A 71,877-nucleotide genomic window follows, 5' to 3' on the forward strand; every position below is an offset into this window, starting at 1 on the left:
GAGAGAGGGAACACAAGCAGAGGGAGTGGGAGAGGGAGAGGCAGGCTTCCCGCTGAGCAGGGAGCCCGATGCGGGGCTCAATCCCAAGACCCCGGGATCATGACCTAAGCTGAAGGCAGACGCTTAACAACTGAACCACCCAGGCACCCCTCTGGTGAATCTTTGAAAGTGACTGTCATTGATTAGAATTGTCGCTTTGGGCCACATGCAGCATAAATTTTGCAAAATGAATTAACCCACCCTGTACAAAGACACGTAGTTCAATTTGGCACCTTACCTAGAGATTCCAATTATTCTGCATAAGTGACTGTGGCTAAATGGGCTTCAGTAGTACAGTATATGTAGAAGCCATGGCCACAAACCAAAGAACAAGATCCACCTGCACTCAGGGTGAAAAGGACTACTTATCACACCCTGACTTCATCATACCCCACAGTCCCACTCTTGGATAATAATTGCTGGTTGCAAGGGCATCATCTTCAGATTATCAAGAAGAGCTCTGTGTAAATGTGTGTTCGTCTGCATGCACACAGTTGTATATATTCAGATAAGAGTGCAAGATTAAGCTAGTGCACTTTTCTAATGTTAAATTTCTAAGTCTTGCCATATAAAATTTGCTAATTTAACTATGACTATATGATTGGTATCATTAAGGCAAATTCAGCTTTTTGCCTAAAACTATGTAGTCCCCAACTAAACTTTTCCTTACTTCAGTGTCCAATGTCCTATTGCAGCAGACATTGAAATTATTCATGGTAAAACCAAAAAAGGAAAGACAAATGAAAAGACAGGAAGAGAGACACAAAAACAGGCTGAAAGAAAGAAAGGGAAGACAAAGACAGAAGAGAGGCAGGGAAGAGAGAGAATCCTAAATAACTGGAGGCTACTAAGAGAAGCACCACAGCAAGAGTCCTAAGTGTGTTGTCCCCTACCTCTCCTAGCAAGGAATGCGTTTATTAGTAGTCACAAACAAATATGTATGCACCACCAGAGATACTCATGGGACTTGGACATGTGTATTCTGTTTAGGGTTGGATTATTGGAGGATAAGCTTCTTGGTGGGGAGGGGGTGTCTAGCAGGTGATGACTTGTGTGATGTTACTAGCAGACCGATTCTGGGATGGATGGAAATGAAGATCATTCCTGTAGTCTCTCTTTTTCCCAGGACAGGGAATAAATGCCCAACTCAAATGCTTTGAGAGATACTCAGGCACTGAGGCACCGCTGATGACCCATGCAGAACCTTATTTGGGAAGGAATTATATTACTACCTCACTGGAATGTAAGCTACATAAGGGCATGGACTTCATCTGCTTTGTTCACTGCTATATGTCCAGCACCTAGAACATCTGGCATATGATTTGCCCTCAATAAATATTTGTTGAGCATATATGTGAATTGGTGGAAATGTGATCCATTCCAAACAGTAAATAACAGTAAATATTTATTCATCTTTCCAAGTTCTGTTGCTTTCATGTTATGTAAGGGCTTCACACCTTACATGGCATGGATGATCACAATTTCCAAATGAGGGAAATAAGATATTCATGAGCTTGATCACAAGCAAAAACCAATTTACTTTCGAGGAGAGGCATGACATGGTCCTATTGTCCCTAAAAAAGAATGTTTCAGAGTTATGAGAGCCAAAAGAGAAGGAGAGTCAAGGCAAACTCTGTGGAAACCTTAGTGAAAATCTCCTGCATGCCTACAGAATTGCTCTCAAGTGGCTGATTGGATGAGGAATGATTCTGAGGGTCCAGCAGGGGATAAATGGTGCATACCTGGATGGTAGTCAATACACCTTCCCTGGCTGAAGCCCCACATCTCTGTTGTCCCCTGGGGACTAAACAGAGAGCCTAGTAACAGAGGTGGTACCATTGTTCAGTGGTGCTATCTTGGTGTTGATACCTAGTTTGTCTTTGAGGACTGGGAAGAGCTCAGTGAACCCCTCTAACAGGCTTCCCCCAAGTTCAGATACCTCAGGCTTTGTCTGTAAAATCCATGCCTGAGATATTCCATAAAAAAGGAAAGGCTAATCTTTGAAACATCAGACTTAAACCCGTCACTCTCCAAAGGCCTTAGGAGAGCACAGAACAGGCCTAACACATTTGCCATTTTGATCTTCCTTCCTCCAGCTGAGTCGAGGACTATGAAACTCCTAGTGCCACTACTACCTGCACACACTGTGCATGTCTCCTTGAGTCTGAGGGCCAAGCGGCTTCCCACCTCTGCCTGCAGTGCTCTCTTAGCACCGAAAGTCGAGCCTCCACTTTTGAGTAAACTGTCACATCCATGGAGGTTGAAAATGACCCTGAAAAGAAAAACACACACAGCAAAAAGATGGAGCCTTGCTCCTTGGAGATCCAACTGAAACACTCTGGTTCTTGTCAGCAGATTTTTAAAAAGGCATTTGTCTTTGATTTCACCCCCCTCACCACCACCACCAAAAAAACCTCTTAACCTCAATGCTTTTGAGAAGTACCTAATGTACTATGAGTTCCATCAGACTGGGAACAGATCTTGCCTTCTGAGGTACCCCTCAAACAAGTTTCTACTTCAATAAGTGGGATACACAATATGAGGGAGTTGGGTCCAGGAAGGTATGCCAAATGATTCTCTAAACTTGTCCCCAAAAGTAAGCCCTAGAAATCACGGAATTAACCAAATAATACCCACCCCAACAGATATGCTGCCCCTCAGATTGAAGTTTCGGGAAGCCTGCTTGTCAGGAGGGCACAATTGTAATTTTCCTTGCATAGGGCTGAAATGCGACAGACTCTTTCCTGTAAAGAAACATTTATGAAAATGTGCTTAATCCATTTTTAGCAGCTCAGTAGTTTTTTCACGATGAAATAATATTTTGCCTATCATAGCTCCTACACAACCTCAACATCGCAATACAATCAGTTCTCTGGGCTGGTGTCGCCGTCAGTTGCAAAACAGAAAAAGGGTGTTATACATTTTGAAACGTGGAGAATCATATCCATCATAGTTTGACAATAAGAAGAGAGAAGGGAGGGCGCCTGGGTGGCTCAGTCGGTTAAGCCACTGCCTTCAGCTCAGGTCATGATCCTGGAGTCCCTGGATCGAGTCCCGCATTGGGTTCCCTGCCCAGCAGGGAGTCTGCTTCTCCCTCTGACCCCCTCCCCCTTCTCATGCGCTCTCTCTCTCTCTCTCTCTCTCTCTCTCAAATAAATAAATAAATAATTTAAAAAAAAAGAGAGAGAGAGAAGGGTTATGGGGCAAGGCTGAACACAACTTTGTAGCCTTCTTCCCAGGTCAGAAAATGCTAAGGTCATCTTCAGAGAGTATGGCTTCCTGTTAGCCCAGGAACTCTTGAGTGGGCATCTCCCTTGCCTCTTGTCAATTCCTAGCAGAAATTACCCAGTTCTTTGCCACCTCCCCCTCACTTCTGCTCCCAAAAAGTTTATTTCCTGAATCCTAGGAAAGCTGTTACCTGTTCATCATGCCAGCCACACATTTGGTCATCACTGCAGCCTCTCCTAGGAAAGGATCTTTCCTCCCAGCAAGCTGACACTGCTAATGCTCTCACCACTCAGGGATCCCACAGGGCACAAAAGAGGTGAGACCGAGACAGTGCACCAGTCCCCAGGGGCCTATGACTTCCATTAGCCAAGAATTTCAGATGACTGAGTATGAGGCCACAGGCCTAAGGGGCAAGAGAATAAAAACTGCTTCCTCATTTCTCCTTAGTACCATTACCTCATGCTGGTCCTCTGTCAGAGTGTCAAACTTATTATCCCAGCTTGACAAAGATGCAGAGGCACTGGACTCAGGGAAACATTTCTGAGCACCCAGGATGCATCTTTTAAGAAACACACACTAATTGCCTATAATGTGCCATGCTCTGGGCTGGGCCCCAGGGATTTGGTGGATAATATGTCTCTGCCCTCAGGGAGCTCATGGTACAGCAGGGAACAGAGGTAAGTAAGCAGGCCACTGTAGCTAAGTGTGATGGATGCTGTGAAGCGGGAAGGCCAGAGTCCTGTTGGAACACATTGGAGCGTCTCCCAACCCAGACTTGAGCGGTCAGTGGGGGTTGGGGGGTGAGGGCACTTCAAGAAGTCTTTTTTGAGAAAGTGACAATAAAGCTTAGTTTACAGGACTGGGTAGGAGCGGCAGGAAAATTGCTTTGGTAGAGGGAACATGTGAAACTACCCAGAAGCTGAAGAGACCGGTGACTCTAGACACATCAGTGGGACAAGCAGAGTGACCAGGTCATGTGGCACCTTGAACTGCAGCCTGAGAGCAAGAGGGAACTGTTGAGGCAGAGGACATGACATGATGAGGTTTGGCACAAGGAGTGAATTACACAGAGGAGACAAGTGCCTCCCCACACCCCTACCTGCCCTTAGCTCCCTCATCAGGAGCTCTGCCAGGAAAGGTTCTATAAGGCTTGCTTCTGGCCTGTAGTCTGCCTGAGTGGGCATTGTGATGCTTACCAGCAACAAGGAGGGAGGGTGAACAGGTAAAGTGACTGCTAAAAAGGTTTTTAGGAAAATTAGTACTTTGGGGTTTTTGTACTTACTGGCCATATAATCGTTAGTTGAGGCTTATAATGTCCCTAGGCCCAATTCCAAAAGCCCAGCGCCCCTCCCATCAACATTTCAGTGTGTATTGTTTAAAATGATCTTTCCCTGTCATTTGTGATTTAAAAATAATAATAACCCAAACCAAAGGAGATACAGTGCAAGTTCTACCCATTGTTACCTTGTCATCATTACTCCCTCTAACAACACAACGGGGCCCCTAGACAGCTTGAAATCCCCACAAACCCCCATCTGGTGATGCTGGGGGGGGCATGCTGCAGTCAACTCTAGAATTGACCCCTACAAAGAGGCACCGACCCTTCCCCTGTACACACTCAGAACTCAGCAGAGCTGGTGTGAGAGTTTCCGTTGAAGAAGAAATGAAACACCTTGGCTTCTCACTGTTGCGATTTAGAAGAGAGTGAGAGAATGGAGATAACAGGGAGATGGAGAGAGAAACCGAGGATGGAGAGAAAGTGAGGGCCAAAGAAGAGGGAGAGATAGAAACCAAAGGTGAGACCCAGAGAAGAAACAAGGAGGGAGGTGGAGATGGAGAGAGGAGAGATGGAGGAAAGCATCAGGGAGAGGAGGGAAGAGAGTGAAGGAAAAGAGAGAGGGAGAGGCACTGGGGGAAGCCCCAGAGCAGTTGAGCTGCTGCCTGGGAAAGTTTGGGGAAGGGTCTAGCAAGAGACATGTGGCTGCTAGAGCACCTGGATGCTGTAAGCAAGTGGGCAGAGGCCAGGAAGGAGACAGACTCACCCTCCCGGCCTCTCTCATCCATTCAGGGCTGGGTGGCCAGGTCATTGCTCTTGGCCCCCTTGACTCCCCAGAAGCTTGCAAAGCTTGCTGTGTGCCAGGCTCGGTCTGGCCCTGCCAGGGACACCTATCCCTTCCCACAGCCAAGCTTGGCTGCAGGAAGGGTATCAGGGAAAGGGGGTTTCCAAGAACTACGGAGGGCTGGCCAAGCTCACCAGAGACAACCTGAGGGAAGAAAGCAGGCAGGGAAAAGGATGTGCAACTACAAGGATGAAGGAGATGGGGCAGACAGATGGACAGACTGACAAGCAGGCAGACCCCATATGAAGAAGATTTCAAAGTTCCCCTGTGTCATCCATGCCCTGTACCTCCATCCAGAGGGTGGAGGAAAAGCCGCCCCTGCCCTCGGCCTTCCTCTCGTCTCCTCTCAAACCTGAAGCTGTCAGCTTGAGAAAACCCAGTGGCTTCGCCTAAACCCTCTCGGGTCTTTTATCCCCCCTTATAAAAATCATTAGGACATTAGAACCCCAGGCCAAAAGGGATGCTGCTGGGGAGCTGGGAGCAGCGCAGCCTGCATGAGCTGCTCCAGCTGGAGAGTTAGAAGCTGGACAGACCACCTCCAGCCCTCTCCCAGCGGCAGCGGCAGCCCAAGCTCCTCCCCAGCACACGGACATGCTCCGAACCCCACTCCAGCTGCCGGCGACTGTGCCTTTAAATTGCTGCTTTCGGAGGGTGCATCCAGGGGGAGGTGGGAGGGAGGGAAACATCTTCCTACCAGTCTCCCTCCTCGTTCCCCTCCAAGACTCTCCAGGTTTGGAGAGTGATTGCTGCCCAAAGAGAATCTCCTTCAGCTCCCTGGCAGGTGGGCTGAGGCCCTCCGGAACCCCAGGCGAGCCAGAGCAGGAGCCCGAAGGGTTATCTGTGTCAAGATCATTTCCAGGGGGCCAGTTTTGGCCCCTGACTCCTAACGACAGGGCAGAGGAGAAGAAAGCAGAGGAGGAAAGAGAGCACACAACTCCTAGCCCAGCCCCAGGGGCTCCTTGTGAGCAGACCAAGTTGGAGGAAAGCTCTGTACTTTCTGCAGCATTCCCCCTGCTGGGACATCCCTCTCACCTTGGCAGCCAGACTGAGAAAGGGCTCCAGGATCCCTGCGGAATGACAACTCTCGTTCCTGCAACCCTCTCCTTCCTTCTCCTCTGGACGCTGCCAGAGCAGGTCCTCCTCAGGTGAGCTGAGTTGGGGTGAGAAGGAGGTGCATGCAAACCCTGGTCGGGGGCAGTGGGGGCTTCTGGAACAGTTTCCTCTAAGTTTACAAAAAGCCCACAGTCAGGAGGGCTCCAGGGAAGGACACGCCCTCCCTTAACTGGGCCCCAGGAGACTTTCACGAGGCATGCTGGAGCCCCAGAGCTGGTGGGAATCCTTCTGCATGGGGGAGAGCTTCCTGGGCCTCGGTAGGGGCTAGGTAGCTGAGCCCCAGAACGGAGGCCATCTGTCCTGCCATCCTGTCCTATCTTCCTACCAACGTGGTCACACACTGCTCAGATTCCTAAAAATGACACCAACATCTGTCAGTTGCCCACCAAAGAGGCTTCAGGTAGCAGGGGTTTGCCCTGAACCATATCAGAATGAAACTGGGCTGAGCAAACTTTGGCCCTCTGCAGTCACCCAGCCTGTGCACACATGGCAGCTTCCTGTCCCGAAGGGGCACTCAGTAGCTGTCATTTCCTGGGTTTCTGAGGGCAAGACATGCTTTGGGCTCCCTGTAAATGTCCCCTCCCCGCTCCCACTTTCTCATGAGACCAGGAGCCAGTCGAGGTGGACCGGGTGAGTTGAGGAGGAAAGATGACTGTGGCTTGGGCTGACCTGGTTCTAAGAAGAGGACGTCCCAAGGTGGCGGGTGCCACTGCAATAGATCTCCTCCTCCTCTTACCTCAAGGAGCGCACCAGGACTGCTTGTCTCTGAGGTGCCTCCCACCTCACAGCTTGCAGACACCCTGGCTGGGAGGAAGGTAGAGATGCAATACGTGTGGGGCAGCAAACTCCCTAAGAGCGAAAAGTAGCCCAAAGTAGAATGGCAGCTCAGTTGGAGTTGGTAGGAGGACTCAGGCAGGAGGGGGAATGCGGAGGGGGGGGGTGGCTCACTGGCCCTCCTGGAGGGGAGACTGCCTCAAGGCCCAAGCTTTGATGGCAGCATTCCCACTTGAGCAACTAGAGCAAGACAGGACCTTAGGAAGTCTTGAGTCCAAGTCCTTCACTGTATCTATGGAAATGGAGTCCTAGAGATGGGGGATGACCTGTCCAAAGTCACTCGAGCACCCAGTAACAAAATCAGAGTTCTCCCCTACCCCACCCCCAGGGCCATGCATGAGCCAGATTTTTCAGCTCCAGACCCTCCTGGGTCCTGCCAGTATTTGGGACTTTCCAGGAATGAAAGGGAGGAAAAAGTGGCTGCACACAGTGACTCTGCTCTCAGGCCCATAGACAAGGCAGCCACAAAAAACAAGGTCTATGACAGGAGTTGGGGCCCAAGACAGCTGAGCTCACAGCCTGTCACAGGGTCCTGGGGCTGGGACAACCGGGAGAGGTGACCTGAGAGTGGGGTTGAACATGGCAGCAAGGGTCTAGCTGCCCCATGTACAGGGCCATGTGGCCTCCCAGCAGGCAAGTGGCAGGCAGCCAGGAGCAGCACCTGGCCAGCAAGGACACCCTGTGGTGAGGCCACAGACTTCTGCTGCTCTAGCACCACTACCAGCCTCCTCAGATTTTCAGAGCCTGCTTAAGCCATCTGCTCTGGCAGCCCCTGCTTGGGGCCACAGTTGCCTCTGTTCCCAGGGTAAGGGCTTCCTCCTGTTCAGAGGATTCAAGGAGGCAGGATTCTAGGAGGTCAGGATGTGGCTTCCACCCACCTTCCCTCCACTCTGATTCCTTGGCAGCCTATCCTGGGCTGCTTGCGTCATGGTGCTGTTGTAGATGGACTTAGTTTTGAAGTCAATGACTCTGGGTTAGAATCTTGGCTTTGCCATTTACTAGCCATATGATCACAAATAAGTTGCTTTCCTTGATGATCCTCAGTCTCCTCATCTATATAAGAGGGATAATAATAACCCTTATCCGGGTGGACCAATATGAGAACTAAACTCGATAAGGTAAGTAAAGTGCGTAGCATGGTGCCTCGGCTATTTTTATTATTTAATGTCTCATAGCACATATGATCTATATGGCCTAGCAGGGTACATAGATGTACTGGTAAACAGGGGCCTGTTGGCTCAAAGAGGGCTGGACCCAGAAGGACAGCAGTCACCCTGCCTCCCAGCCCCAGAGTTTGGCAGCAGCAGTGGCAGTGGGGGAGCTAGCTCTGGTGGCTAGCACACTGATGATGGCATGATGGAGTAGGAGGACCAGGCCCAGCCAGCAGTCCAGCCTGCGCTCAGCCCTGAGCCCTACGCCACCCTTCAGGGCTGAGCTCCTGGTCCCAAGTCTAGTTGTTGACTGGTAAGCAGATAAGCAAGCATGTGGAAGGGGTTTTGCTGCTCTTTGAAGGAAACTTGTCAGGGGAGAAGAGACCAGCCTCTAGATTAGGCCAAAGCACACTGGTCCCTTCCTCAAAATCAAGCTGCTAGGGGTAAAAGATGGAAGTTGACCTTCTCAGCATGGCCATCCTATTTGGGAGTCTTTCTTATGCTCCTAGGGCCCTGCTTCCTCACCTGTTTTGTTGCCAAAGTGAGTTTACAAGCCTGCTACTGCCCCAACAATGAACTGAGGTCCTGCTCAAAACATAGTTTCCTGCTGGAGCAAACACCAGAAGCCAAGGCTCCCTCTCTAGAAGCTGGGTCCCCAGCTCCTGAGTGGTTCCACATGAAGGCCAAGCAACTGAAACCAACTCTCAGAGATACAGATTGTCCTTCAGTCCTTCCCATCCTTGGTTAAGCTAAAACATTGAAACAGCCACATTATTTGCAGGGAGTTGTCATTCTTCTTTGAGTGCTTTTAAAGCACCTTCAGAAAGAGAATACTGGATGAGGCCTCAGCCCCTTGGGTTTGAGCCCTGATCCTGTCACTCACCAGCCTTGAGACTTTGGGAAGGTCACTACTCTTTTGGATTGTTTGTTTATTAGATTTCACATGTCAATGAGATCACATGGTATTTGTCTTTGTCTGACTTACTGCACATAGCATAATGCCCTCAAGATCCATGTCGTTGCAAATGCCAGGATTTCCTTCTTTTCATGGCTGAATAGTATTCCATTGTGTATCTATATCTATATTATATCTCACATTTTCTTTATCCATTTATCCATTGAAGGACACTTAGATTGTTTTCTTATCTTGGCTATTGTAAATAATGTTGCAATAAGCATGGGGGTGCATATATCTTTTCAAATTAGTGTTTTAATTTTCCTTGGATATATTCCCAGAAGTGGAATTGCTGGATTATATGGTAGTTCTAGTTTTATTTTTTTGAGGAAACTCCATACTATTTTCTAGAGTGGCTGTTCCAATTTATAATCCCACAAGTCACTTTCCTCATCTGTCTTTGCCCCCAACACACTGAGAATTTTGAGGGTAAAAAGATCTCATATATGTAAAAGCACATTTTTAGGACTAACTACTGAGCTGCAGTGTTGGCTTATGGCTGTTTGTGATTTCCTCGTTTTGCAAATGGGTACCTAGAGATCCATCTTCTCCTATCTTCCTGCCTGATGGGGAGACCAGCCAGAGGTGTGTGGGGACAGGAAAGGAAAGGGTCTGTGATAAATGTAGAATACAACTGGCTTCAGACTTCTTTATCTCTCCTGTCCAGGGTGGCCTTGACAAAAGAGGAAGCCAAATCTGGGACCGAGGGGTCCCAACCCATGTCCCCTTCTGATTTCCTGGATAAGCTTATGGGGCGAACATCTGGGTATGATGCTAGGATTCGACCCAATTTTAAAGGTAAGAAGCATTCATCCTACAAAAACCCTTTCTTCCCCACTCCTTTTGGAAAGTTCGCTTTGGCAATTTGGGAATTGCCTACCCCATTGACAGGAGGCTGGAGGTACAGGGCTAACTCTTACAGTTCAGAAGGAGCTTCCCTTCCCTATTGCTTATGGGTCTATGTAGCTGGCACTGCCTTCTAGCAGTGCCCTGGCCTCAAGCTCAGGGAGGAAGTCCTGAAAACTGTGCCCAGCCTCCTGGAATGCCCTGCCAATATGGTTGTATTTTGCCACCCCTAGGCCCACCTGTGAACGTGACTTGCAACATCTTCATCAACAGTTTTGGCTCTGTCACCGAGACTACTATGGTAAGGAGTCTCCCTGTTCCCTGCTTCCATTCTAGTATGAATGAGAGAAGCCCACCAGATATTAAGCCTTTCCTCCCTCTGCTGTCCTCTCCCTGTCCTGTGGTCATGGCTAAAGCCATAGGATGTCTGAAGTTGGTCACCGGGAGATATCTTTCCCCAGCCTGGGTTTCAGTGGCCAAAGGCAGACTAGCCTAAGAAACAAATGGTCAAGCATGGGAGGTAGCTTGGTACAGAGCACAGACTTTGGAATCAGACAAACCTGTGTTCAAATCCTGACTCTACCATTTAATAGCTACGTGACAGGTTATTTAAATATCTCCTTGTTTCCATTTCCTCATCCATAAAGTGGTAATCATAACAATAGCCTCCTCACAGTGTTGGTGTGAGATTTAAATGAGACGATGCATATAAAGAAAGCACTTAGCAGAGCGCCCAGCTAATAGTAAGTGGTTAATAAATGTTTTTTCCCTTCCCATCTTTGCCATATCAGCCCAAAGCAGGCTCCTTCTCCAGTGGAAAATGCCCAATGCCCCTGAGATGTGCTCCCAGCATTTCCTCCTCATGGCCCTCCTGCCCATGTAGGCTTGCTGGGCCCCTGGAATAGCATTGCCTCTGATGGGCCCATCTGTGCACCCTCTCAGGACTATCGGGTGAATGTCTTCTTGCGGCAACAGTGGAATGACCTGCGCCTAGCTTACCGAGAATATCCTGATGACTCTTTGGACCTCAATCCCTCTATGCTGGATTCTATCTGGAAGCCAGACCTGTTCTTTGCCAATGAGAAAGGGGCCAACTTCCATGAGGTAACCACAGACAACAAGTTACTGCGAATCTTCAAGAACGGGAATGTGCTCTACAGCATCAGGTGCACCTGGTGAACAGCCAGGAGAGTTTGGGTCAAGGGGAAGAAGACAGAATGGAGGCTGAGGGGTGGGAAGAGGGTCCTCTGTGCTGTTCCAGGCCCCAGTAAGTTGATGTCATTTCTTTTCTACTGTCCCTGCCAGGCTGACCCTCATTTTGTCCTGCCCAATGGACCTCAAGAACTTCCCCATGGACATCCAGACATGCACCATGCAGCTGGAGAGCTGTAAGTGTCTCTAGAGAGTCACAGAACAAGGCCTGGAATACCAGGTAGTTAAACCCCTCTCATGATATTCTAAATGAGAAAAAGGCAACCCAGAGTGAGGACTTACCCAAGCACACACAGTCAGTTGTTGGCACAGATGAGACTAGGAGCCAGGACTCACTAACACCCAACCCAGTGTGTTTTTCCTTCCTCACACTATTTACTGGTTTGGCTCTTCCACAGGGCTGGGGAATGGGAAGGCACCAACTTTACATACAAATGTGCTTGTGTTGGTTTGGGGGGAGAAGCATTTGAAGGACACCTCCTCTGCCCAAAGTATTCCTCTCACAGTGCTTGAGGTAATTCTACCTTTACTCCGCCTGAGTTAAGACATTCAAGATACCTATAAAAATGCCAAAGTTGGCAGAGGGAGTACTCTTGAACCCTGATTCTGCATGAACACAGATAACTTTTGTAGAGAAGTGGGAGAAGACAGTTCTAGTATAGGACAGTGCCCAGGGTGGCAAGGTCAGCCAAGGGCTAACTATCTGTGAGCAACTTGGCATGTTCAGATGTTAACTCTCAATCTGCCCCAGTTCAGAGCCCTGGCTAGGAGTTTGTGGTGTGTACATTGTCCCATGTATGACTGGCAGGGTATAAATAGCTCCTTTCTCCCTGGGGTGAGGTGGCAGAAGCCCTAGCTCTGAGGCTGGCTCAGCTCAAGACATGTGGCCAGTACACATGCTTACTCCCCTGTGTTTGAGATACGGCAGGAGGTTCCCAGCTGGGTTCCTTGACATCATTCCAACCCTTTTGTCCTGCTTTCTAGGTCTGCCAGAATAATTTCTCTCTGTGCCTTTCTAAAGCTTGAGAACTAGGTAGAAGAGGAGTCTGGAATCTTTCTGATTTACCTAGTGAGGATGGGTCCATGAGACAATTGACCAAGTACCCTCTTCAGAAAGGTTTCCCTTTCCAAGATGAACACGAAGCTCCTAAAACCCAGGCCTTACCTCTTCATCTGTTCTTTCCTGCTAGTTCTAACTCTCTCCCTACCCTCACCCAGCACCACACTCTGCAGTCCTCTGCCATCTCTGTCACTTTTAGTTGGCTACACCATGAATGACCTCGTGTTTGAGTGGCTGGAAGATGCTCCTGCTGTCCAAGTGGCTGAGGGGCTGACTCTGCCCCAGTTTATCTTACGAGATGAGAAGGATCTAGGCTACTGTACCAAGCACTACAACACAGGTAAAAACCAGGATCTTTACTGACTGTGAGTCATAGAAGGGCCTCTCGATGGGAGGGAAGGGGGCAAGGTAGCTAGCTTTTATTGAAAGTCCAATCTGTACCAGATGTGCTAAGTGTTTCATATGCCTTATCTCATTATGGTAAGAAATCATCAGCCCCATTTTAAATCAATTGTCCAAGTCATGCACCTAGAAAATGGCTGACTTAGAATTCAAATCCAGATCTAATTCCAAAGCCCATATTTTTGTCCCTGTCACATGCTGCAGAGGAGATGGGCCTGTGCCAGTGAGTGGCAGGAGTGTCCCACCAGTTCTGGGGCCAACTTTGTGTGGAAGGTGGGGAATCTACATCTGGGAGCAGCGAATGGCTGCGCTGAACCAGAAAGCACTAGACTTTAGGGAACTGGCAAGTTTACCATCCACACCTCATCCCACAGCCACCACTGCCCAACTCTTGAACTGGCTTATTTTCCCAGGTGTAAAATGTGAGCCAAGAAGTGGAGAAAGGTTGCTTTTCCAGCCTGAGCATCTGCTCCCTGCAGCTTCCCTAAGAGCTACTTGTTCCTTAGTTCCCCTGGCAATTTGGATACAAAATGCTATGACCCTGAGATAGAGGCCAGAGGCTAAAGAGGAGAGATCCTGGATACCTCCTATAGTGGACTGACATGCTTTGGGTGTCACCCTGTGAATATGTGTGTTTGTGTATGTAGGGTGTGCAAAATAGGGAGAAGAACAAGCCATTGAATTTAGAAAATGCTGGTGGGAGTGGAAATTGGTAGAACCTTTACTGGGGAGAAAACTGGCAATTTGTATATAGGTCAGTGGTTTTCAAACTCTGGTGTGCATTATATTTCCCTGGGAAGCCTGTTAAAATGTTGATTCCTGGGCGCCTGGGTGGCTCAGATGGTTAAGCGTCTGCCTTCGGCTCAGGTCGTGATCCCAGGGTCCTGGGATCAAGTCCCGCATCGGGCTCCCTGCTCCTTGGGAGCCTGCTTCTCCCTCTGCCTCTCTCTCTCTCTCTCTGTCTCTCATGAATAGATAAATAAAATCTTTAAAAAAAAATAAAAAAAATAAAATGTTGATTCCTGGGCACTGCCTCTCAGAGATTCTGATTATGTGCACTTGGAGTGATGCCCAGAAATCTGCATTTGAGCAAGCATCCTGAGGATTCAGTTGCAGATGGTCCAGGGGGCATACTCTGAGAAACTGTAAAAGCTAAAATTTTTTCCCCTACCTGTTGACCCAGGAATCCTACTCCTTGGAATTTATTATAAGGAAATATTCCAAATATCACTGGGTCAGTGCTTATACTAGCAAAAACTTGGCACTCTTCTAGATATCCACCAATAGGACAGAGATTAAATAAATTTCACAGTGTGTCTGCTTGGTGGAATATTATCCAGATGTTAAAAAAGATGCCTGCAAGTTGCTTATATCAACATGGAAAGTACAAGTGGAAAAGGCTAAGATTCAAAGTTGTATACACAGGATCATTATATTGTGGTAAAAGAAACAAACCAAAAGCATGTGTTTAAAAATCCTGGGAAGAAATAGCACTAAATGTTTCTAACATAGAGTGATACAATGGATAAAACCAAGAACTTTTGAGTCAGAGCTGAGTTTGAATTATGGCTCCACTATCTACTAGTTGGGTGCCCTTGAGAAACATAACTTAATCTCTTTGAGCCTCAATATCCCTATGTAAAATGGGAAATAATAATTTTACCTGCCCCAAATAGTTGCTATGGAATTTAAATGAGATAAACTATAAAAAGTCAGGGCACTTAGTAGGGGCTTGATAAATGTGAGCTTACAAATATTACTGAGCTTATAAATATTATTATTTTTCTCTACTTCTCACTTTTTTCCTGTACTAAACAAGTGTTAATTTTGCAATTAAAAATAAAACCACCACTACCAAAAATATAGATAGATAGATAGATAGATAGATAGATAGATAGATAGATAGATGATAGATAGATAGGATAGATATAAAATGAGGGAAGGAAGGAAGCAAAGAAAATATGGTACCTAGCAAAGCTATGTCATAACAAGAAGCCTGGGATGAGGTGGACTCAGGGAACAGTAGGAGATCACAGCATCACACAGTATGTCAAAGCCATAATCAATCATTGATGAAATTACTAGCCTTGAGGAATCAGGTCTGATAAGAGCAAGCCTAGTCCAGAATAAAATAGCAATATACACATCCTCTGCTTTTTGCTTTGGTTATCCTATACCTCTGCCACAGGGAGAAGCTCTGAGCTAGGTTTTCTTAGCCTGAGGGCATGGGAAGCTGAGCAAAATGAAGATGGCTGGCAGAGTAGACAGAGCACAGGTACATGTGCTTTGGACCAATGCACTTTTTGTTGGTGGGATAGAATGCTGCTGCCTGATGTTCTCTGGGTACCCACTGCCCACAGTCCAGAGCTGGTCTCTGTTGGACACTGTTTCCAGATATTTCCTATCCAGCTCTTATCACTTGCTTGAGACACAGGCAATGTTTATTTCAGTGAATCTTTGTTGCTAGAGATCTTCTGGGGTACCAGCAAGCTCAAGCAAGGCTGCTGAGATTTGGGCAGAGTCTAAACTCATTGCTTTGTTAATAATGATGATAGTGCCAACTACCTATAGCTCAACTCCCCAGATACATTATTTAATTTAATTCCTACAATGATGGAATTGATATTGTTGTTACTCTGTTTTACAGACAAGGAAACTGAAGCTCAAATAGCTTGGGTGTTTTGCCTGAGGTCACACAGCTAGTGAGTGGAAGGTTCGGGATTCAAACCCAGGCATTCTGGCTCTGGAGCCCTTCTGTTCTTAATCTTCTTGCTGTGTGGTCAAGTGGAAGGCCCTCTGCTGGAAACTAGTGCTTAGAGCAAGAGGTCAAGTCTTTGATGACTGCTCTGAGAACTTCCTCAGAACATGCATTTGGTGTTCGTGGGTCCATCTTGAAAAGCTCATTTATTTGCCCAGTTGAGGTGCCCATAGGGATGCCCTAGTCCTGCCCCTCAGGCTCAGCTCCAGGCTGGGGACCTGAGGCCTGATACATCACCTCTTTCCTTGCAGGGAAATTCACCTGCATTGAGGTAAAGTTTCACCTGGAGCGGCAGATGGGCTACTATCTGATTCAGATGTACATCCCCAGCCTACTCATTGTCATCCTGTCCTGGGTCTCCTTCTGGATCAACATGGATGCTGCCCCTGCCCGTGTGGGCCTAGGCATCACCACTGTGCTCACCATGACAACTCAGAGCTCTGGCTCCCGGGCCTCTTTGCCTAAGGTGAAGAAAGATGCAAGGGACCTTGCTTGCCATAGAGCTCCCCATTTCCCTTTCATCCCCTGTTCTCTTCTGCTCACTATTTGCCTTAGATTTAAGGTAGACGAGAGCCATTGAGCAAGAACAGGTGGCCAGAGTTTTCTCTTCCCCTACAACATACGACTAATGATATTGCTAAAGTTGTGGAAGCTGGGGTTGTGGGTGTTGTCTGGCTAGGGAATGAGTAGAGACAGTGCCTGACTTACTCTAAATTTCATTAGGAAATACTAGCATGTCCAAAATCAAAAGACCCTTAGCAAGTAGAGAGTCCCACTCCCTCATGGTACAGATGAGGTAAATACAGCCCAGAGAGATAGAACGACCTTTTCAAGGTCATGCCCCAAAAGAAAAAAATATATATATAAGGATTTTAAACCAACATCTGTCTCTTACTATGTCAGAAGCTGGACACTATTACAAAGACCTCTAGAGATAATGTCCATTCTTTTAGGGTGGGGAAATTTTGAGGTAGCAAATAGCAGTTAAAGTCAGTGGACTCTGAACATCTGTGGCCTGGTGATGCTTTGATTACACAGAGAGATTTGTGCTTATGAGACTGGGCCCAGGTTCTTCCTGCCTTGTGCCTTCATGTATGAAATTTAGAGGTCACATCAATGTCCTTACACTCAGCAAGGCTCTGAGAAATCAGGGAGTAAGCTTATTCATTCAATAAATATTTATTGAGCATGTACTATGTACCAGGCACTATTCTAGGCCATGGAGAAATAATGGGAAGAAAAAGCAACATAGTTCCTTGTGGATCTTACTGTGAACATATGCCCTCTCATTTTGATTTGATGGGAACCAGGCCCTGTGATCTCCCATCTCCCAGTACTTATTCCTAAGAAGATATTTACAGGGGAATTAAACAGGGGATTATCTGGGCATCCATGGTGAATTTACAAATTTGCCATGGGGGTGGTGTAGTGGTTAAGAGTAGGAGATTGGGACTGAGGGTTGCTGGAGTGGTGAGGGGGTGGGAGGGATGGGGTGGCTGGGTAACAGACAGTGGGGAGGGTATGTGCTATGGTGAGCGCTGTGAATTGTGCAAGACTGTTGAATCACAGATCTGTACTTCTGAAACAAATAATGCAATATATGTTAAGAAAAAAAAAAGAAGAAGATAGCAGGAGGGGAAGAATGAAGGGGAGTAAATCGGAGGGGGAAACGAACCATGAGAGACGATGGACTCTGAAAAACAAACTGAGGGTTCTAGAGGGGAGGGGGGTGGGGGGATGGGTTAGCCTGGTGATGGGTATTAAAGAGGGCACATTCTGCGTGGAGCACTGGGTGTTATGCACAAACAATGAATCATGGAACACTACATCAAAAACTAATGATGTAATGTATGGTGATTAACATAACAATAAAAATTTAAAGAAAAAAAAAGAGTAGGAGATTGGAGTCAAGCAGATTTTGGTTTAAGTCCCAGCCTCATCATTTACCAATGGCAATTTTAGTTAAATTCCTTAACCTCAGTTTTTTTACCTGTGACATGGGAATAAGAATATTATTTCTTCCATAGGGTTATTGCAAGAAATAAATAAGATATTGTATTAACACAGACAGCAGTGTTTAGCACCTAATAACCACTCAATAAATGTTCGTTATTGTTATAATTGTTAGGTGTTTGGGTGAAAAGAGTGGAGTGGTGGACCTAGGGCTAGAGCAACCAGTGAAGTTCCCAATTATTTTTGAGTTGCTGGGAAACTTTTGAGGTAATCCAAAGGCCTCTAGTAATAAATGATGACAAAGCTCAGATTAGGATCAGGTGTCTCAGAGGAAGTTGTCAGAAACTATTTCTTATAAATGTGTTTCCTAAATGGACAGGGGTATTGAAGAGGCTCTGAAAGACAGATGGGGCTTAGGCAAGGACCAAGGACCAGAAGGGGCTGTGATGGCTGTGGTGTGGTAGTAGCCTTGTAGGAAGACTAGAGGCAGAAAAGTAGTTCAGATCTTAGAAATGTGTCCTAGTTTATTGCAGCTGCCACACAAGAAGGAGATTCTTCTCTAACCCGGAGAGGTTGCAATTAGTGCCTCATTCTTGCCAAGAGAATTTCCTTTTCCAGCCCCCTCCTGTGAACAAGCACAATCTGTCTGCTCCTAGGACTCACTTAGTTTCCTCATTCGGAAAAAAATGGACTTTGTTGGAGGGTTGTTTGTTTGCAGTATTTGGTGCCTTCTCATCAGATTTTGATGACCTTTTTGTGGCCTCATTGGCCAGTAAGCAAAATATGTAGGCATTCACCCCAAACTAAATAGACTCATTGGCCAGCCCACAAAGCAAGGGACTAAGTCAGGGAGCTTCTGCTCCCTTGAGTTTGTTCATTAGATTTAGTGGGAGCCCTAAGGAAAGAGATGGAACAAATTCAGAGGCTTCTGAAAGGCACAGCAATTTCACTCCCCATACAACTCCATTATTGACACACTCATTAGTAATAAGATTTTATTTCTACTGCTTAAGGTGTCCTTTTCTTTTGATGGTCCAAAGCCCTTTGTGGACTTCCCTTGTCATTACCTCATTATGGGTTTTCAGAGCACTTACTCGACACAGTGAGACTGGGAGATGATGAATGAAATAGGTTGCCCTCTTAATAGGTGGCAAAGTGGAAACACCAAGGGATACTTAATCAGGGGTGCCTAGCAACCCACCACTACCACCTTAGCGGAATTGCCTTAAAGGAGACAGAGCAGGTTTTCTCATCCTTAGCACTATTGCCATTTTAGACCTTATAATTGTGTGTGTGTGTGTGTGTGTGTGTGTGTGTGTGTGTGTGTGTGTGTGTGTGTGTGAGGGGGTGTCCTGTGCATTATAGGATGTTTAGCATTGTCTCTGGCCTCCACCCACTAGATGCCAGTAGTAACCCTTCCCAAAATTGTGCAACCAAAAATGTTTCTAAACATTGCCAAATGCCACTCAGGTGAGGAGGTGGGGTAGGGGGGCATAGCAGGTTAAGAACCACTAAGGTGGAAGGTTATCCAGTGAGACCTGCTCCTTACCTGGAGCCTGTAGCACCCTCGCTGCCCAACATAGCTGGTGAAAGAGGTTGTCTGTCATGAAACCTACTCCTACTGGGGAGCCCTATGAGGTGGGCTCAGCTGCTCAAAACTATATAGGGAGTCCATCTGGCTGAGGGGGTGAAAGGACTTCATAAACCTAAGTTCTGTACCCCTCCCAGCCCCATCCAGCTGAAACCCCATTCTAGGAGAGGTAGGTGTTCAATCATCATGAGGGAAATGGGAGGGAAAAGTATTTAAAGGCTTCCAAGGCAGGTAGGTAGTGGAAGGAGAGCCCTAAGAACCAGATAGGTAGATGCTAACAGTGCCTTGAAATTAGAGAACTGTCCATAGCCGGGGGTTGGATGTCACTCCCTTGGGCCACTGAGTTCAATTCTTCAGCAGGGCCTCTCATAAAGATCAGCAGGAAAAACCACAGTCAAGAGAATAATGGGGGTGGAGGAGGGAAAGGAAGGAATTCCTAGTCTGATATTGAGACTGCAGCCTAGGTGAATGGCAGTGCCACTAAATTGAAAGCCCAGAACCCCCAAATCCGAGTGACACCTCCTCACTGGGCAATCTCAGCTAAGATTTTTCCTCTATAGGCTTCAAGTGTCCTCACATGTTTCACATGGGAATAACAAACCCTGCCCAATTTCCATCAGAGCTGTGAGGACACTAGGAGATAACAGAAGGCAAACAAATGCAGTGTTCATGTTTGTTGCTGTTTATTGAAAGAAGAGAATCAGAAGAAGAAAAGAATGAAAAGAATAATAAGAAGCAGAAGCAGGAACAGAAGTATGAAAGGAACAAAGAAAGAAAGGAAAAGAAGTGTAGGGAGGAAAGTCAGATAGAAGTGGAGGGTGGAGAGTTCAGAGAGGTGAAGGATGATGGGTAGCCCGATCTCTTTGACATGGGCCTTCAGGCAATGGGACATATCTTGGAAAGCTTCTTTGAACACCAGAAGAAATTCAGGATAAAACTGAAGAAGAGCAGACAGTTGGTATGGGCTGGCGAACCACTAGATGGGCCATGGAAGGGCTCCAAGAAGGTTGATTGCTCTGTTGGTGGATGTTGTAGGTGTCCTATGTGAAGGCAATCGACATCTGGATGGCTGTGTGCCTGCTCTTCGTGTTCGCTGCACTACTGGAGTACGCTGCTGTCAATTTTGTCTCTCGTCAGCATAAGGAATTCATACGACTTCGAAGAAGGCAGAGGCGCCAACGCATGGTAAATATAACTAGGGAGGGGCCCACTTCCTTTCTCCTTTGGACTCCTTCCTCCCTACTACTCCTCCCACAAACCAAGACTCCATATAGGGCTATAAGGACTAAAAAGGCAATCAGGAACCCTGGATTCTAGTCCTAGGTTGGTCATAGATAAACTGAGTACTTTAACCTCTTTGATTCCATTTCTTTATCTGTCCAATGGGACATTAATCCCTGTAGGGCAGTCTAGGAAAGTGATTAAGAACATGGACAAACAGAGGCCCTGGCTGGCTCAGTCAGAAGAGTATTCGACTCTTGATCTCGGGGTCATGAGTTTGAGCCCCATGTTGGGTGTAGAGATTACTTAAAAATAAATAAACTTTTAAAAAGAGAGAGAGCATGGGCACAGTTCCTGGCACATAGTAAGCACTGAAAAAAAGGTTAGCTCACATTAGAGCCTTATCAAGTTAGTCAATATGAGATTATTTTGAGAATTAGTAGTAATGGTTGTTCCTGTCTCTCCCCTCACCCAGGAGGAAGATACCCCAGGTTGCCATACATTGATTGGTGGTTAAGAATCCAAGAGTCATGCACAGGGACCTTTCTAGGGGAGCATTATAAAAGGGTCCCTATAGTTAAGCTGGAATTGGAAAACCACTACTTGCCTCTTCTGGCTGTTGGATTTCTTTGCCTTGTTCTTCATTGGGCACGTCAGAGTTGTTGGGTGTATCAGAGTTGTTGGGTGTGAGTTGTTGTTCTCCCTCACTCTTGTTTGTTAACCCCATTTCTTCTACAGTAGAATGATCACCTGGGGAAATAGAAAGCTTGATGCCCTGAACAACAGGCAGTTTGCCCCTCCCCATTACCCAGACAATGGGTGCTAGGTATGTTGTCATGACAACAGAGGTGCCTGGGCCACTCACCTGGAAGCAAGTGCCCAATTATAAGCAAAGTCAAAAGCCTTTGCTGAGCTACATACTGGCCCCTTAATCATCAGACACAGTTCTGGTCTACCTTGAGCTCTGACTCCTTGTTTTCTGCCCAACCTGGAGGCTGTCAAGCCAGAGGAGATGCACTATGACTTCTGGGAGGTAGAGAAAATGATGATCTGACCCTGCTGGCTCCAGCCTCCTGGGGCCACTCTAGCACTAAGACTTTTCTCTCTTCCTAACACACACCTCCCACCTCAGCTGTTCCTGGGGTGCCCCGACCATATGTCCACACTAAAAACATGTTTAAAACTACCTCCAGGAACTCATATCCCTGGCTAAGATCCCTTTCTGGTGAGAGCAGGGCTCCTGTCTCATCTATTGGTTTGTCAGAATATATCAATTCTTGCCCGGACCTTAGTCAGGCTCTGTGAAACACGCCCTCTAGTGGATTGATCTACAATGGCATCTCCTTGAGTAGGACTCCTTCAAGAGCTTATTAAATAAACGCTTTCTTATCCCATGCTGAGGGTTACAAAAAATATATACAGACTTAACAGAAGGGAAAGAAAAGAGAATGCTCCCTTTTCTAAGCTAACTCTCCACCCCCTCTTTAGCTGTGTTAAACCTGCCTGCAGTTACCAAAATCTTATCTTGATAGGGGTTTTGATCTTGATGCCTTCTCAATGCCTACCTTGAAAAAGAAGAGCCGGCTGCCAACCAGTCTCCCAGTGTCCCTTTGCCAGCTAAATTGCCTGTGTGGGTGTTCCAGCAACAGCAGGCTGCTGCAGTTACTGTAGAGCTACTCCAGGTTGACACTAGTCCCGCCCCCCTCCCCTCACCTCTCCGACCCCCAACTGCCTACAGCTCATCCCCTTGTGGTCATATATCAATAAGCTGATCCTGATATCATAATGGAGTCTGTCATAAGCAGTGCTCAATTATTACAAAGTTGTAACAGCGGCCTGGGCCCTGCTTAGGCTCCTGGATCCTGCCAAAAAGTGGGCTGGGCTTATTATTAATGGTAATACAACCTGAAAATCAAAACCTGTGCCATTAGCCCATGTCCTTTTTCGAGTTGCTTTAAAGCCATTTCCATCCCAGTGGAACTGGAGCAGGAGTCCTGGAGGTCACTGAGCAAGCTGGAAAAGTTGATGCAGAGTTCATCTATTTCTAGAACCTCTCTCTGGGCCCTGCCATTCCTGCTTAGAAAAGCAAGTCTTTGGTCTGAAAAGAGCCCTCTTAGGGAAGGGGTGAACATCTATATGATTTTCAGGGAGCCCTTAGCCAAGAGCAAATTAGGAGTATTTTAGGAGCCAGCCAGCTATTCACCCAGCTCCAGGTTTAATCATATTCTTCTCTAATCTCTCCTCAACCACCCATCTCCACCGCCTGGTGATTTCCCTCCATGTCACTGTCTAAAGTAGTTTAATTTCTTTTCCATATATTTCTGCTTTGTCTTCCCAGCTAGCCTATATGCTTCACAGGGAGGGGTCTCTCTTTTTTATAACCTCAGCACACCCTTGCACCAGGCTCTGAACGTAGCAGCCACGTTACCTACTCCACCAATCTTTGCAGGCTCATTGGCGAGGGCTCTCTTTCAAGCTGGACAGAGAGGAAGCCTTGCCATTATCAACAGAATGACTTGAGAAATGGAAGAAATTTCAAAATACTGCCAAGTCCTCTCAGGGGTTTGGTCCCAGAACCCTGCTTGCCTCTTTCCATCCCCCCAGCACCCCCCATTCTTCAATCTGTTCTTTTCATTCACTTCAATACATACCACTGAATACCTATCACTCTTTCCCATCTCCACACCTTACCTCCCACACTGTGCATTCCTTCCCCAACTTGGCTTTGGACTATCTTTATTCTCTAGTTCCCCAGCCCTCCTCCCTATAGATAGCTGCAACAAAAATGTTCTATTTCAACAGCCATGGAAGCCACAAAGTGATGTTTAAGTCTCCATTGTCTCTCCCCAACACACACACACACACACACACACACACACACACACACACTCCTCAGAATTTGGCTTAAATAGATAATACTCATATCCAGAACCCCCACCCTTGGATTTCAGGCCACTTGTCTTTGCTCTCCCAACTGCAAATGGTACAATATGTTAAAATTTAAAAAAAGCCAAGGGCAGCTTACTCTAGTGGTCACATTTTTTCTCCCATGTGACATAGCTTTTTTTCAGCCTGGGAACTATTTCCAAATAATTCCCTTTAGATTTACTATGATTGGAGAAAAGGAAAAGTAATTAAATCTATAGAAACAGAAACAACAGTTGGATTCAACTTTCTCTTTCAGAGCCTTTTGCAAACAAATATATTCCACACTTTTATCCTCTAGCTGAGGGGCTGAGGGGATCAGAATGAGCAGTGGAGAACTGGGGGTGTAAGGGACCCTGAAATGGAAAACAAAAGAGGAAATCATTTTATTTACTCCCTCATTTTTTTAAAGATTTTATTTATTTATTTGACAAAGAAAGAAAGCACAAGCAGGGGGAATGGCAGAGGGAGAGGGAGAAGCAGCCTCCCCGCTGAGCAGGGAGTCTGACAGGGCTCCATCCCAGGACCCTGAGATCATGACCTGAGCTGAAGGCAGACGCTTAACCGACTGAGCTACCCAGTTGCCCCTACTCCCTCATTTTTCAATTACTTGGAAGATATCTTGTTTTCCTCTGGTTCTTCATTTCTAAAATGGGTCCAGCACAAACTATGTAGGAAAAGTGTGAAAATGAACTAGAAAAACCAGGTGAGATGAGCCAAGGCCTCTGGTGACAGATTATGGAAGTAACTTTGAGCAGAGAGCTAAGGTTGCCCCAACCACAACTCAGGGTCAAAGCACAGCCACAGTAGTGAATTGCCTCTGATCTACACACATACAACTGTCTCCACAGAGATTGGCAAAATTAAAGATCAGGTAGCAAAGCTCTCTTGTTGGCTGACTTAGATTCTTTCTTATGCCAAAAGTGCCACTTTTTCTAGAGGCTAATGGGCATCAAGCCATTGTGCAGGGTTGGGGCAAGGAGTGATCGTTTTTCCTGCCAAGCACTTTGTAACTGAGTAAGACTCTTTTCTGAGTAGACTCTTCAGTTTGAGACCCTGAAAGGATGTTGGCTTCATGAGAACAAAGCCATTCCCTGTCCTATATTCTGAAGCATGTGGCTCATCAGTCCATTCAGTCATTCAACTGATATCTACTGGGTGCCGACTAGATGCCAGGTACTGTGCTGGGGACGTGGCAGTGAACAAGACCAATGCCCCTTCCCAGGTTTGTCCTATGAGCCCACAGGAAGGCGAGAAAGAGATGGGATCTGTTAGTGAATCTGTGGCCTGAGCTTTCCTGCCCCCTGATGCCTAGTGACAGGCTCAACCTTCTAGTGATGTAATAATCAAGGGCTACTGGGACCCACCAACATCAATATCTCATCTACGAAGTCACTTTTCAGTGTGTTACCATTGTTGCAGAGGTCCCATTATAAAGACCCTATGATGTCCTTCTAACTGCACAATGTGTATAAAACCTACTTTATCCACATTTTATGTGTATCTATGGCATATTTATTCAATATACATGTATACTATTCTGTTTTAGCACTGAATATCCTGAGTCTCAGGAAGCACTCAGTCCTGGGCAAACCAAGAAGGTAGTTGGTATCATCCCACAAGGCAACATTTCACTTCAGGTGATTTCTTAGCTAGCTGAAGCTTTTACTGCTGTAAACATCAACACTTTCAAAAATTGTAACCATCTTTGAATGAAGTATTTTTAGGTTCTGGTATATATTTACCTGTCTCATGTCTAATTTCCAGGCTGTGAACCATCACTTCTGATGGCAATGTGTGCTTTAGAAGTAGACAAAATTAGGCATGTCTGGTTTGTATATAAACTAAGAGTAAATAGGCTCTGAGTGGGGGCCTGAAGGCTCTCATATGAGTAAAGCTCTCTATTAATCACTCAGGGGCTTTGACCCTTTTTCTCCTCTCTTTATTTCTCTCTCTGTCTCCCGTTCCCTCTATTTCTATCTCTGTCTCTGTCTTCCTGTCCTTACTTCCTGGCTGTCCAGCTGTTATAGCTACTTAAGGTTGTCAGCTGACTATTGGATAAATGAACTTTGTGTAGTCTGCTACATTTCTTAATGCTGATATAAAATTTACTTCCCCAGTGCGAATGTGTTCATCATAATGCATATATTGTACATAAATGGAATGTGTATTGGGTAATAAATGTTATCTTAGATGTACTGATCCCTTTGTCAAAATCTGCTGATTTGCAGAGAAGCACATGTATTTGCAATAGATTATCAGCTTTACCCTAATTTGGATGACCCACTAGGTTATTTAAAACTTCTGTAATTTTCAGCTTTGAGTTGAGATAAACAATTTTTTAAAAGATACTGTATACAAGGAGAATTAATTCTGCAGCTTTTGAAAGTCATTAAAGTCAAGTTCACCAAGTCCAAATAACTAAGCTGTGCATTCTAAAGGTATTATTGTTCTGTTTACTCTGTTGATTACCAGTCAGAGATAACTTGAATTGAGATATCTTTCTCACAGTGGGTTGGCACTTCACTGGGTTTTAGATGGCTGTAAATGATGTTATGCATTTTAAAAAGGCAGCCCGGGGCTTATCTGCAAATGAAATCATAATATATACTATATGTACCATGTATAGCTGCTTAGCATACATCTATCAAATGAATAGTTTTGTGGCCATAAAAAAGCATGCAGTGGGCCTGTGTACCTAGCCACCAGTCTGCATAGCATCACCTATGAGATATATGTGTGTGGCCTGGTCTCTATCCTTAGATAGAGCTGTAACCTCAAATTCTGTCTTTTCTTCCATTTAATTTCAGGAGGAAGATATCATCCAAGAAAGTCGCTTCTATTTCCATGGTTATGGCCTGGGCCACTGCCTGCAGGCAAGGGATGGAGGTCCAATGGAAGGTTCTGGCATTTATACCCCCCAACCTCCAGCCCCTCTTCTAAGGGGAGGAGAAACCCTGCAGAAACTCTATGTGGACCAAGCCAAGAGGATTGACACCATCTCCCGGGCTGTCTTCCCTTTCACTTTCCTCATCTTCAACATCTTCTACTGGGTTGCCTACAAAGTGCTACGGTCAGAAGATATTCACCAGGCACTGTGAATAGGGTGAGGGCTAGGGAGTCCAGATTTTGGCTTCCTGCTTCCTCCTGGGTGGGCCTTCTCCCTCCATTAGATTCCATCAGGGGCCTGGACAATTCATTTCTCATCTCCCACTCAGAACCTCAGTGGCCAGTCCCAAAGCTATGTAGGTCTACACTGCATGGTGCCAATGGTGGCTGTACTTAGAAAGATGACTCCTCTGCTCTAATCTGTTTTTTCTCCATGTTATCCCATTTCTCATGAGAGCAAGTTTTGGCCATGTTCCTGGGGCAAGGATGACCTTCTTCCCTTGCTGGAGCCTCTCTGTTTTCCAATTCTCCAGTGGAGAATATTCAGATCATTGCTACTATATTCTGCCATTTGTTATCTTAACCTGCACCATTCTTTGCCCTGCCACCCCCACCCAGAGCCTGGCTTTACTCTGCCCTCTGTCACTCCTACCACAGGCTCAAATAGGGAGTCTTTCCATCCACAAGTGCTGCCCTGTGTGACCCAGTCAGTTTTCCTTGACTGAGGGAGGAAGGCAAAGTGACAGGTTCCCCACCTCTCAGCAAGGTTGGAACAGTCATGAGCTGCACTGAGGTAGGGCACTGCTGTATGACTCAACAGAGAGGTCTTCAGATCTCATAGGATACTCAACACTGTCAGAATGGGGGCAGGAATCTTGGACTCTCAAAAAAGCCACCCTTCCATATCTATCTGAACTTCCAGGTCTCAGAAATATTTGTTTTGTTCCCTACCATTCAACTTTGTCCAGGATAAAGTGGGCTTCAAGCTTCCCAGAAAGGAACTAGGCATATAGAGGACCCCTATCCTGGACAAACATTGGCTTGACCAACCTCAGGGTAGTAGTTGTAGAAGTTAAAGAGCCATAAGTTGGAGTTATTTCTTAACCCTTCTCTTGTTTCCCTTCTCATTCCACAGTGAAGAAGGGTGGCAGTCAGTTGAAGCTACCAGAAATGTCAGAATAGAGAGGGTATGGAAGAGCCCATTTCAGGCCTAAAATACCACTGGGACATGGGGAAGCATGGGTCTGGTATGCTGAATCCTTTGAAGTGACCCAACTATGAAGAACTGAAAAAGGGAATATTAGGGCGCCTGGGTGGCTCAGTTGGTTAAGCGACTGCCTTCGGCTCAGGTCATGATCCTGGAGTCCCGGGAGCGAGTCCCGCATCAGGCTCCCTGCTCAGCGGGGAGTCTGCTTCTCCCTCTGACCCTCTTCCCTCTCATGCTCTCTATCTCTCATTCTCTCTCTCTCAAATAAATAAATAAAATCTTAAAAAAAAGAAAAAGGGAATATTAAAGTACAGGGCTAATAGCTGGAAGACAGGTGATCAAATTATCTCTTAAATCTCTTGTCCTTTTCTCTGGACCTAGAATAATTAACTATGTGAATCCAATCTCTCTCCCTCTGCTTCATTCCTCCCTCCCATTTCCTCCCTCTCATCCTCAAAATTGTGTTCTAAGTTGAAAGTAAATAAATCCAATGACCAAAGCAAATCCTATAGTCAAAGCAAATATTCACCTTTCTTTCCCCCTTTGTCCTATTGAGCTTGTCTGCTCTTTCCTGTTCACTGAGATACTCCTCTTTTCTGTCTCTTGGCTTTGAGGAGAGGATTCTGGGCTTACCAGGGTAGCTGGACCAGGAGTTAACCTTACTGATGATATTAATTATAACTCTGGTGCCAATGAGATTCAAAACTAAAGGACTGGCTTAAGGGAGGAGATTAAATTAAGAGGGCAGAGAGTCGCTGTTTTCCCATTTCTGCCCAGGTAGTGCCAATCAATGAGAGGCTACAAGCAATACCCCTTTGAAAGGAGCAGAGAGTATCTCTTTGATACTCTCCATGGCAGGGCTGGAGTGTCAGGCTGCTGCAGCCCGAAGGCGGGGGTAGTGGGGGGTGGACTATGGAGATGAGCTTACTGCACAGAGCTCTACTTGTTATAGATCTTGTCCAGATGGGCCAAACTGCACAAATCTGCCCTGTTGGAAGTCTCAAGAACAATGCCCTGGAGACAGCTACAGCACGGAGCAATAGAGCCTGCCCAACTGGGACTCAGATCAGGGCATCAGCTGGTGCTGGGAGCCAAAGAAGCCAAAGTACCAACCAACATAATAGCCCAAAGGAGTCCACAAAGCTACTCAGAGGCAATGCCAGGTGGAAGGTACTGTCCCTTCCCATCAGAGCCCCCAAGGGGAGAAGAGAGACACATGGTATCAGAATCAGGTGCAAATGGCTTTCATTTTCCTCCCCCTTCCCACACATGCATGGGGGAAGGGAGATGGGAAAACTGGGTCCCGCTAGAAACATCTGACACTTAGCAATCCACTCAATCATGACATTCTTGAACTTGGACCCTTTTCACCACAGTGAGTTGGCAGGAGGTGACAGAAGAGACTCACCTGAAGGTCACTTCCATTTACCCTCACAGTACTTACCCCTCCAGAAACCTGGAAGAACTACTGGAACCTACTTTCTGACTGAGTCACATATAAAAGTGATTTTAAGTTTTACAACAACATTTTTTTTCTTTTTTCTTTTTTTTAAGTAGGCTTCCCACCTAACATGGGGCCTGAACTCATGACCCTGAGTTCAAAAATCATGCTCCACTGACTGAGCCAGCCAGGCGCCCCAAAACAGCATATTTTCTAAAGGGGAAAAAAACTTCCTGGGTGGCTCAGTCAGTTAAGCAGCTGCCTTCAGCTCAGGTCATGATTTCAGGGTCCTGGGATCAAGCCCCCCATCGGGCTCTCTGTTCAGCGGGGAGTCTATTCTCCCTCTCACTCTCCCTCTGTGCTCTCTCTCAAAGAAATAAATAAAATCTTAAAATAAAAAAAAGAACAGGCAGTCCCTCTTCTCCTCCCGCCACACACTATACACACATTTCAGTCAGACTAACTCTACTTTCAGCTGATATATTTAGTTCACCATAATATTTTGTTTGGGGTAAGGATAGGGGAAGCAAGAAGAGAGGTTACTCCTGCTTATAAAAATATGAGAAACAAAACTACATCATCTACAACTTTCAAAGGTAATTCATTTAACAGGTCAAGGAGTGTTAGAACTGTATTATTTGAATAATAGTATATAAGAAGACTTATTTTTTTGAGAATAGTTCAAAACGAAGGACAGTCATGACAAAGGAATCTAGCAATTGGGCATCTTTCTGACTCTACGCTGTCCTTTAAATTATCAACCCACAGAAGTCCTGAATCTTTATTAGCCTCCCTCCCCTTTCACTTACTGATAATGCTTTGCTGACTGATCATAGTCTTATCAGTCTTCAATTTAGCATTGATCCTAACTACTTCAGGCAGTGAGAATCATTATTATAAAGACAGCCCTGTCCATCAGAAGGGCAAGAATGCTTGGGACCTTTGGTCACAGCAGCACATTTGCTATCTTGACTGCATTTACCACTATTCCCACACAGAGAAACAAACAATTGGCTCTTTTAGAAAACTAATCTCTCATGGGATTCCCCATAATGCAACTGGGTCAATGGATCACAAAGTCTTAGAATCCCAGAACCTGGCACAACAGAGCTTGAAGGGCCTTCCCGGATCATTTAGTCTGGTCTGCTTATCAGACAACATGGGGACACTGAGGGCCTCCAGGCCCTAGTTGTAATTCCTTTTTTTTTTCCAACTTAATTAAGTTATAAAGGGAAAGAATGGAATAGAAAGTGAAGGACCAAAGTGTGTCATATCATATCAGCCTCAGAGGCACATTTTTGAGACTGCTGTGACACATAGACTATAGACGATTTAAAGGCCAAAGGTAATCTGTAGCTGAGGAAACGGTCTTTGTGATGACCATTCAATCCTCAATCTCTGCCATGTTAATCATTGGCTGATACCCATATTAGATATCCACAGTCCCCATAGAAAGAGGATAGCTCAAATCTTGGCACCTGTTAGGATATGACAGGTATAAAATGGTCATGCCAAGGGGTGCCTGGCTGGCTCAGTTGGTGGAGCATGTGACTCTTGATCTTGGGGTTCTAAGTTTGAGCCCCACATTGGGTGTAGATATTACTTAAAAATAAAATTATTTTTAAAAATGGTCATGCCAAGCTCCAAATTCTACAAACTCGTTGTCCTCCAGGGTTCCCTTGTGAATTTATTTGTGAATCCCTTAGGCTTATACTTCTTTTAGCCTTTCCCTAGAAGAAACAACCTGTTAGGACCATTTGAGTGGCTTAAGCTTCAGGTTTGTCCTTTAAGGAAGGATACAATATGGTTTCAGAATACATTGTTATCCTTCTATGAAATATACTCTACTATTTTCTTCCTGCCCATCTCTTAGGATTTCAAATTCCAGATGTATGAACCCTCTTCACCCAAGGCCACCTAACAGAGAAGAGCAATGGATTATGGACATTTATCTCATTCATGTCTATCTGCTACTTCCGTATTCTCTTTCCCTGATAGCCTGGTGATGGATTCATATTCAGGGTAAAGGATTTAAGGGAGAAAGAGAGAGTCAAAACCAATGAACGTATTTTCAAAATGTTACTAATACCATTTTTTGATGTTATCCCTCAACCAAGAGATAACCAGTTAGGACTACAACTACAAAACAGTTTCCATTTCTTCCCTTTATTCTTCCTTGGAGCGCGGCAGAGGTGCACTGACTTTCTGACATCCCCATTTGCTATCTTCCTAACCATTTGGGAAATGAATCTAAGATGAAAAGAATCCATCCCCTGGCATTAATGTCTACCCCAGGGTGAGGGTGGGTACTTTCTGATTATCTTTGGAAGGTTTCTTGGAGCCACATTTTTGTTTCAGCCCCCCTCAGGGGACAGAACAACTCCTCAATTTTTATGGGAAAATCTAATTCTTTTTCCTGTCATTCCTTGAGTTTCTCCACTCTGGTTCACTCAAGGGGTACACCTTGGAGACCTGTTTACTTTATTAGGCCCAACCTCATAAGGTTAAGGAATGGCTATTCCCTGAATGCCCTTACAGACATTCTCCACCCCGCCATTTAGTCTCCTCATGGAAGGGTAAAAGTCTAGTGTGGGTCGGCACAAGCATCCATTCTCTGAGTCTGACTCCTAAAACTCCCAGTTTTACAGAGGATCTAACCCAGAGATTCACGCTCTTAATGCCCTGAAAAGTCTCCCTAATTGAGCCCAGGTAAGGCAAAATCCCTCACTAGAAATTTGAATCTATGAAGTGGGTGATCAGTATGAAGAGTGTGCTCAGTTGTGAACTCCATTAAGGTAGGAATATCTTCTTCTTCTGTAACTAAGAGCACAGTGCTTAAAACAATGGAGGTGGACAATAAATATCAGCTGAATGAACAAATCCAAGTGTTAAAGTAAGTGCTTTGGGTTCTAGTGCCAAATCTCTCTGGTTGGAATAATCAATGAGTAAGTTTTCTTGTGTTTTTGGAGGAGTAAGTGGTATCAGGAACAGGTATGAGAGAATATGAGTCACAAGATAACCGGGAGGCTAGGGCTTGGGGTAAGGTGAGGTTGGAGCTCTTTGGGTTTTGTTTGAATAGTTTTTTTTTTGTTATTTTTTAAAAGCCAGTGTTATGTAATTATTTCCTCATTCCATAATCAAAAACTTTTAAAGCATTCTCTTTGCCCCTAGATGTAAGAACAATCTCTTCAGGCTGGCTTTCACCTACCAATATTGCCTCATCTCCCTTGGATTCATTCATAAATTTTTGTGGAACACCTACCACAATATGCCAGGCATTGTACTAAATATAGGGCAATACAGTGAAGAAGAAACACAGCCCTGGTCTCAGAGGGCTTATATTCTGGTGGGGGAGACAAACTTGGATTAAGTTATTAGAGAATAATAAAATGGAGAAAATGTGAAAGTATTATGGAAATATTTAAGAGAGAGACTTGACCTAGTTGTGGTTGAAATTTGGGGAAGGGATGTCCTGGAAGGCTTCCCTGAGACAGAGACATTTAAGATATGACCTAAAGGGAAAGTAAGAGGAATGGAAGCAGGAAGGACACAAAGGGAGGCGAAGGAGAATGAAGGGGTTGAGGAGGAGAGTTTTAAAGAAGGAAGTGTTGTAACAGATTTGCATTTTGCAAAGAACATTCTGAGTGCAGTGTGAGAAAAAATTGTAGGGAGACAAGAGTAGGTCATTAGTTGGAAATAGTCATAGCTTAAAAAGTGGAAAGTAGTGGGTGCTAGGGGAACATAAAGCAAGGGTACTTAACCTGGAGATCAAGGAAGTCTTCCTGAAGATGTGACATCTCAAGTACCCAAAGTCTGGGTTAGCTATAGTGATGAGTTCGGGGGTGAGGAGTTGAAGAAAGTCTCTGACACAATAACCTTTTGCTTTAGCCAAAGCAGTCCTCATTTTTGTAATGCTCTGGTCCCAACCTGGAATGCCAACTTCCTTTTTCTTCTAGGCAAATCACGTCTATCTTTCTTTTTTTTTTAAAGATTTTTTTATTTATTTATTCATGAGAGACAGAGGAGGAGAGAGAGAGAGGGAGAGAGAGAGAGAGAGAAGCAGAGGGAGAAGCAGGCTCCCAAGGAGCAGGGAGCCCAATGCGGGACTCGATCCCAGGACCCTGGGATCATGACCTGAGCCGAAGGCAGACGCTTAACCATCTGAGCCACCCAGGTGCCCTCACGTCTATCTTTCTAAGGCCATCTCAAATCCCACCTTCTTTTTTTTTTTTTTTTAAAGATTTTTTATTTATTTATTTGAGAGAGAGAATGAGAGAGAGAAAGCACGAGAGGGAAGAGGGTCAGAGGGAGAAGCAGACTCCCCGCTGAGCAGGGAGCCCGATGTGGGACTTGATCCCAGGACTCCAGGATCATGACCTGAGCCGAAGGCAGTCGCTTAACCAACTGAGCCACCCAGGCGCCCTCAAATCCCACCTTCTTTGATCATGCCCAGATATGGCTTCTCTTGCTTCTAAGCTCCTATCCCATGTTTGTCACTTAGCATTTAAAGATACGCTATTTAGTATTTTTACTTATCTTTACACATATCCCCAAACTCCCTGTAAGATCCTTGAATTCATGAACAGTCTTCTATTACTTTGGCATCATCCTGGGTACCTAGCCCAGTGATGAGTACATTAAGTTACTCTTATTAAATGAATGAATGGCTGGCTCAGTCGGTGGAGCATGCAACTCTTGATCTCAGGGTCATGAATTCCAGCCCCATATTGGGTGTGGAGCCTACTGGAAAAAAAATGAATGAATGAATGAATGAATGAATGAGTGAATGAAGCACTATAGTCCCTGAAGGGCTCCTTTAGTAACTCACTATTATCTGTGAAGCTGACATGGAAAGGGGTCTGCTTTCTCTGAAAGATTTGTTACTTGCATTCAAAGACCTAAAATTTGAAATCGACAGCTCCTTCCCACTGGTCACTGCTTCTCACCCCCTTCCAATCCCACCCCCCTCTCACCACCACCACCACCTTCTATTGTTTCTTCTGTCTTCTGGTTGTCAGCCAGGATGAGAAAATGGTCTAGCTGTCCTCAGAGACTTACGCCAGCCTGGACGGCTCTACAGTGCCATGGAGGGCCAGGACTTTTGTTTACAGCTGGGACCATGGTGAGGTGGTGAGCACAGCTGACAGCCCCACTCTGAAGCAAACATCAATCTTCCTCTGTCCTCCCAGCCAAGTTTCACAGACCAGCTCTATTGAAAGCTGGCGGCACCCGCCTGGGTCTCACTGACGTCCCACCCACAACTCTGGCCTAGGAGCCGCTGGGTGAATCTCGGCTTTGTACCTTTTTAGGAACTGCCCTTGCTCTCTTCTCTGTTCCCAGTTTCTAATCATGTTACCTCAACATTCAGGGCCTTGAAAGAACATGTCCTCCTAGGTCCACACACCCTAAACAATGCCCCACCTCTCCAACCATGTCTCACTCCCAGCAGCATACCAATACCCTTCTTTGTTCAGTGGCACAGTAAAAGCACAATGACGAGAACCAAACCACATCGTTTTCAATCTGTACTTTATGGAGCCTACCTTTCCAAGCTCAGCAGACAGGTTCCAGGTCCTTGGGTATGAGTGCATGTATGCGTGCGTGCACATATGTGTCTGTGTGTGTGTGTGTACTCTGGAGTCTTCAAAGAATACCTTTTGAGATTCCAAGTGGGGTCTTCTTTGCCACATATTCTGCTCCCTGGGCCCCTCCTTTCTTAGTAGGTTTGCCCTCTCCAGCACTCATCTGGGATGAGAATGAAGCCTTTTTATACTACTAGCAGTCTCTTGCCCCCAGGTTCCCTTTGCCTGTGATTCTCTGCCTGCTGGCTAACACAGCTTCCATCAATTACCTGATGCCTGGTTTTCCATGGTTTTCAAACTCCCCCTACTCCCATTTGCACAAGGGATATGATACACTTCTTTCACTAATAGTGGCTGATTACAGCAGCTTCTTCAGGGGTCTGGTGGAGGGGGACTACAGGCCAGAGGAGATTCTCCTTCTTGAAGATCTTATCAGAATGTCTGATGCACAGGCCTTTTCAATTTAAAATCTCCCCTCCCCAGATTTTTACATGGCACATCACTACTAATGGGGTGTACATTCCACCCCACCCCTAGGTTAATTAGTACTCTTCTAAAGAGTTCTCCTCCCCCTGAATGATGGAGCACTTTTATGTTGTTGTTTTTAAATGTTTTATTATGGAAGACTTCAAAAAATACACCAAGGGCGCCTGGGTGGCTCAGTTGGTTAAGCGACTGCCTTCGGCTCAGGTCATGATCCTGGAGTCCCGGGATCGAGTCCCACATCGGGCTCCCTGCTCAGCAGGGAGTCTGCTTCTCCCTCTGACCCTCCCCCCTCTCATGCTCTCTCTCTCTATATCTCATTCTCTCTAATAAATAAATAAAATCTTTTAAAAAAATACACCAAAGTAGAAATAATAGTATAATGAACCCCCATGTACACATCATAAAGCTTCAACAATTTGAAGATGCAGCACTTTAAGTACTTCTGGTTTGTCCTCTTTAATAATATGGCAGCTGAAGTTTTCAAAAGACATAGCTTTCTTCATTCCCAATAAAATGGGGACTGTGGGTGCAGGTTATAAGCATAAACAAGTTATCTCTGGAAAACTGGCTCAAGGCATCCTCTTGAGGCAATGATCAGATTGTAGGAGTCAACATACACTGGTGATAATCAGTCCTCATCTCTGTGGGTTGATGTGTAACACGGATAACATAACATGATGATTCCAAGTAAAGCCTGTGGTTCACAAAACCACAAATTTCAGTATATTTCATGCTAAACTACTGACTCAAGAAGGGGAAACCAAGGCATTAAATGCAGGGTCACCCAAGGACTACATTGATTAGATTTAGGGTCTCAGTCATTTGAAGTAACCTCTTTCTACTAAATGGATGGGTCAGTTGAAGCAGGGGTGGGTTGATTATAGGAGGAGACAAGAGCTAGAAGAGAATACCTTAAAAGGATAAAACTTTCCCATGACTATTTCCATCCTTTGCCCTGTCTGTCATAGGCGAGCAAACTAGACTGACACAGAGTAATTTGCTGAACTGGTTTGTGAAATCCCTGTGGAATGAGGCAGGTATAAATAGATAGAAAAACATTATTATTAAAGAAATACCATTTTGCTTAGCCTTGAAATATTAAGTTTTTTTAACTTTTAAATTAACCAAAGTCTTTTAAAAATCATCCAAAAAACTAGTAAGAACCAAATGAAAAAATATCAAAATAACCTAAGAATGCAACAATTTCATCTACTATCCAGAAGCCATGAGAGGATACTGGTGACCCTATCTACTCTCTCCAGAAAAGACTGACACTACCTTCCAGACCTAGGAAGGCTCTTAGCCACCAGGTAAGGGCAACAGATACTGTTAGACAGGGCAGGGTGCCCCCTGCACAAGGGTGCCCAATGAGAGGGAACACGCAGAGGCTGAAATTCATTCTTCCACTGCCCTGGTGGAGCTCCAACACCCCTGAGAAAGAGAGATATTTTTCTCATTGTTTCACTGGAGTGGACACTTCTCTACAATTTGTCTGCCCCCAGGTGGCTCACATTTCTAATGAGCACAAAGGCATTGTATGAGCAAATGGGGGCCTTGAAAATTAACGGAGAGATCTTGGAGCCATTTGGTGTTCTCTCTGAAGGCTGGGACTGTAAACTCTCTGTCTGAACTTGGGTCTTGAAGCCAAACAAAAAGTAATTTCAGCTATCTTTCCCTTCCAGTTGAAATGGATTGTGAAGACAATGATTCAGCTATAAATGCAAAAGGAAGAGTAATTTGCACTCTCTGAGGACCCACTAAGAAGCAGGAATCTGCTGAAGCTTTACCCTACTTAGTAAGTGGAAGGGGCAGGAGAGTTTTCACATTGGAGAGGGTAGCATTGCATAATGAAAATAAAACAAAACATGGGCTTTGGAGTCAGAAGTCTGAATGCTTGTGAATGCTTGCTCTGCCATTTACTAGTTGGCAACTTGAAGTGAGTATTTAACTTCTCTGGGCTTCAGTGAAGATTCCCTAAGATAATAAATGTAAAGAACTGAGCACAGTGCTGACTGGCACATAGAAGGCATTCAGCTCCTGTCTTTTTCTGCTACTACCCTGACTCCAAACTTAATTCACATTATTCACATCCTCAGCCTTGAGCTCATTCAACAGAGTAGCACATAAGGATGGGTCCATTAGAGATAATATTGGAGTGAGAGTTAGGAGATGTACGTCCCAATGCCAGATATATCCTCTGTTATAGTACATTGGGTAAGTTACTCCCTTCTCCTGACTCCGTCAATAAAACAGGAGAACATACCTAGCCCTAATGCTGAAAGGAAAAAGCAAAGGAAATCACTTTTCTTGGGCACCTGCCATGAATTATACACCATGCTAAGTCCTTTTACATACTTTATATACTCTAAATCTGCACTGTACCATAGAGCTTTCTGGGATGGTGGGGATGTTTTGTATCTGTGGATGTCCAAGATGGTACTAATACTAGCCTTAAGTAGCTATTGAGCCCTTGAAATGTGGTTAGTACAACTGAGGAACTGAATTTTTAATTTTACTTAACTTTAATTCAAATTTAAATACCCAAGTGTCTAGTGGCTACTGTTTTGGATACCGCAACTCTAACATTATGAAGCAGGAATATTTGTTCCCACTTAATGTATGGTAAACCTGAGGCTCAGAAAAATTAAATAACATGAAAGTTACATAAACAGTAACTAAACAAGATTCAAAACTGAGCAGTAGAAAGCTTAGCAGGGTAATACTGTCAGATATACAAGGAATTACCCAGACTCCACCACTTACAAGTTGTATGACCAAAGAAAAATATAGTCTCTAGAACTCACTTTCATCATCTATAAAATGATGATAAACATCACTGAATTTACAGGCCTATTGTTGGGATTAATGTGCATAGAGCTATACAGTGTGGCCCATAATAGGCTTTCAACAACTGTGTTTCCTCACCACCCTGATTTCTCTCCCACACATAGATAAGGTTCAGACATAAACTAAAAAAGAGAAGTGTAGAGTAGAGAGAGCATTTGGGAAATATAAAAGCAAGAAGGAAAACACTCATGAGCTTTACATGATATCTTATTATAGAATAGATATGAGGGAGGGTATGAAATCATCAAAATATTTCCACTTATTTGGTTTGCTTTCCTGCCCTCTTCTTGGCGCTCTAGTCAATCTTATCCAAAGCAGGGAACAAGGTATCTGTTATGTATTTTGAGGCCCAGAAAGACAAGCTATTATAGCTGAAAAACAGAGTACTCTCAGGGGCCTGGGCTTGAGAAGCAGGTAAAGTTCAAATCCTGACTCCCATACTTGTACACACCGAGAAAACAATTGAACACCTCTATACGTTAGTTTTTAATCTTAAAATGGGTCTGATAATATGCAGGATGTTGTATACCTGAAACTAATATAACATTGTATGTCAACTAGGGGCGCCTGGGTGGCTCAGTCGTTAAGCGCCTGCCTTGGGCTCAGGTCATGATCCCGGGGTCCTGGGATCGAGCCCCGCATCGGGCTCCCTGCTCAGCGGAGAGCCTGCTTCTCCCTCTCCCTCTGCCTGCCTCTCTGCCTACTTGTGCTCTCTGTCAAATAAATAAACAAAATCTTTAAAAAACAAACATTGTATGTCAACTATACATCAATGAAAAAGGACAAATTTTTTTTTAAGATTTTATTTATTTGACAGAGAGAGACACAGCAAGAGAGGGAACACAAGCAGGGGGAGTAGAATAAGGAGAAGCAGGCTTCCCGCAGAGCAGGGAGCCCGATGCAGGGCTTGATCCCAGGACCCCGGGATCACGACCCAAGCCGAAGGCAGACGCTTAACGACTGAGCCACCCAGGCGCCCCAAAGACAAAAATTTTTGATAAAATATGCAGGGTATCTCAATAAACGTATCATTTATTACCTCGCTTTGCATTCTATAGCACCCTCTAGTGGAGTGTACAAAAATCAGCATTGCATTTCTGCCTTCCAAAACCGTGGTTTTAACTTCAGTGTACATTGGAATCACCAGAACAGTGTAACACAGATCACCAAACCCTACCCCTAGTATTTCTTATTCATTAGGTTTGAGGCAGGGCCTGAGCATCTGAATTTCTGACAACTTCCCCCAAAGTGATAATAATGCTGCGGGTGTGTCTCGAAAACACTCTTTGAGAACCACAGCTCTAAATCTCGCCCCCTCCCCTGTGTGTGCATGTGCACATATACATGCACACAAATGTGTATGATTGGCAATTTAAAGATATATTAATTTTTGTTTTTTGAGCTTTATTCATACCCATCTAATAAGGATTTTGTGAGGAATAAATATCCATGTAAAGGATATGACAACAGCATCTAAAATATAGAAAGCAAGCAAGAAAACTGAGTATCACAGAACATAAATCGTTTGCCCAAGGTCTCACAGCTGGTAAGTGGGGAATTAAAATTAGGTCTCTAACTCCAAAGACATAACAAAGTGTAGCAGTACCACAACAAAAATAGGGTGCAAACACATATTTAATAAAAATTTCAGGAGAAAAAGATCAGTTTTCAATATCAGGGTCCAAGTTTTTATCTGTCTTTATTGACTAAACAGCCACCTAGATTTTCCACTGGGGAATGTTGTTAGCATTGGAAAAGAAGATGCACAGAAAGGATTCAGATCATCAACATCTGGGCCTGGGGTCATTCATCAATTCTGACCCCCCAAAAAAGGCAAGGAGAGGGCTGGAAGGGGTAATTTTTTTAAAGAAGAAGCAAGGAAAAACATCTGAATCTAGGGCCATAGTCCTCTGCCTGGTTGGGCTATTTTCAAAAGTTGATTTGATTTTTTCTTTAGCAATGAAAGGTATACATGATCCCTATACATTGTTTGTGGAGTTCAACAAATCAGAAAGAAGGGAAACAAAATCCCATAATTCCAGGGACTAAACAGCCAATCCTTTGCTGGGATTTGGTGGCATCTAGTGGCAGACTCAAGAGGTATAAACCTCACCCAGAGAACTTTCTGGAAAACTAGCTGTGTGCGTACTTGCCTGAAGGGCACTGTGCTTGGAGATCAGGACAAAAAGGTAAGAGAGCCTCAGCCCCTACAGAAATTCGGAGTCTGTGTGTGTGTGTGTGTGTGTAGAGAGAGAGAGAAAGAGACTGGAGGGGAAGGCTATCCCATTATATTACCGGCAGAAAATTGTGTTTGTGCTAAGAGAATGGCAGGCAACTTGGGGGGGGTAGGAGAGGATACTAGGGAACAGGAAAGCTGCACCTTGGAATTGCTAACATGGGGATGGGAGTGTTTGGCTCTTAACTATTGGAGGGCTATGGTTTAGAACAGGATTTTGGCAACAGAGAAAAACGTGGGAAGAAAGTATTTTTAGGATCTTAAATTGAATCGCTAGGAGAGGCCAAAATATTTCTGGCAAAGGCTCTTTATTGGTTATGGTCGCCTTGACTTATTTTCCTTCTCATTAGAACAATTTTCAAACTTACACAAAAGTAGAGACCATTCTGTACACAGCGCGCGCGCACGCACACACGCACGCCCCCGTCCTGGACACACACCGGCCCCAACGCTGTGTCCCAACGCTACGGGCGCACGCCTGCGCACACCCACCACCACCGACGCCACGAGGGCTGCCGCGCATACATCCCAACCCCAAGGCTACGCGAGCTCGCCTGCACACAAACAGACAGGCCCCAACACCACGCCCCATACACCCACCACCCCAACACATTAAAATCCCCGCTCCGCTTTTATTTTTCTTTACTCCGACAGTTGCGCAAGAGGCTGGGGGCGTGGCCCCAAATTTGACCTCGCGCTTCCCCACTCGCGGGAACCTTAGCTCATTTCCGCCCATCCTGTTTCCGCAGGCCACGTAGACACTTCCTTTCCCAGTGGAAAAAAAAAAAAACCCATAATGCCTCCCTGCAGGAAAAAAAAAAAAAAAAAAACCTCTGGTCAGGGGAACTCTGGGTCGTGAAAATAGGCCACGTGAACACCCTGCCCTATAGACTTATGACCCAACGGCTGTCGCGCTTTTGGAGGGCGGGCTAAGAACCTAAGAGGGCGAGCGTCATTGGCCAGAGCACGCACTAAAGGAGAAAGATGATTGGCTTGCTTCAAGCCTTAACCGTGAAGAAGCAGGTTGCTAGCACCCGCCTTTACTGCGGCGAAGTGTCATCGCTGACGTGTTAGGCCTCGTCCAATCATTTGGTTATGGAACATTCTAAAACTTAAACAAGACGATTGTGATTGGCTGGAGGCTATAAGCCCACCTCCAGGGTGACGTGTCTGCCTATGGATATCAGTTGCCAGAGAAACCTGGCTTTACTATGGCGGTTGGAGGGACGGCAGTGATCACACGTCGGCTGCTGGAAAGAACTGGATTCTCGTTTCAGGTTTCGGGGTGGGGGTGGGGTGAAAGGGTTGACGATTTCTTTTTATCGTCGCATATATTGACAGGATTAACTAATGGTTTCACAGTTGGGCAGAGCTGCGTTCGAATTCCTACTCGCCAACGCCCAGCTTGGGCTGGCTCCTGTTCTTTCAGCGTCTCGGTTTCCATGTTTGTAAAATGGTGATAATAATAGTATCTACCTCAGAGACGTGTACCTCAGAGGCTCGTACTGTGTGTTAGTGCGTATAAGGCACTTAATACCAATCCTGGTTCCGAAAGCTATTCGCTGTTATTGTGGAGTGAAAAACCCACGTAACAGAATGAGAAAAAAAAACATAAATTATGTAAAATCGTTCATTATAGTGTCTTTCCTGCCCATCAAATTCTTTCCTATAAGAAATTCGAGCTGTAAAAGAGACACATCAGTCTTTGCTGGTGAAATAATTTACTATTTGAGAATTAGCTCAAAATAGCGGGGATTGGAATTTTCCATATTGAAAAGTTTAAAAGGCGGGGGGTGGGGGGAGATGGAGAACGAGAGCGATCAAGAGATGAACCACATGCGATGAGTAGGCCTTGTTTGGATCCTGATTCGAACACACCAACTAAAAAAAAAAAAAAAGCTGTTTAAGATGCATCGGGAAAATTTGAAGACGGGTTTGATGGTTTTTTAAGGAATTGATGTCGATTTTTTAGACGTTACAATGGCATTAATGGTTATGTTTTCAAATTATCTTGTAGAGATAGGAAAATATTTGCAGATTAAATAATAAAATGTCTGGGAATGACTTAAGATACGTTGATGACTGGGATTTGCTTCAAAATAATCTCAGCGGTAGGGGGAAGTGGGGAGGGGTATAGACGAAACAAAACTGGCCCTAAGTTAATAATTGTTTGAGCTGAGTGATGGGGCATATGGGGTTCCTTATATTATTCCGTCTTCCTTGGTGTATGTTTGACATTTTCCATAATAAAATGCAGAAAATCAGCTATTCGGTGAGCTTAAAAAAATCGGAGTGGGGGGAGCAGTGGGTGGGGTTATAGATGAAACAAGATGGCCTTCAGTTGGTAATTGTTGAAGCTGGGTGATTGGTATAGTTTAATAATACTCTTCCTTCTACATTTTTATTAATTTGAAATTATCCTTCATAAAAAGTATAAAAAAGACAGTTACTTTATCAAAAATAAAGATAAATGCACAATAAAGTAATTTTGAAAATAAAACCACAAGAAAGGAAAAAGAAACATTTGTACATTATTTATCAGCTATAGTGTCCTTTGTGTGTGATAAAATGCATTGGTTAATGGAGGGAAAAAAAGGATCTCATATCTTTTTACTTTATGTCCTTTTCTGTCCCCTTCTTTGACCTTCCAGGCCATCATCAGAAAAGCTAAGTTCGCTGTATAGTAAGGATCAGAAGATCTGATCCTGATTGCAGAACCATCCCAATTACAGAATCTGGGTAAGTGCCTCCCTTCTCCTGGCCTCAATTCTCAAAAAAGATAATTCCATATAACCTTCCTAACTGTCCAGGAATATTTTGGAGACTAATAAGCGGCTATCTGGGAAAGCACTCTGAATTCTAAGAAGGAAAGGATGGGTGCTTCCAGTATAGCAAGTGCCCAAACAACAGAGGACTGTATAATCTTACATTCTTTGATAAAAGATGCTACAATTGATACCCTAGAGTTAGTTCCATATATGTGTATATATATGTATAATTCTTTTTTTTTAAATTTGTGGCATCTCATATACAGCATAATTTAGTGGTTGAAAGCAAATACTGACTTCCTTAATTTGAATTCTGTCTCTGCCACTTACTATGTGATCCTGGGCAAGATACTTATCTCCTTTTGTCCCTAAATTTCCTCATGTGTAAAATAAAGACGATAATAGTTCCTTCTTCATAGAATTTTTGAAGGGATTACATGTAAAGTACCAGGACAGTGCTTAGCACATATAAGTGTTTGCTTTAATAATGATTATGGTTCTGTTAGTCCTTGTGGTACATCCTGGTTTACCTACCCATACATACACTCTTAAACTTCTAAAAGCAGTGGATTCTTCTGTTTGGAAATGTAAAAAATTAATACTGTTGGTTTCTTCCCTGATTTTTCCAGAAGCAGCAGTTACCACTAGAACTGAATTCTGAAATTATGACTTCTGGCTTGTCCTAACAATCTAGAAAGATACTGAGTATATTGATCATATTTATTTACAAGGGAATTTCCAGGAGCTATAATTTTAACTAGGAAATCATAACCATATTCAGTCTGCTAACAGCTTTTGTGTCATTCCTCCTTTGTCTCAGACTCAAAAAATATGTTAAACATAAAGGAAGTGTTCCAAGATCCAGAAGAGAATGGATATAAATGTAACTGGCATGGTATATGTGTATTTAAAGGTTTATTCCAACAAACCATAGGAGATGTTGTTCACACTTCATTTGTGACACACCCATACCAAAATGTTAGCCTTTGGAGTCTGCATTCCTAAGTGGCCCATCACTTGCGTGAGGGGATGAGGGAAGGTTTTTTCAGTGACTTGAGAGCTTCATTTTCCAGTGGAGTCACTATATTTTCCTTCTAATTTTTTTTTTCTCTTCTGAAAGCTGGGTTGCGGAGGAGGGCGCTGCCCTGGCGGAAAAGATGCAGTAGATGGGTAGGCACAAAACCCCTTTACAGGAGGCCATTTGGAGAATGATTAAGGGCAAAAGGGAGGGAGGGGGGCTGTTAGGCCAGTAGGAGCTCAGAGAAGGCAAGGTCCAGGGTATCCTGAAATGGAGAAAGCCTCAGAGAGGAAAAGGACCTTGACCTGCGCCTCCAAGAATGGGCAGAACCTAGGAGGGGGGAGGGAAACCAGTCTGAATGGTATGCCTACAAAATGTATTATACACAGTGATAATTCACTGAAAAGTCCAGCTATGTGTGAGATCTAAGAATAAGAATAGATCAGAAAATCATTGAATATGTGTATTTTAATACAGATTTTGTCATGTAATTGGTATGTGAATATATTATCCTTATAATGAAAAGGTTTAAATATTACAGAGTAGGCTTAGGTTTCCATTTCTGCACCTCCAAACTCTTACTCTTTCCAGAGTTAACCACTGTTCTCAGTTCTATTTCCTTCTAGATCTCTAAATTATGTACCTGTTTAAAAACATACATGGATATATATATAAAATATGTTTTGTGTTTTCTTTTACATAAATATGGTATCACGCTATAGGTATTGTTTTTGCAACTTGCTGTTTTTATTCAGCGAATTATCTTGGATGTCTTCATGTCCATTCATAGAGTTCTTTTTGATTCCTTTCACAGTGGCATTGTTTTAACTAGCATGATAATCCATGTTATGGATAAACCACATTTTATCTTTCCAAATCACTAGTGATAGACCTCCAGGTTGACTCCAGTGTTTGCTACTTCAAATAATGCATCAAACATCCTTGGAAATCATTTACAAGTATTATTCTAGGGCAACATTTATGTCTTTATGATAATTAAACCAATGTGATACTGGTGTGAGAACAGATACCACTGTGACAGACCAGGTGACCTAGAAATAGTGATAACCTCTAACAATTGAATAATCAGAAATCATTGGGAAGAGAGTACCTTAAAAGACCCATGTACATCTAGGAATTTAGAATGTTCTATAATAGCATTTCAAATCAGTGGGGAAAGGATGACCACTTTAATATTAGGAAAAGTCCCATATTTGGAAGAAACCATAGAAATACCAAGAAATACAGGAAATCATTATTAGAATATTGATTTGGGAGCATTTTCCCTGGATGTGACATAAATGCCAAACTTCACAAAGGAAAAGGTTGACATACTTGTGTGATTACACACACACACACACCCAGAGAAGGAAAGTGAGTTTGGAAAAAATACCCAAGAATACTTACGATTTAATTCTTAGAAATCAGTAAAGGAAGCAAACAACCTAGTGTAAAAAAGAACAAAAATATTCACATAAGCAAAACATACACATGAATGTGTGAAAGATGCTCAATGATATTAACTACATACTAGATAAGCAAATTTTTTTCCAGAAGATGTTTATCCCATGTTGCTGAAGCTGTAGGTGAATGAACTTTAACATTTTTGCTGGGAGTACAAATTAAAGTGGTTCTTTACAAATTGAATTTGCCTCTATCTCATCAAAGTTATAAATATACCAATCCTTTGAACAGTTCCACTTCTGAGGATAGTCCTGAAATCCCTAATGCTCTAATATATCTGTACACTTATGACTATTACAGCATTTCTGTAAAAATGAAGTATTGGGAACAACCTAAATGTTAATAAGGGACTGGCTAAATTCTGGCACATAGAGATTATAGAGTAATGTGGATATTAAAAAGAATGAGCTAGGTATGTGTGGACAGAAAGATGCCCATGACAAAATGAAAAAGGTGTGGAGCAATATGTCTCACCAAATCAAATATAGAATACACATTTAGTTTTAAAGGTTATATATTGGTGTGAATATGCACATAGGATTTGAAAGCTTACACAGTCATTCTGGGATTGGGGAGGGGAGCTAAAGGGAGAATTCCCCCACCTTTATGTATTTTGGAATTTATACAAATGTTAAGATTACCCATAAATGGTACCACAGAATTAACTGCTTGGGGAAAATAATGCAGATTTTCAGTCTGTAACTTATAAAATAAATTCTGGATGGATTGAGAAAATATAAAACCTCCATTAAAATGACATCTTTTAACAGTGGAAGGGGAAACTAACATTTCATTATATAAAACTTAAAAATCTTAACATTGGGCACTATAAAAGAACACTAGGAAATATTTGCCCCAGACTGACAACTCTTGGTATATAAAGAGCTCCTATAGATGTTAAAATTACTAAGAATCAACTGAATGGGCACATGACAAAAGCATATATTGCCATTAGAGGCTTTTTAAATGTTAAAGCATCTCTAATAAAAACAAACATTTTATCAAATTCTGTAAATGAGCCTAGCCACTGCTGACCAGAGTACAAGTGATAGTTTTACACACTACTTGTAAGGTTCAAAACTGGTACAGCTTGGGAGGAAGTAATTTAGCAACGTGTTATTACCTCTTGACCCACTAAGTCTGCATCTGGAAATAATAAAAGGAAATGACAAAAATGCTGTAATAGTTTCTGCAGGATAAATTGGAAAGGAATCACTTTCCATTAAGGGTGTTTAGATTAAGGTATGACCATTGATGAAATACACAGCTCTCAAGATCTACGTATATTATGTTACATGGGAAAAAATAACTAGTTGTGATACCACGTTTTTTAAAAGGGAAGGTTAAGGTTTGATAACCAGTATAAGCTCACCTCTGTTTAAGCATTTACACAGAAATTTAGAAAACTAGGGCAAACCTACGAATGTGTTTTCTCAGTGTCTGGCCTACCCTAGAGCTGACATGTAGAAGATGAGAAAATACTTGAAGACTCGTCCCTAATTTGTGCCTCCATTTTCTTCATGTGTTGAATCACTTCCTCACTTTGAATCGCTATTGTATACCCACCAGGGACCTAAGTGCTGCTCCAAAATATATGCTATATGTGTAACACAAGACCTGTGGCAAATAGATTAATGGTGTGGTTCTATAAGCAAAAACTAACACGAGACATTTAAATACTGAACTCGGGAGTAGTAACGTCCACTTCGTATGGTATTGGAGGTGGGAGAGAAACATGGACCAGAGTTGGAGATTAAAGGAGAAAACAAGACTTCTGTGGTATTTAGATGGAGACAAGGGAGAGAGCATGATGGGAGCAAAGAGTAGGTATACTAAGCCAGTAAACAACCATTATTAAAGCCTGAAACTGAAGACAAGCTGGCAAACTCAAAGTTTAAAATGGCCCCAAATTAAGTAATCTATAGTGCAAACTTCTTAAATGAGTGCAGAGCACATCCGTCACTGATCATGGAGCAGTGTTAAGCTGGGAAGGGAGGTACAAAGTGGAAAACTATCCAGAAACTTGTATTACAAGTAGGAGCCAGACATCAAAAGGACAGGTATTCCCTTCTTTTGATGTCTGGTTTCTGACTTCCAGGTAGTAATAGTTGCTTGTTTGATCTGTAGGATACTCGGATGAAAATAAAGGTACTGAGACAACTTCTATAAAGGCTGTTTCCATGGCTTTATTCACTGGTCACAAATGTTGACTCGTGCAGGTATTTTTCTGTATAATGTCAGATATTTCATTGAGACTTTGTAAGAGTGATAGAAGAATTTAGAGAATGACAGAACTCACCCAGTTAATTAGAACCACATAGAATTCCTTTTTCTAGTTCTATGAATGAATATATGAGATCAATGCCAAGGATGTACAGTAGGTTCAGCTATCATTTTCAAGTTCCTCCTCAGTAAGGAATTGCTGAAGACTAAGACTTCCAAAATACTTCCTGTCCAGCCTGGCCTCGCTTCTGTTATACACAGTCTGGCTGGCACTGAGCCATCCTGGTTTCTTTAGTTGGTATTTTAACTACACCCCTTGTTTAGTGGAAGGTCTGCACTGTATTAACTGAGGTGGGTTTTCTGAATTTCGTCTATATTACTTAACTAAATTCTCTGATACCCTCATATACCTCGTCCCCTCTGTCGTGGGCACAATGAATGTTTGTTTAGAAATGAAACATCCTTTTTGTAAGCTTCGATAGCTTACAATGTAATGCCATGACACGCTGGCCACTGTCTGATCCTTCACAGGATGTGTCTGTTTATCCCTCTCAGGCAGGTGTCTGATTCCCACAGGGTCAGTATCCGTATTCACAGATTTTGATGCTTTCTTGAGGGGGAGAGCCCTTTGCCCTTTATTTTTTACTTAGATCTTTGTGTCCTTTTAGTGAGAGGATCTCATTTGGTTAGTGAAAGCTCTGGCACTCAGGCCTCTCTCCCCAATAACTGCTTTCTCTGATTCAAGGCTCTGGTTGTCTAGCATTTCTTAACCTCTTATTTCCCCACCTAGGGCTTCCCTGACACCTGCTCACATCGTTTTAAGGGCTAAGGATTGGCTGAGGAGCTTTTTACGTGGGTGAAAGTCATAGTTATCGGAGAAACCTGGTTTAAGTCTGATCCACCACCATCCCTCATTTTTTCCCAGAGGTTACCCTGATTTTAACAGTATGGTATTGATTCATCTAGATACTTTTCCTATGCATTTATACATATCAGTTTAAAACAGGAGTTTGATCACATTCACTCTACGTAAGAACTATATAGGACCGATAGTTAAAATTTCTCGACCTGTGCTCTCTCTTCAGTATCCTGTTGTACATATTATACCTTATGCCTGTTTACCTAATAATGTAGACTCAAGCGTCTTTCCATATTCGTACATGGTTCTCTGCTTAATTCATTTCAATGTTCTTCCATAGTGTGCATACATAATCTGTATTATGAATATATAGGTGTTTCCAGTTCTTCAATATTAAAAACACCACTGCAGTGAACATCTTTGTATCCATATTCACATGTATTCCTGCAAGATACCGTGTTTAGCCAAATCGTATTTATTAAGTTTTTAAGAACCTGTGAAGTCAAGGGATAGTTTTGCCTCATTCCATAGATGAGGAAAAAGAGGCTAAGAGAGCTTATATATCTTGCCCAAGTCCTCACAATTCATAAATGGCAGAGCCTAATTGAAGTAGAAATATGTCTAACAGTGGAGCTCATATTTTCTCTGATACTACAGTTTCTCTGATATTATATATCATATATATAGCTCATATGTTTTCTCTGATATTACAGTCAAAAATTACGTTTTTTTTTTTCTTTTTTCTGTATTATTTCATAAAAGTTCATCTTCATTGCAGATACCTGTTTTCCTTTCTAGGTTGTGTCTCCCACCTCATCCTTCCAGACCATCCCAGGAGATATAGGAGGTTCCATCGGGGAAAACACTAGGAGTTCTTGGAAGGGAAAGAAGGAAGAGGATTATGTAAGTCAAAAAAATTGCTTCATCTGTCACACTATAAGAATCATAGAACACTATTTTTTCATCTTTATCTCACAGTTCTCTCTGCTGCATTTTGTACTGAATATTCTTCCTTGCCCTTCTTAAGACTCTCAACTTCTTTGGCTTCCAAAACAACATTCTCCTAATTCTTCTATGGCTGCTCTGACCATTTTTGTTCTGTTCTTGGTCTCTCTGCTCACCCCTTAAATATTCTTTTTAGGTTTTTCCAGAATTTCATACTTTGGTGCAGTTTTTCTTCCTCTTCTTTCCATGAATGATTTTGATGGCTTTCATAGCTTCCAGTAGCAGCTGTTTGATGATTACTCTCAGATCTCCGTTATGGCTCTGACCCTCACCCGAGGTTTAAAGTTAAATGTCTAACTGTATACCTCACACTTCGTAGATCCAGTACTGAACTTCTTTCCTCTCTAATCCACTTCCTCCTTTAGATGCACTCTCATTTGGTGATAATACTAATGACCTAATACCCCTTCTCAAAACCTGGGAATCATCACTGACTTCTCCCTCACTGATTTATCACCTCCTCCAACAAGCTGAGACTGAAAGCAGTGTCATGTACCATTTCTTGTTTGCTCCAAAGTACTCTGTGCCTATAACTGTCATTGTACTAACCTTGTTTTTTTAATTGCCACTTGAGATATTTGAATCCCTAGCACCTAGCATAGTACCTGTCCCAAAACAAATATGCATTAATGTATGATGACTAATTGAATGGATGAATTATTTCTTTCCTATTACTTTATTGCTGATTCTAAACTAACCATTAAAATCAGTGTTTTTATTAATTCATTAATTACCCAGGTTTAAAATTACAGAGCCACCTTTGACTTCTCCCTCTTCATTTACCAAGTTCTATATTCGGTTTCTCTTGACTCTGTCACCACCCTAGTTCAGGCCTACCTGGACTCCTACAAAAACATTTTACTGTTACTCATTTTGCCTCCAGTCAACTAATCTTTCTTATTTCTTTCAACTTGTCATTTCTCCTGTTCAGAGTATTTAATTTCAATTCTGCCTTCTGCAGTTTTATTCCATTTAATTCATTCTTTTTCTAAAATTATATTCCTGTCTTTTGAGTGGCACCAAAAAACTAACTTTCGGTCAAGTCCGATTGAGTGATCGGATGGGGGGTGAGAGTAGTGGTTGGTAGTGACGATCAAAGAGGGTGGAAGTAGGAAGTCACTTACAGATGATCCTGAACTAGGATTTGAAATCCAAATTCCCAGAGAATAGCTTCTGTTTTACTTTGGTAGGCCTTTAAGAAGCAGTGTGTGTTAAAGGTCACAATAGAAAACAACCAAGTAAAATCCTTTATATATTACAGTGGTTGGAATAAAAACAGGGTTGAATGAGTTCCAGAAAGCAGGGTTCTCAAACTCGTGGACAACAATCTGCAGAAGAAGACAACTTCAAAAAACCAACTAGAAGCAATATGCAGAGAAGTAAGATGAGAGGGGCCTCCTCAGGAAAGAAGACTGCTGGTCCACAGCAGAAGAATCTGGAACCGGCTCTCCCAGGCAGATGGGGGGGTCGCTCTGCAGAGAACCCCCCTTCGGGATCCGTGAGGAAGACAAGAAAGAACAAGCAGAAGACTCCTGGAAACGGAGATGGTGGCAGTACCAGCGAAGCACCCCAGCCACCTCGGAAGAAAAGGGCCCGGGCAGATCCCACTGTTGAAAGTGAGGAGGCATTTAAGAATAGAATGGAAGTTAAAGTGAAGATTCCTGAAGAATTAAAACCATGGCTTGTTGAGGACTGGGACTTAGTTACCAGGCAGAAGCAGCTGTTTCAGCTCCCTGCTAAGAAAAATGTAGATGCCATTCTGGAAGAGTATGCAAATTGCAAGAAGTCGCAGGGAAATGTTGATAATAAGGAATATGCGGTTAATGAAGTTGTGGCAGGAATAAAAGAGTATTTCAATGTGATGTTGGGCACTCAGCTGCTCTACAAATTTGAGAGGCCCCAGTATGCAGAAATCCTCTTGGCTCACCCTGATGCGCCAATGTCCCAGGTTTATGGAGCCCCACACCTACTGAGATTATTTGTGAGAATCGGAGCAATGTTGGCATATACGCCCCTTGATGAGAAGAGCCTTGCATTATTGTTGGGCTATTTGCATGATTTCCTAAAATATCTGGCAAAGAATGCTGCATCTCTGTTTACTGCCAGTGATTACAAAGTGGCTTCGGCTGAGTACCACCGCAAAGCCCTGTGAGGGTCTACTGACCACTCACTGTTACGTCTGGTATCTGTAAACACTCTTTTTGTTCTTAGTCTTTTTCTTGTATAATTGATGTTCTTTAAAATTGTTAATGTATAACAGGGCTTATGTTTCAGTTTGTTTTCTGTTATGTTTTGAACAGAAAATGAAAGGAGCACAAGCTCCTTTTCTCATTTCAAAGTTGCTACCAGTGTACGCAGTAATTAGACAAAGAAGAAACATTCAGTAGAACATTTTATTGCCTAGTTGACAACATTGCTTGAATGCTGGTGGTTCTATCCCTTTGACACTACACAATTTTCTAATATGTGTTAATGCTACGTGACAAAATGCCCTGATTCCTAGTGCCAAAGGTTCAACTTAATGTATATACCTGAAAACCCATGCATTTGTGCTCTTTTTTTTTTTATGGTGCTTGAAGTAAAACAGCCCATCCTCTGCAAGTCCATCTATGTTGTTCCTTAGGCATTCTATCTTTGCTCAAATTGTTGAAGGATGGTGATTTGTTTCATGGTTTTTGTATTTGAGTCTAATGCACGTTCTAACATGATAGAGGCAATGCATTATTGTGTAGCCACGGTTTTCTGGAGAAGTTGATATTTTAGGAATTGTATTTCAGATCTTAAATAAAATTTGTTTCTAAATTTCAAAGCAAGTAGTTTGCAGCGTGCCTTTAATATTACTGAGGCTGACAAGTCAGCAGGCTCAGGAAAGATCTAGGTGGTACCAGAGGAGAGTTCTGACTCCCAGTGAAAGAATTCCTTTTTCTGTTGGGTGTGGCAGCCAGGAGTATGCTATCATGCCAGTTCCCCTCCCCTGCCCTCTCACTGTGGCTTCTCAAAGTGTGATTGCTTTCTAGTGCTGCTTAGAAGAGGCAGTTTTGTTCCTGATGCTCCTTGTCCCTATGTAAGTTGGGCTGGTATAACAGAATATTTAGTGGGTACTCTAACAGTCCCTTACACTTGTGCAGAGCTTTGCTCTTTCCCACAAAAAGAAGCATGGGCAGCCACCTTCAGAAATACTTGTAGAAATACTTACAGATTTTGGACCAAGGATGGCCACTTTTCCTGGTTCCAACATTGAGGTCCTGTTCTGTTTTCATAATCCCTTAGACATAACAGTGGGAATCCAGGGGATTTGTGGAGGAGGGTTGATGTTGGAGGCCTATAATTATGAATCCATTCTATATGGAAATTTCCCAAACCAGGTTTTGTCCCATGATAGTGTTTTTTACTTATTTAGCGTGCAAAAAAAAAAAAAGTATTCCGTGGTTACTGCAGAAATTTTGGAAAATACAGTAAGAACAAATCTAGAAATAAGAGTCCTGTATGGGGGCACCTGGGTGGCTCAGTCAGTTAAGCATCTGCCTTCAGCTCAGGTCATGATCCTGGAGTCCTGGGATGGAGCCCACATAGAGCTCCCTGCTCAGCAGGGGGTCTGCTCCATCTGCCCTTCACCCTCTTCTGCCCTTCACCCTGCTCTCACTCTCAAATAAATAAAATCTTCAAAAAAAAAAAAAAGTCCTGTATAATCCTACTGGATCAGTCAGGGTCCCAGCAGGAAATAAACGGGACTCAAAAAGATGATTTGAGAAGTTTAATAGAGAAATTTTTTTTCCCAAATTGTCAGCAGAGGAGTAAAGTCATGGTGTGTATTAGTTTGCCAGGGCTGCCACATCAAAGTACCACAAACTAGGTGACTTAATAGAAAATTATTTTCTCATAGTTCCGGAGTCTAGAAATCCCAAATCAAGGTGTTGGCAGGGTTGGTTTCTTCTGAGGCCTCTCCTTGGCTTGTAGCTGGCTGCCTTCCTGTGACTTCACATGGTCTTTACCTCTGCACCTGTCTGTGTCCTAATCTCTTCTAAGGAGGCCTAATGACACCATTTTAACTTAACTACCCCTGTAAAGATTCCATCTCCAAACGCAGTCCCATTCTGAGGTACTGGGGGGTTAAGATTCCACAATTCAGCCTGCCATATGGTGTTACCTATAGGCAAAGAAAAGTAGAGTAGGAAGGTAGGGAGCAGGGTGAGGGGAGGGAGTGGAAGGGGAGAGTGTGGAGGAGGGGTGGGAGAGGAACAGGGGAGGGGAGGAAGTAGGAGCAGTGAGAAGGAGGAGGGAGGAGGGAGTGGTTACCGGTTGGTAGACAGCTATATGGAAAGGGCCACCTGACAGCTGTGATCTTCAGGACCTTCAGGACACAGTTAGCTCACAGAGACCTCAGAGAATCCAGGATGGGGGCATAAAAAATACCTGAATTCATTCTTCTGGGTATTACCCTTTAACCAAACTGGAAGCCAAAGGGCATGGAAAACATTTGATGTAATCTACACTGGTAAGCTTGGGGGACACAGAGCAGGGAGGAAAAATGGATCAGAGAGGACAACTAAGATTTCTAGCACACGCACACCTGAAATAACCATAGTTCATACTTTGCCATATAGTCTTAGAACTATTATGCCCTCTGAGGGACCAAGGCCTGGCCAACTAGAAAAGTTCTTAAGGACTCATATATTGAGAGGACAGTCGTGTAATAGTTCATAACACTCAGAAAACACTGTATAAGAGTTTGTTTCCTTCATTCTTTGAAACTGAATAGGAGGCCTAGCAAACAGATGGAGCTTAGCTCACACGCTTGAACATGTTAGAAATAATCACATTTTAAAATTGCCTTTAGGGGCACCTGGGTGGTTCAGTTGGTTAAGCGTCCGACTCTTGGTTTTGGCCCAAGTCATGATCTTAGGGGTTGTGGGATCGAGCCCTACATCTGTGCTCTGCACTTAGCAGGGAGTCTGCTAGAAGATTCTCACCTTCTGCCCCTCCCCCCTGCACATGCATGCATGTGCACTCGCACTCTCAAGTAAATCTAAAAAAATAAATAAAATTGCCTTTAAATGAACATAAATAAGATCCTGACATTAAACTGTAGCACGTTGGTGGGATGCCCACTTCAGTTGTTACTAGGGATTCCCTATCTCCATTAGTTGTACAAACATGCTATGGTCTGATCTAGCATGAGATTCCCACTGTCATCAGATACCTGATCACACTGGTTAGGGATCAGATGTTCATTTACTGAATTGGCATGATTTCTTCAGATCCGTTGCTCCTGCTGCTTCTATCTGGGCCTCTGGATTAGGGGAATCTTTGGTAAGACTAGGTGCCCAGCTTTCCTGAGCCCACCATAGTCTTCCTTGGATCCTGATTCGGAAAACTACTCACGTCTCCACTACTGGAAGGACCCACAAACCCTGACCTCTCTTCTCTTGTTGCCTTCAAATGCCCTCCATTCCCACCCAGAGACATCTGGGTTGATGTTATCAAGTAATACAATTCTTTTCAAAACATAAAAGCCACCAGCTTCCAGCAGCTTCTACTTCCAGCTCTGCCACAAATCTCCCTCTCCTGGATCTCTGTAAGAAATGGGAGCAGAGAAAAATTTAAGAACCCAACACACATGTTAATATCCCAATGACCGATAATTCAGTCATTTCCAATTAAGTTCATATGTGGTTTCTTTTTACTTTAGCTGATTTCTTCTTGTTAATTGCTTTATTTTTTTAAAGACAACACCTTAGGAATATTCAGGAGAGGCCTAAAGTACTTTATTAGGACCTAAACCAGGCCATCCCATTGATTAAAAAAAAGAAACAGAGGGCAATTATAATAAATTTATGCAAACTATTACCAGAATCTGTTGATTTAGCAAGTGTCTCTGTTTTGAAGCCACACAGGTGATGTAGTTTCATCTAGCCATCTTGATGACTAAATGGCTTCCTTCTGAAACTGAAGGGTGGATCTGAGAGTTTATTTCTCCCATGAGATTCAGCACCTAGCTAAAGTGGTGGTTCCATAATAAATAGTTATTATAATTGTTATTTATTGTTTTCATCAATATCATTATCAACATAAATAGGCCCGTTTCCCATCCAGGAGAATGTATGTGGATTGGTACAGAAGCATGTTGTGAAATGACTCGTGACACCCATCAAACACCTAGAAAGCAAAGAAGGTAGCCATTAAATAGAAGGCTTGTTTTGCCTAAGACAAATTTCTGGCACAGAATAAAAGTTCAAGGATGGTAATTCTCTCTCCTCTCTCCCTTCCCAAAAGGAAAGGGTCAAGACTATATTCCTAAGATCTGTGGTTCTCAACCTGAGGTCTCCAGACTTTTTTGTTGTTGTTGTTTGGTCTCCAGACTTCTAAGGGACTTTAAGGATACCATTAAGAATTGAAGACCTCATGGGACGCCTGGGTGGCTCAGTGGGTTAAACATCTGCCTTCAGCTCAGGTCATGATCCCAGGGTCCTGAGCCCCCCACATGGGGCTCCCTGCTCAGTGGGGAGCCTGCTTCTCCCTCTGCCTGCCGCTCCCTCTGCTTGTGCTCAAGCTCGCGCTTGCGCTGTCTCTCCCTCTCTCTCTGTCAAATAAATAAATAAAAATCTTAAAAAAAGATTCTCTCTCTCCCCCCGCCCTTCCCCCTGCTCTCTCTCTCTCAAAAAAGGAATTGAAGAGCTCTTTTCTGGACTTTCTTTTTTTCTTAATTCATTAATTCATTATGAAGGTAACACTTAGCTTTCTCTAGAATCAAATGAGATAATATATTTAAATGTGCATCATGAGCTATGAATGATAATGGTTAACAGTCTGTATATAAAAATTAAAGTTATTAGTAATTGTGCCTATGTTTTTGTGAAAAAAATTCAAAATATAAAAGTGTTTAAGGAAGAGGACAGAAACTGGAGACAGTCTATATTTTGTTAAAAATATAAACAATTTAGAAAAAGCCTTAGGATAAGCATGAAAAGATTAAAAATAGAATGTGTTTATCAAATTAAAAAATAAAAATAGAATGTGTAAATTCCAAATTTCCAAAGAAAACTCCCTTGGTCCAACAGAAGGCAGGAAAAGAGAGGAAGGGGAAAATGCAAAGAAAAAACACAATAAACAAAACAAAATAGGAAGGCAGAAGTACATCTACATCAATAATAATAAATGCAGATAAACTCAAAAGAAAATCTCAGATTGGATTTTTTTTCAAGGCACAGAATCTAGTTTCATGCTTTTTCTCAAAGATGCCCTTAAAATTATCCAGAAAAGTTCAAAATAAAAGGATGGAAGAATATATATTAGGTAAATACTAAGCAAAAGAAAGCTGGTGTAGGAAAACTGATGCAAAAACACAATAGCATGGCACATCACAAACATCATACCAAGCAGAGGTAGTCAATCTACTGATCAAGAACAACTGTGAGATATAACCAAAATGCAACTTTACTTTTGTCTAATACTTTAAGTTTTGCCCAGGCCGCATGGCTTTGCTGCTCACTCCAAAGAGCCCTACAGTCACTTTAAATAATAAATCTAGCTTCGTTTCAGTGACTAGAACCCCCAGTCCCTAAAAAAAAAAAAAAGAAGAAGAAAAAGAACCCTCTGAACTCAGAGTTAAACCTCTCCCCTCAGCTAGCACCAAATTCAGGTGGACCTCCCACCTTTGGGGTAAGGGATGTGTTGGGTTTCTTCTCTTTCCCCATCCTCCCCAGCTTGCTAATTTTGACTTCAGGCCTGTCTGGGGTTGAAGGGAGGGAGTAAACAGAAAGCTATGGTTGTGTAGTAAGTTGGCTTCATGCTTTCTGGGTCTAGCTGACGTTTAAAGCAGACTCTCATGTGAGGCTCCCCCACTGCAACTCTTGTGTCAAAAGCTAAACATTCTATTGCTGTTTCCTCTTCAGCTCTGGGTCTTCCAGCTGTCCATTCCATATAGTTTCTCTGATGGAATCCTTAGCACCCCCAAACAGTTCTCTTCAGCAGGCCCCTCAATACTAAACATTGTTCTCTTGCAATGACCCACTTTTGATACATGAGAAACACCCATATATCTTTTGCCCCCAACAAATTGGGAATATAGACATCCTAATACAGTCACCTCTCCTTTGCTCCCACCATCATCACAGTGGCATTTTTTAGCCCATAAGATTTCTCATGCTGGATTCGGATCCCATTTCACTGTGCCTCCAAACTCCAGGAGATACATATCAAGCTTCTTGGGGCCCAGCCAAAAGCCTTGGGATGAAGGAGAAAGCACCCCAACTCTTCCCCCTTGGACACCCACTCCAAAGAAATCCTCCTCACAAAAATTCCTTCTCCATATCTCCTCTCTCTTGACCCTTTTAGTCCTCCTTGTAAGTTTTAGAGCTGCTTGGTTATTTCCTCTGAAAATCTGGCTTAACAGATACACTTTCCTATCTGTTAAATCTTGGTACAAAAGAGGAAACTTCCAACTTAACATTCCTCATGCATATTTACACCAACCAATCTCCCAGTCCTGGAAGATTACCATCTAAAGTTTAAAAAAATTTAAATGGTAGGAGTATGGATTTTGGAGTATAATGAACCTAGGTTAGAATACAGGCTCCACAACTTACTAGATTTAGGGACTTGGAAAATACACTCCCCGAGTTGTTTCTTCTTCATGTAAGGAAATACTGCTACCTGCCTTACAGGGTTCTTATGCGTTGTTTTTTTTTTTTTTAAGATTTTATTTATTTATTGGAGAGGGTGGGGAAGGAACACGAGCTGCGGGCGGAGGCAGAGGGAGAGGGAGAAGCAGGTTCCCCACTGAGCAGGGAGCCTGACACGGGGCTCGATCCCAGGACCCCGAGATCATGACCTGAGCTGAAGGCAGACACTCAACCGACTGAGCCACCCAGGTGTCCCTCTTACAGGGTTTTAAGAGACTCAAACCAAAACGCCAAACACTGCATCTGGCCCTTAGTGGGCACTCAAGCAAATGTTAGGTTCCTTCCCATCCTGCCTTTTCCCTTCCTTGAAAAACATAGCTTTGACACTCTCTACCATAAAGAACATTTGTAAATGTAACAAGGGGAGATACAAGTATGTTCTTCAGTGCCATTTCTGTATTCCAGAGTAAGCTGTCTAATGGATACAGTATAGGAAAAGGGACGATATGATCATACCATTCTCATTTTGGGAGTTACCCATCTAACAGAGTTGAAGGTAGGGGACACAATCATGCCATTGAACTGGTTCATGTGTTTTCCTGAACCTGAATTTTAACTTCTAGGTTGAAAATCAATAAAGCATACATACTTAGAGCTCCAGAACTTTATATTGAGAGTTCAGTGCCAAACTCATCAATAGCTACAGGACCTGGTAATACCCTTCCCCTCTTCTGCCTTAATCAATCAAAGATGTAAAACAGCTGTTATTTAATATGTGTGAGACACTAAGTGGTCTGTATAATAAATCACGTAAACCTCACAACAACCCTAAGAGAAAGTAATGAGATTATACCCTTTTAAGAAAAGGGGCACAGAAGCCAAGGACACAGAGCTAAAAGTGTTTGACCTGGGACTCAAGCAGTTAGTTAAGCTCTTTTTTTTTAACTTAGTTTCTTTTATTTATTTATTTATTTATTTATTTGACAGAGAAAGACACAACAAGAGAGGGAACACAAGCAGGGGGAGAGGGAGAGGGAGAAGCAGGCTTCCCTGAACCCAGTGTGGGGCTCGATCCCAGGACCCCAGGATCATGACCTGAGCCTAAGGCAGACACTTAACCACTGAGCCACCTAGGCGGCCCAGTTAAGCTCTTTATTATACTAGGCTGCCTCTTGGAAAAATAGTACAACTATTGAGAAATGTGAAACTTGAAATCTCATCTGTGAAAGGACCCTGACCCTGTCACCAGTTCAGGCCCTCCTGGAAGCAAATACCAAGACAAGAGTTGACATACAAGAGATTTATTGGGGGAAACACCTATGAAAGATACAAGGAGAAGGAGCAGGAGATGGGGAGAGCCTTTAGACTGTCAGGTCTATCTCACACCTGTGAAAAGAGAGGTAAGGAGGGAGGATTAGGCAGAAAGAGTCCCAGACTGTAGTGCAATAAGGAGAAAGTCTGTATCAGACCAATGGAGAGTACAAGCAAAGATCAAAGGAATCCTCCAACGAGCAGAAATGGCCCAGCTCTAGCTGCGCAACTGTGCTCAGTGATGGTGTGGGAGCAGTCTGGGGAAAGTGTGGTCTTAGCATAAATGTCAGGAGAGCTCCAAAGGTTCTTTGGAGGAAACAGCTGTGTGTCTCCATGGCTACCACAGACCTGGTGACTTTTTCCTGGCAGTCATCCACATACCTTCTACTGATTGGAGCCTGAATTTTTGCAAGGAACCTGAAGCCAATCCCTTCTATACGAAGCCACCAGAGGGGCTCCCACTCTCAAGCACTGTTACCTAAAAGCCTGGGTATCCTGGTTAGCAGAGGGCTCTATCCAGGGTCTGGGACCCTCAATGCTTTCTGCTCTGGAGTTGGCTAGGCAAGTCACTTATTAGACATGTGACGGGGATACCAGCCTTCCGTGTGAGCTGGGAAGTGGTGAGAACCCCAGAGAACCAGGCTCTGGAGGCTGCTGACCACCCACCATTAATGCCTCCAAAATCATCTTCACACCAATTTACAATTGGATGATGGCCCTGGCCCCCAAGTCACGGGCAGGGCCTGCAATGCATAGGGATGTTCACACAGGAGGTGAAACCCTTTTTCTCCTAAGCTGTTGGACCACATGCCTTTGCAAGTTCCCTTTACCCGGAGTCTTCTCTGACTCTGGGCCTGGGTTGACACAGACATCAGAGGCACTGCATGCACAGAGCAATGTTCAGGGCAGAATCACCGACACAGGCTGGGGCACATCTGAGGCCCTTTGGGGAGTCTGCGCAAGGAGGGTCGAAAAGGGATGGGTGAGGTCTTGTCTGAGGTCTAACCCCATTTGTGGAAAAGCTAATTCACTAGACTCAGAAGAGCCAGCTCCTTCTGCTTCAGCCCCAGGTTACCTGGTCAGACCCAGGTCAGACATCTACCTACTCAAAAGACCGTCCCAACCAATGCTTCCAGTTAGGAATCCTTGGGACTTTATCTCCTCCCCTTCAAAAAGTTCCCCAAAAGAGAAGGGGCAAAGGAGGGAAAGGCAAAGTGCTCTGACCTGCAATGGGGACCGCTGTTGCCCTCCAGATAAGTGTGGCCAGGACAATTTGGCCACCAGCCTCAGAGGGTTTGGTGCCTGCTGCAGGCTGGAGCAGAGAAACCAAAATCAGACCCACCCTGGAGAGAGAAGTGTGACTTGGGTGAGCCTTTCCACCTCCTACCTGAGCACTGCCCCTCTGAGCACCAGCGGGGTGGATTCTCTCTGTCTTGTCAAACTGGCACAGTGAGCCTCTGGAAACTTCTCTCATTCCAACTGGAATCCAGCCTGACCAGCATCCATCAGGCTGCCATGACCTTGAAGAATGGTCTGGAAATGTGAAGATCTCCCAAAATGGCATCACAGTGAAAATCAAAAGCCAAGGGCACATTCATTCTTGCTTTGCTTAACAGAAAATGTTCTTATATCACATGTGTCACTTTTTCTTTACAATTTGTAATTTTTTGTTTCAGTGCTTTGGAAAAAGCATTCCCCTTTTAATTCTTTTTTTTTAAAAGATTTTATTTATTTATTTGACACAGAGAGAGAGAGAGAAAGAGCACAGGCAGGAGGAGCGGCAGGCAGAGGGAGAGAGAGACGCAGGCTCCCTGAGGAGCAGGGAGCCTGATGTGGGGCTTGATCCCAGGACTCTGGGATCATGACCTGAGCTGAAGGCAGTCGCTTAACCAACTGAGCCACCCAGGCGCCTCCTCCCCTTTGAATTCTTATGAATATTTTCTTTTAGTTTCTTTTTCCCACTTTATAGTTTTTATTCCCTCTGGGCACACAGAAAACCATACTTCCTATCCCCAGAGCACCCAGCCTCTTGCTGTTCGATAAGGCCACATGACTAACTTGAGCTAGTCAGCCCTGTGCAGCAGTGATTTATATTACTTCTAGACTATTATTTTCAGGAGGTGTGAGAGATCTCCATGACACTCTCCACTTGCCAATGACCAGTGATATTCCAGATAGTGGAGCTTCTGTCAGCTGGGATCCCTAACAGACTATGGGAAGCAGAGCCCTCTCACTCCTGACCTTCACCAACATATGTTGGGCATTTATTGTGTGCTAGACGTAAACCTTTGCTGCGTTAAGCTACAGGGGTTTTGGGGGTGGTTACCCCAGCATAAGCTTAGCTTAACCTGACAAACACAACAATGGCTCTCAAAATTTAGAGTACAATAGTCACTTGTGAAACTTGTTAAAATGCCTATTGTGTCACAAAAATATACTGGGGGACAGATTTATGGCTTAGTGATGATTACTCTTTTAGCTGATTTAATAGATCCTTTAAAATTGTATACATTTTCATTTGTAACCTTATAATAGTATTTGTTACCCAGGTAATAGATACTCTTTGGAAAAACAGAAGACACAAGCAAAAAGGAAAAATTAACATAAAAATACAGACTTCTGCCACACAGAGATATTGCTAACCTTCTGATGTTATTGTGTCAGGAATTTTCTTGTGAAGAAAGACCATCTTTTCCCTACAGGATAGGAATGGAAAAAAGAATCCATACTACTCCTTTCGAGAGAGTTCTATCAACTCTCCTAGCAACCCCCACCCCGCGCGAGCGCGCGCACGGGTACACACAGACACATGCGCGCGCGCGCGGCAGGACACAGACACACGCACGCGCAGGAGTGTACACCTCAGGGCCGGAGTGTAGGGAATGCCGTCCCAGAAAGCATTGTCCGCCCGCCCCCACCCGTGGGGGCATCCTGGTATCAGCCACGCTTGCGCCCATCTGCTGGTATCCGGGGTGCTTACCTCGCTTTCTCCATCTTTTCGCTCCACACGTCCACATCCTCCGCACTAGGAAGCTGACACCCACGCAGGGTTCCCGCCCACCTCCCCAGCATTCCCCATTGCCCACCATTTTCTGAATCTAAATGGATAGAGGGCGTGGCTGTGGTGTGAGAAGTGCAGAACAGGACCTGCCGGGGGTCCTTCTACCCTCCCTTTTCCTTTCCAGTGACTTGCAGGTGGCTCCCACCTTCACACTGATTTGCGGGGAACCCAGGCGTGTTCCTTCTCCTCTTTTTTACCTGGGCCAGAGACCAGCCTGCTTTCAATGCAATAGGGAGCTGGTACCCAATCCTGACCGCCCGTTCCCTCCCCAGCTCGCTTACCCAAGCCCACATTTTTTGCCCCCAAATGAACACGCGCAGGGGCAGAAAAGGGGTATAGGCAGTGCAATCCTGACTCGCTTTGGTGTTCGCCCTCGCCTTTGGATATCCTCTGCCCTTTCAAACCTCCTTAGATCCAGGGCAGGCGGTAGTCTCCTGTTCTGTCTGGGGTACAGAAGCGCACCCGCCTGCCTCCAACGTAATAGGGAGACGGTGCTCAGGCGGGAAAGAGGACTCAGACTACAGTGACTTAAATTCACGTCTGCTTTTTGCCCAACGAAGCCAGTGTTATCAGTGAGCTCGGGTCCCCCCAATTAACCCTCCTTAGAGCACTGCAGCAGAAGCCTGGTCGCCCCCCCCCAGCCGGTCTCCTCCCTCTCCCACACAATTTGACTTAGTCTTTTCAGTCTTTGCCAGAAACATGAAAAGTGTATCATTGCCTTGGAATTTATACTTGCCTTTCTCAGATTATCAGGGAGGATCAACCCGTTGGAGTTAATCGACCATGTCTCCTTTTTTTCTCTCCTGCTCCCTACACGGTCCACCTCCCCTCCCCCAAGACCCAGAGATCTGCCATATCCCTTGCAGTCCTGCCCAGGCACTTAAATGGGATTGAGGAAATGAGGCTTCGTGTGAGACGGAGAGATTTATACTAGTTTTTTAAAAAATATGTGTCAGTTCTGTTCTATACGATTATTATTACTGATAATAGTAATATCCACCTACATCCAGCTTGTCATTAGAAAATAGAAAACAGGGGCGCATGGGTGACTCAGTTGGTTAAGCGACTGCCTTCAGCTCAGGTCATGATCCCAGAGTCCCATGATCCAGTCCCGCATGGGACTCCCTGCTCAGCGGGGAGTCTGCTCCTCCCTCTTCCCCTCCCCCCTCTCATGCTCGCTCTCTCATTCTCTCTCTCAAATAAATAAAATCTTTAAAAAAAACGACCTTAAAAAATAAAAGAAAGAAAGAAAAAGAAAATAGTAAAGAGCTATCTATTGTCATTTGGGAAGCAGGCGGTAGATTCAAGTGGGGGGGGCGGTAAACAAATAATCCAGCCACCTGTTTTCCCTGCTCAATAACAACACAAATATCGATCCTTTAGGCAGCCATTTATTTGGAAGTTTGAAAGGTACAGAGCAGCTGGAGGCTCCCCTTGCGGGGGAGGGACGGTTTTCCACGAAGTCAGCCTCTGAGGTCATATAATCTCATAATACCAAGGACACCTTGGAATTTCAAATTTTAAAAGCTGGTCACAATGTTCTGGTCTTCAAATTTATTATTAATTCAACCTCCACAGTTGATCTATTTCCCACTTCCCTACCACATTCACATCCCTGTTAACCCTTTCCAATTGCAACCAAAAATTTTCTACTACTTAACACCCCAGGGATAGATCTAGGTTGTGGGGCCTGACACAATTTGGGGGACCCTCTTTAAGAAAAGAAGCATTAAGAAGTATGTGTGATGCAATTAGGTACCAAAGTTAGTATTTATTTATAATGAGCAAAGAAATGACAAAATTTGGACAGCTGACATATGTGAAACATCCCAATTTCCATAGAAATGTTGACACAAAATGAACAAACTTTTTAGAATTTCTAAAAGTAAGAAAGAGTTTTAGTCAAGCCCTAGGTAGGACGGCTGCCTAGGAAACATGCTCTTTGCAGGAAAGAAAGTGTTCAGGAGAATGAATAGTTTTTACAGAGTTATATACTTTTTACATCTTAGAAAAACTCAAAAGACTATAGCATATTGGCAGGAATCATGAGTTTTATTGTAAAGGAATGCAGGCTGTGGGAGCAATGATCAATATCTCAAGGACAAGATGGTTTTCCTTTAGGCTACTCTTTCACAAAGCAGGTATACAATGCATGCATAGTAGGCCATAAATCAGGCTTTTGGTTTGAACAAAGTTTATATAGAATCATGTTGACTTAGAAATCTAAAATGACTTCCCTTGTTTATCAGGCCTTTACAGAGAGTTTTTCTCTCATCCCAAATAACATTTTTATTAACTGCCTCGTACACCTCTGACCATTTCCCCTACAATTTTTTTGGCTACAAATCCTTTGATCCTCTCTTCATATGACATCTTTGTAATATCATTTTTCCTAGAGAAAATGTTAAGATCATTCAATCTTTCCTTTGCATGGAAATTAAATTATTATGATTATATGATTATAATCAATTTATTATGATTATTGATAGAAGTTTCAACTTTACTACTCATTATGGTGAAGGCAGATTTTTAGTATTGTCAAATTTGAATAAATTGCTGTCAACCTCTCTCAAGTTTCTTTCTTATGTGGGCTTAAGATTTATTTTAAACTTTCTTGTGCAAATTCTTATCTTAAATATTCTTAATAATGATGCAGTGTCATGCCAGTGTCCTGAAGGGGAACAGAATTTGACACCCCAAAATGTGTCTCTTTGGCATATTTGGCATAAGGATTATTTTAGGCTGATTATTCTTTAAAAATCAGCATCTAAGGGCGCCTGGGTGGCTCAGATGTTTGAGTGTCTGCCTTTGGCTCAGGTCATGACCCCAGGGTCCTGGGATCAAGCCCCAATCGGGCTCCTGGCTCAGCAGGGAGCCTGCTTCTCCCTCTCCCTCTGCGTCTCCCCCTGCTCATGCTCTCTCTCTCTCTCTGTATCTCTGTGTCTCAAATGAATAAATATAATCTTTAAAAAATAAAATAAAATAAAAATAAAAAACAGCATCCACAGGAAAAGCTCTGAAAACTGAATAGAATTTACCCTTTTAAAAGAGACATTTACATCTATAAGGGAAATCTCATTTTGTAAGGGTGTCTCCCTTCTCTGTGTACCAGGAAAAAAAGGATGACTAATTCTCTAAGAACTCTTGGGGTACTTGGCTGCCTAAGTTGGTGGAGCATGACACTTGATCTAGGGATCATGAATTTGAGCCCCATGTAGGGTGTAGAGATTACTTAAAAAAAAATCTATAGAAACTCTTATCAATGGGGAAGGCAAAGACCTAAATCTACCTAACAACCTTACCCTAGTTTACTGTGCTTTGCCTGGTAACTTCCCTTAACTGACTCCCCCACTCCCAACATCTTCCTTTGTCTTTAGCTGGAGTTGGTATTTAAGGTGGTGACTTGGGCCATTTTGGGGAGTTACTCAGTTTTTCTGGGCTTCTCCCATGTATACAGGAGATATACATGTTATTAAACTTATTTGATTTTCTCCTGTTAATCATTTATTACAGGAGCCGGGGTTGGGGGTGGTTCTCAGCCAAGAACCCAGAAGGGTAGAGGGAAAATTATTTTTCTTCTCCTACCCCCTTCAAGGCCATCCAGCTGGACTAAGAATTAAATTTACATGAGACAGATTAACAGGGGGAAAATAAAAGCTTTATTATGTGCACACAGAGGCCCAGGAATGAAATTGAGACCTAAAGAAATGACCAAAGTGGCTACTTTTTATACTTTTTAGACAAAAAGACTAAATAAATCTGTGAGGAATTGATAGGACAGAGAAAACTTAACTTTGGGAGCTTTAAGAATTTGGGCTGGGGTAGTAAATTAGTAAAAAGTAACAAGAGTTGTTTCTACAGCCTTCTCAGCCCTGAATTCCCTATCTCTGGTGATAAGGATGTTCCTTTACCCCCTGGGACAGGGAGGGGACCTTTCACATGGGAGGCTTATTTTCTGTTATCAGGAGGACAGAGGAGGGTCTGAGTGTCCTTCTTGCACAAGCTGTTTCTTAAGTAAATTTTATTTAAAATAATCATATGCCAGGGGTGCCTGGCTGGCTCAGTCAGTAGAGCATGTGACTCTTAATCTTGAGGTCTTCGGATGGACTCTGGAAAACAAACTGAGGGTTCTAGAGGGGAGGGAGGTGGGGGATGGGTTAGCCTGGTGATGGGTATTAAAGAGGGCACGTTCTGCGTGGAGCACTGGGTGTTATGCACAAACAATGAATCATGGAACACTACATCAAAAACTAACGATGTAATGTATGGTGATTAACATAACAATAAAAAATTTAAAGATTAAAAAAATTCTTGAGGTCTTCTTTTTAAAAAAATATTTTATTTATTTGTGAGAGAGAGAGAGAGAGAGAGATAAGGAGCGGGGGAGGGGCAGAGGCAGAGGGAGAAGCACACTCCCCGATGAGCAGGGAGGCAATGTGGGGCTCGATCCCAGGACCCCTGGATAATGACCTGAGCTGAAGGCAGACACTCAAGCGACTGAGCCACCTAGGTGCCCCTTGATCTTGAGGTCTTGAGTTCGAGCCCCATGTTGGGAGTAGAGTTTCCTTTTTTTTTTAAAAGGAAATAGATAAATAAATAAATAAATAAATAAATCATATGCCAAAATGGCACATTTTAGGGCAGCCTGCCCTTGGCCCCTACAATGGTATCTTAGTCAATGTCAGTATTTCATGCCAAATCACCCAGAAATTAATATGAACCTGTATAGATATGATTGGGCAAATCCACAAACATGGTTGGTGTAAGAAAGACAGGAATCCATTTTTGATAAATCATACTGTACATACAGGACAGCAATGGAAGTCAAGACTAAAAAAATATCTTGGGATCAGCTAATGAAGTCGGAAATAGTGTCAAATGCTGGCACATGGCTGGTGTTAAACAATCATGCCTTTAATTTGAGTTATAAGATTTGTTCATGGGGGCGCCTGGGTGGCTCAGTTGGTTAAGCAACTGCCTTCAGCTCAGATCATGATCCCGGAGTCCCATGATTGAGTCCCACATTGGGCTTCCTGCTCAGTGGGGAGTCTGCTTCTCCCTCTGACCCTCCCCCCTCTCATGCTCTCTCTCTCTCTCTCCCTCTCATTCTCTCTTTCTCTCAAATAAATAAATAAAAATCTTAAAAAAATAGATTTGTTCATGGTTCGCTAAGTGTATGAAATGCATTAAGAACGCAGCATTAGGCTCAATAGCCTTAGACTCACACCAACCCTGGTTTGAATCCTAGAGTTTCTACTCACCACCTTGTGCAGCCTTACTAGTAATTACTTAATTATACCTAGAAGGGACTGAGAAACACATGGATAAATTATCCAATTAAACCTAAACTAAGTGTAATTCCAAATCACTTCCTCTTAGCTTGATGTAAAACATGACTGCATCTATCTCACCACCAAAAATGCGACAGGAAGTAGGAGTGGAAGAAGAGAGTAGTCTTAAATTGCAGTCAACATTCTTGCTTCAACTAACTTTACAAAAACATATGAGACATAGCATGGCCCCTATATTAGTTTTCTATTGCCATGTAACAAAATACCAAACTCAGCTGTTTAAATTAACACCTATTTATTTGGCTCACAGTTTGGTAAGTCAGAAGTCCAGATGTGTTATAACAGGGTATTCTGCTCAGGATCTCTTAAGGCTGAAATCAAGGTGTCAGCCAGGCTGCATTCTCATATGGAGCTTAGAGTCCTTTTTCAAGCTTACATGATTGTGGCAGAATTCATTTTCTTGTGGTTGTAGGATTAATAAGATCATATTTTGTTCCTAGCCAGTAGCTGGAGTCATTCTCAGCTTAGGTGTCACATTCCTTGCCACATGGCCCTCTATCTTCAAAGCCAAAGTGGAAAAGCCCCCTCATGTTGAATCCGTTTCATGCTTCAAATCTCTCTCACATGAGGATGGGCCATCTCTTTAAGGGTTCATCTGCTTAGGTCAGGCTCACTTAGTGACTGCCCTTTAATTAACTCAATGATTTGAGACTCTGATAGCATCTGAAAAATCTCTTTTGTGGTGTAATGTAACATAATCACAGGTGTGATACCTCATATTCACAGGTTCCATCTAAAATCAAGAGGAGGGAATTAGGGAACTATATAAGTGTGAAGGTCACTGAGGGGACCATCTTAGAATTTCGCTAACTATAACCCTTCCCAGAGGCCTTATATGGTGCCCATATGAATCCAGGGGCCATGAAACATAGGTGTCATTAGCTTCATGGTGAATTCACCTCTGCATTACCTCTACCCATTCTGAGTTTTTCACTTCACCTATACAACTATATCCTGCTAACAGGACCCTTAAACCTCACAACCATACACAATCGTGAACTAGTTACTGCTTATAGTTCTAACAGAAGTTATAAACTAAATTGACCAACACCAATTTTGCATTTAGCTAGACTGGGGATGGTAGAGCCCTACGTCTTGGGCATGCAATGAAAGGCAGTCATGATTTCTTGTATATCCACCAGAGGATGTTAGGTTGAGGCTAGATAGGGTGGGGGAGACACAAAGGCCAACCACAAAGAAATGGTCCTTGTTCTCTAGAGACCTTTGGGAACCTCATACTTTGCCTGCTATGTGCCCCACATGAGGATGGTTGCTTTGAATAGGCTAGTGGGTTATTCCACACAAGGCCTCCCAGCAGTCTGTGAGGTAGGGATTATTAGCAAGTCTCCAAATAAGTATTTGGAGAGAACAATTTCCAGTGTGGATTGGAGTTATGAGAGAAAAATTCAAGGAGCAGTAAATGACCAAATCAATCTTCATGTTGCCATTCTCAAGTGCTCTGGATGGTAACCACATAATCCATTGAATAATCTTAGATTCTACATCTTGACATTCAGGGCTCTTCAGGATACAACCTGAGTCACATATTCTCAGCTTTGCCAACCATTTTTCCTCTGCTCCAGCCAAAAGAGACCCCTAATCAGTGTGTGACCCAAACATGCTTTATACTTACCCACTCTGTGCTTTTGCTGTACCATTATCCCAAAATGAGAAATTCCCTCAGACGTGATAGTATAAAGGAATAGGAATAGGCAATATAAAGGAAAATACATCTCATAAAGGAATTGTTCTTTGGGATATTTCAGGAACATACAAGTAGGGGCCCCTGGCTTGCTCAGTCGGTTAGGCGTCTGCCTTCAGCTCAGGTCAGGATCCCAGGGTCTTGGGATCGAGCCCTGCATTGGGCTCCCTGCTCAGCGGGGAGTCTGCTTCTGCCTCTGCCTCTCACTTGTGCTCTCTCTCTCAAATAAAAAAAAAATCTTAAAAAAAAAGAACATACAAGTAGACCACAAGTCTGAGAGCCATGAGAAGCCAGCCCTATGACAGCAAAGGCTTCCCACCACCATTGCTTCTGAAGAAACAGCTAGTTTAGTTCAACCTAGAGAAAAAGGGATTCTGGGCGCCTGGGTGGCTCAGTTGGTTAAGCGACTGCCTTCGGCTCAGGTCATGATCCTGGAGTCCCGGGATCGAGTCCCACATCGGGCTCCCTGCTTGGCGGGGAGTCTGCTTCTCCCTCTGACCCTCTTCCCTCTCGTGCTCTCTATCTCTCATTCTCTCTCTCTCAAATAAATAAATAAAATCTTTAAAAAAAAAAAAAGAAAAAGGGATTCTTTCAGAGCACTATAGACCCATTGCTTGGTTTGTAGTCTATGTCTGATTTCATCACTTATCATGGTACATACATGATCTCCTTCACTTTGAACATTTCTGATCCCTTCTTCCATCCTTTCTTGTGCCTCCCTTTTGCTATAAGTTCCTCAAGTTGTTTCTATGCACTTTTTTAAAAAAGATTTTATTTATTTGACAGACAGAGAGCAAGAGCAGGAGCACAAGCAGGGGAAGTGGGAGAGGGACAAGCAGGCTTCCTGCCTAGCAGGGAGCCCGATGTGGGGCTTGATCCCAGGACCCTGGGATCATGACCTGAGCTGAAGGCAGAGACACATAATGACTGAGCCACCCGGGCACCCCTTCTGTGCACTTTTTGAATAAACATTCTAGAACTTTTCTTCTGCCAAACTGAGTATAGTTGGAAATATTCTCCTCCCAATGAAGTAGATCTTCACCAGCCTTTCTCACACACAAAAAAAAAAAAAAAAAAGAAAAAGAAAAAAGCCCTTAGGTGCACTGCATTGAAAACTCCTTCTCTGAAGAGCAAACACAGAAGAGAGGCATTCCCAGGCAATCTTAGAGAGAATGTCAAAGCTTACCGCCTGGGGCACCTGGGTGGCCCAGTCAGTTAAGCATCTGACTCTTGGTTTGGGCTCAGGGTCGTGAGATCAAGCCCTGTGTCAGGTAGGCTTAAGATTCCTTTCCCCTTCCTCTGCCCCTCCACCATCCTCTCTCTCTCAAATAAATAAATACATCTTAAAAAAAAAAAAAAGCTTACAGCCTGGACATTAGGGTTTGGTGAAGTGGCTCACTGAGTAGCAGATGTGTTGCCTTGTAGGTTAGTCCAACATTTTTTCCGAGAGCTCACAGGATTAGGAGTTTAAAAAGCAGTGCTCCCACAGTTCTGTGCTCCTTTGACTTGGTGAGCATTTCATGTTACAGGGGCTGCCAAGACCACCGAGCTTTGGCCATACCATAGTGACATACAAGGCACAGACTGGATTGCTGCATTCAGTCACATGCACTATCATCTCTTTTATATCCTTTGCATTGTATATTTGCCACTTTAGTAGTAACCAAACTCATACCACTTTGAACCAAAACCAAATCGTCATTCTTGCACATCTCTGAATTTGGACTAGACTAAAAATTTATTTATTTAAAAAAAAGATTTTATTTATTTGAGAGAGAGAGCATGAGCAAAGAAGAGGGGCAGAGGGCAAAGGAGACTCCCCACTGAGCAGGGAGCCCGACGCAGGACTCAATCCCAGGACCCTGGGGTCAAGATCTGAGCGGAAGGCAGACGCTTAACCGACTGAGCCACCCAGGCGCCCTAGACTAAAAATTTAGAAATATGGGGCCCCCGGGTGGCTCAGTCAATTAGGCATCTGCCTTCGGCTCAGATTATGATCCCAGAGTCCTGCGATCCAGTCCTTGGTCGGGCTCCCTGTTCTGTGGGGAGTCTGCTTCTCCCTCTCCCTCTGCCCCTGCACCTGTTGTCTCTCTCTCTCTCAAATAAACAAATAAAATGTTTTTAAAAAAGAAATATAAATTTGTAAACACTATATGGATACAATTTTATAAATATGCTTTTGACCTATTTTACAGATGAGAAAATAGAAACAGAAGAAGATTAAATATATGCCTAAATTCATCTAACAAGCCAGGAAAGAGATTCCCCTGGAACCATGTCTGTGGAATCCCAACTATTCTTACTAGATTCCTTGACTAGCCTATATCATTCAGGAGGGACTTGTTCTCCACATGTCACCTTCCAGAGTTTTTCAGAATATGTTACAGGGGTCTTCCCC

General features: G+C 43.7%; 2 protein-coding genes across 5 annotated transcripts; both read left to right on the forward strand.

Annotated features, from left to right (window-relative positions):
• The first annotated feature begins 6,461 nt into the window (after positions 1-6,461).
• LOC113930866 (glycine receptor subunit alpha-4) lies at positions 6,462-26,509 on the forward strand. The gene is made up of 9 exons (XM_027608439.1): positions 6,462-6,532; positions 10,108-10,238; positions 10,520-10,587; positions 11,229-11,452; positions 11,592-11,674; positions 12,758-12,898; positions 15,970-16,184; positions 20,298-20,447; positions 26,219-26,509. The coding sequence occupies exons 1-9, from the start codon at positions 6,462-6,464 to the stop codon at positions 26,507-26,509; spliced, it is 1,374 nt and encodes a 457-aa protein (XP_027464240.1).
• Positions 26,510-39,937: 13,428 nt separating this feature from the next.
• On the forward strand, positions 39,938-52,246 carry MORF4L2 (mortality factor 4 like 2). 4 transcript variants are annotated; one of them, XM_027608348.1, is made up of 4 exons: positions 39,938-40,049; positions 42,748-42,835; positions 49,227-49,331; positions 50,695-52,246. In XM_027608348.1, the coding sequence occupies exon 4, from the start codon at positions 50,719-50,721 to the stop codon at positions 51,583-51,585; it is 867 nt and encodes a 288-aa protein (XP_027464149.1). In that variant the 5' UTR covers positions 39,938-40,049; positions 42,748-42,835; positions 49,227-49,331; positions 50,695-50,718; the 3' UTR covers positions 51,586-52,246. The 4 variants fall into 4 exon arrangements, with proteins under 4 accessions (XP_027464149.1, XP_027464147.1, XP_027464148.1 ...); XM_027608346.1 differs by having other exon boundaries at positions 39,945-40,049; positions 49,207-49,331; XM_027608347.1 differs by lacking the exon at positions 39,938-40,049 and adding an exon at positions 41,176-41,373.
• The last annotated feature ends 19,631 nt before the right edge of the window (positions 52,247-71,877 follow it).

Source organism: Zalophus californianus, chromosome X, assembly GCF_009762305.2.
Source record: "Zalophus californianus isolate mZalCal1 chromosome X, mZalCal1.pri.v2, whole genome shotgun sequence".
NCBI lineage: Eukaryota > Metazoa > Chordata > Mammalia > Carnivora > Otariidae > Zalophus > Zalophus californianus.

Coding starts and splice junctions, on each gene's coding strand:
- LOC113930866 (XM_027608439.1), top strand. CDS start 6,462: ATGACAACTCTCGTTCCTGCAACCCTCTCCTTCCTTCTCCTCTGGACG. Junction 10,588..11,228: donor CTGTCACCGAGACTACTATG/GTAAGGAGTCTC, acceptor GCACCCTCTCAG/GACTATCGGGTGAATGTCTT. Junction 20,448..26,218: donor GGCAGAGGCGCCAACGCATG/GTAAATATAACT, acceptor ATTTAATTTCAG/GAGGAAGATATCATCCAAGA.
- MORF4L2 (XM_027608348.1), top strand. CDS start 50,719: ATGAGTTCCAGAAAGCAGGGTTCTCAAACTCGTGGACAACAATCTGCA.